The sequence below is a fragment of the Miscanthus floridulus genome, chromosome 1 (genome assembly GCF_019320115.1).
Source record: "Miscanthus floridulus cultivar M001 chromosome 1, ASM1932011v1, whole genome shotgun sequence".
NCBI lineage: Eukaryota > Viridiplantae > Streptophyta > Magnoliopsida > Poales > Poaceae > Miscanthus > Miscanthus floridulus.
Genome location: NC_089580.1, coordinates 14,806,603 through 14,867,550, shown reverse-complemented (window position 1 = coordinate 14,867,550; position 60,948 = coordinate 14,806,603). Strand labels below are relative to the sequence as shown.

The window sequence follows — 60,948 nt, the reverse complement described above, 5'->3', positions numbered from 1 at the left end:
TGGATCTACCAACCAAGAGATATACATTTTTGAATATGTACTCAAATCTGTGAAAAAGAATAAAACAAAATAAAATGGAAACCCTAACCAGCTACTGGGCCGGCCCAGAAAAACACGGCGGCCCACGATGCGCGCGCGTCAGCACTCTCAGCGCGGCCCAGAACACGGCGCGGCCCACGGCCGGCTCCCGCCTGCGCGCGGCTGCTGACGAGCAGGCCCCGCAAGTCAGAGAGACAAACAGGGGAGGGGAGAAGAGCGACGGCGTAGCTCGTCGCCGGTGGCAGCTCCGGCGAGGCCATCGGTACCAGTGTGTTCACCTCACCCGTGCGCACCTAGGGGTACCATCAATTACAGCAATTTCAGCGGCTAGGGGAAATGGCGACGGCCATGGCGGCGCACGGCCGCGGTTTGGCCAGCTCCGGCGAGCCGACGGCGTCACGGCCCTAGTGGTCTACCCTACGAGCATCAGCATCACTCATTGGACCAAGAGCAAGGGAAAGAGGGGGCAGCAAGAGGCTCGAGCGGCACAGCCACGTGCGAGCTCGGTCGGCGGCAGTCATGGGCGACCCGGTGGAGCCGCCATCACGGTGAGTTCTACCTGAGGCGAGGACGAGGTTACGGTGAGGTCGAGGACGTGGAGGGGCTCATGGTGGTGCTATGGTTCAGGGGAATCGGACGATGGTGCTCGGTTTCGGGTGATTTGGCTCGCGGCGGCCACGGCTTCCCGGTCACCGCGCTCGTGGAAGAGGATGGCAGGGGGTGAAATGGCGAGATGAAGAGGGAGTGAGCGAGGCGCTGGCTTTCATCTAGGAGCACGGCGCGCGACGTGGAGGCGCTAGCTGAGCATGCACGCCATGCGGTGGCCAGACTCTGAATCGGTCGGCCACAGCGTTCACTGACGGTTTTCTGAAACTTCGATTCAGTGCTCCATGGCGACGACTGACCGGCGAAGTTGACAGCGTTGGATCTCTTAGACCGCGATGAATTAGTGGAAGTAATGTATATAAAAGTTGTAGAGCTATGGTAGGGCTACAACTTTGATTTAGAAATCAATAGCTAATCCTCCCTGGATCATGAGTTGTATCAAGCCAAAGTTGGCTCAATCAAACTGAAACTGTATTAGGACTTAGAAAATTTTTTTCAGTGTTGAATCAACCTTCAATAATGACTTGTGGGCCCTTTTTGAACATGTTCTAGCCATTTTCATGAGATGGTCATATTGAGACTTTTGTCCCTTGATAAATTGGCTACAACTTTGGTAAAGGGTGGACATCCATGCAAGGTCTCTAGGTTGGACTTTTGAATTAGTCAAATAGTGCCACTCTATGGGTCATCCTAAGTCAAACCTCCACCTAGAGGGCAATTTAGTCATTTTGGTCCACATGAACAATGTCCCATAAATTACCCTAAGTGTAGTTAAGGTGTATTAGACCATAATTAACCCCTCTACACAAGTGCTACACCAACTTCTAAGTATCACATGTGATGAAACAACAAAACACTCAATTTACCCTAATGTTGCAATTCCATGTTTCACATGTTTCATGACTTTGTTGCAATTTTACACTTGTCAAATTACACTACCAAGTTGCCATGTTTCAAGGTATGAGAAACTCATGTTGCATTCACATGTTGCACTAACTACCATTCACAAGCAATCAAGTATGAAACAAACATAAATGAGAATGTTGCATATACATGTTTCAGTAACAATGACATGATGAGGTAGATGATGCACATGTTTATGAAATGAAATGTAATTTTGTGGGAGCCAAACACCTAGGGTGTTACATGCCACGTCAGCAGGACCGGACACAACCCTCCAGCGTCCGATCACTAAGTGACCCAGCGTCCGGTCAGAGACCGACGCCAGTGTCTTCGTTGCTTCTACTGACCGGACGCACCGGTCTAACCGAGGCCAGCGTCCGGTCACTTCTAGTGATCTCCGTCTTTTCTGTATAGGGCACCGGTGGCACCATCGGACTGTCCACACTCTACGGGCAGACACTCCGCTGGTGAAGTTCCTAACCCTTGCTCAAATGTGCCAATCACCAAGTGCATCATCTTGTGCACATGTGTTAGTATATTTTTACAAATATTTTCAAGGGTGTTAGCACTCCACTAGATCCTAAATGCATATGCAATGAGTTAGAGCATCTAGTGGCACTTTGATAACCGTATTTCGATACGAGTTTCACCTCTCTTAATAGTACGGCTATCGATCCTAAATGTGATCATACTCACTAAGTGTCTCGATCACCAAAACAAAATGACTCCTACCATTTATACCTTTGCCTTGAGCCTTTTGTTTCTCTTTCTTCTTTTCAAGTCCAAGCACTTGATCATCACCATGGCATCACCATCATCATGTCATGATCTTCATTTGCTTCAACACTTGAAATGTGCTACCTATCTCATGATCACTTGATAAGCTAGGTTAGCACTTAGGATTTCATCAGTTCACAAAAACCAAACTAGAGCTTGCACATGTCGTACAACAGCTGTGGGTGCGGCTGACTGTGTTTCCCCCGCCTTCGCCTAGCATCCTGCCGACCCGCCGCCGCACCGCCATGGCCTGACGTCAGAGGTTGAGTGCGCGACAGGGACATCACAGGCCGCGTCGACGTCCTCGGCGGCTGTGGCTCCTGACGAACCACGTCCAGGTAGGGGGTCATGGAGGTGGTCTGCACCTCTTCCGGATCGAAGTCATCGAGGAGGTCGTCGTCCGCCCAACGACGGGCCTTGGAGCGTCCCGCCGCGCTACTCCCAGGATGGAAGGGGGAAGCTTGGGGGATAGGGTGGACAATGGGCTCAGGGCGGAGGCGGACGGGTGAACGAGGAAGGCGTCGAGGTCGGAGGCAGCAGAGGATGACAACGCTGCCGCGGAGCCACGCCCGGAGGCCGCCTCTAGGCAGAGCGCCGCTGCCCCGGCCCCCGTGGCACGGGGCCCTACGCCCACAGGCTCGGCAAGCACAACAGTAGGCCCGGTCGCCGCCTGGCTGTGCGGGGCTACCTCTGCTGCAGCTTGGCCGTGAGATGGTGACGTGGGTGGCGGTGGCTACGCATCTGGCGCGCCAACGCCGATGACCGCGGTGCCCGGCTCAAGCGACGACGGCGGCGACAAGCTTGGACCGGGGCCGCCCATGGCAGCCAGCTGCTCGGGACCGACTTCCGCCGGCACCTTCTCCTCCGGCGACGTCATGGGTCGTGGCGGCGGCAGTGGCTGCTGCCGCGCAGCGGCCTCTCCATCGTTGCCGGCCATGGATCCGGCTGCCCGGGGCCCATCTGCACGGGAATCGGCCGCCTCCTCGATCTGCGGCGGCGGTAGCGCCCCATCACCGGCTTCTGCGAGCTGGTAGGCCGCGGTGGTGGCGACGGCGACGCTAGGCCCCAGCTGCGAAGGAGGGGGAGCGGGCGGGGGGAGGAGGGGAGGGAGGGGTGGAGACGGCCTTCGTGGCCGAGACGGCCCGCGCCGGTGCTGTCGAGGATGGGGAGCATGGCGTGGAAATGGTGGCTCCCGGCGGTGGGGGAGGAGGGGGTGGGGGATGAGAGGGGGAGGGGGAGGCAGGCGCCGGCGGCAGCGCCCGGAAGGCCGCCGGAGCCGGGTGTGGCAGTGAGGGTGGCGGCGGCGCCAGCTAGGGTTGGGGTGGTGGTCGGGCCATCGCCAGAGGCCAAGCCAATTGACTTTTCCATCCAAGTTGATCCACAAAGGAATGTTTGCAATGCAACCTGGGCCGTGTGGCAGACACCATCTTCGCAGTCTGCCGTTGTTTGGCCTTGGCCGCCCTTTTTTTTATCAAAGTTGTTGAACCTCACGTGCCCCATGCATCTTCGTCTTCAAGTTGCAGCCTCTGTGAAAATTCTCGTTCAAGTTGCAGCCTGTCTTAAGAGATTCTTGTTCTTCGTCCACCCGCAGTGTCACTTCGCGTGGAAACTGGAAACAGGACAGCAGCCTCCTCCCAGATGCAGACAATTGATTAGTTAATATGAAAAATCCAGTTTAACTACACGTTTTGTTACAGAGCCCAGTAATGAGTGCTACAAGTGGCTAAACGACTAGAGGTATATTAATAATATTCAGTTAAGTATGTATGAGTATTAATTAGTTACAGAAAAACTGGTTAGCTTGTCCATATTTAAAAATGAGGTATCTTAGGTATTACCAGTACTAATAAATCATACATAATTATTGTTAAGTGTATTTACTAATAATAATCAGTTGTGTACCATCCCCAGATGGTAGAGGCTGCAACCTTGTTCTATTATCTAAAAAATTACCAATGATAATTTACACATTTATCTAAAGAGGCAACTTACATAGTTATTGCCACAAGCTATTAAAATTATTCAAAATAAATTGTTAGTTTCCCTAGTATGTGATTCGTTAAGGAACCATTTTAATTGCAAAAACATGTGCATGTGGCACACAATATATATGTTTACTTTGAGTTAGTTTCATATATGAACCAGAAGCACATATATATTGGAATATGGGTATATATAGATGAAGATTTAATAGGGATTATTTTAGTTCATTTTTTAATAAAATGGAGGTGGATATTTAGAGAGAGAAAAAAGGTCATCACATAACTATTATTGTATTGGCTTCTATCAAATTGCTCGCCGGATGTTTTTTTATTTAAAAAAAAAGGATCTATTTTGTTTCAAGCGGTGGTCAAGATTAACGTGTTGCTCAAAAGGAGTTCATTTTCCCATCTCATTCAACTTCATCCAATCAACAAAACCACACTCCAATCTGTCCGCGTCATTGACCGGCGGCTAGAACAATCGCAAAAGCTCCGAACACTTGGTACGTCAAGAACCGGGGGTGCATCATCTGAGCCGAGCACTACTAACCGTGCATCTTTACAAGTTACTTACTACTATACGTAGTCTTACTTTGTTAGCTTGTTCCATTGCATCCGCGGTCCACGGACGAACAGTTGCTAACAGTAATAGCTAGCTAGAGCCAGAGGCGTGTAGAAACGGCGGCAGTTCATCATGTTTGGTCTTGATCGAAAGCCGCCGTCAGCGTGGTCGTGCATGCGTGCAAAGCTTTTGCACGAGTCCACAAAGACCTGCTCTCCAATCCAATGCAACTTTTCTTTTCTTTGCGCAGAGCAGCATCGATCTAAAAGCCTTGACAATCCCGTCAGGCCGTCACCTTTTTCCTTCTCTTCTTCTTCTCTATATAAACGCTGCTGTGCCGTGTCCATCACCCAACTAAACGGTGCCAGTACGTGCCATCATATATTGCTGCTGCCTGCTTCGACGAGGTAACTGCACGGTGCGTTCTATCACAAGACGCGCCCGCGCACGCACCATATATACATACGGCGAAGATGCTGTGGAGAAAGCAGCAGGCGGCACCGAGCAAGCAGGGCTCGGCGTCCTCGCCGGTCCGCGCTGGCGGCGACGGGGCGGCGATGCCGAGAGGGTATGTGCCCATGCGGCTCGTTGGCGACGGCGGCGAGGACGACGAGCACGAGACTGTCCTGGTGCCGGTGGCGCTGCTCAAGCAGCCCCGCATGGTGGAGCTGCTGGAGATGGCCGAGCGACAGTACGGGTACGGCCAGCCCGGCGTGCTGCGGATCCCCTGCGACGCCCGGCGCTTCGAGCAGCTCATGGGTCTGGCGTGCATGGCCAGGTAGCTAAACGGGTAGCCCACAGGGGTGTGGTAGTAGTTCTAAAATTTGTCATGTACAAATGCGTGTAGCTCAGACGACTAAGAAGAATTACTGTTCATCGACTGTGATTACCCTTTTTTTTGTATTCTTGTAATAGGCCTTGCAGATGATGCCTGCAACCATTGGCTTTGCAAATTGAAGCCGTTTGTGTGCTGCTGCTTCAACTTCGGTGTTGTTTGGTTTGGGGCTTTTGGCCCGTAATCGGTTCACAACGCCAATTGATCCTCTAGCTACGTGTTTGGTTGGACTAGCCTGCAATCGATCGGATACCAGCCCATGCTCATACTATCTCGTAACCACTCACCACCCGGCGTTATCTGATTACATTCCTCTCACAACCACTACACCCTCGTGCAGTCTCAACTCCGTCCCTCGAAACCCAACGTGCTCCGCCGTCGCCAGTTGGTCACTTTATTTGTTGCTTCTTTTAGTGATGATTGTCGTCTACTCACGAACTGTTTTTTAATGGCGGTGGAGCTCCGGCTTCCGCTAAAATAGCTCTAGTTGTGGCTTCACCTGTGGAGTAAATTCAATTCAATTGGATAGCCGAAGCTGTTTTTTAGACCGTTTGACAAAACAACTTTTTCTTCCGGTGAAAAAGGATGAAAAGTCCGAAATACCTTTTTTTTCTTCTTTTCCCCCTTTTTCTCCTCTTTTATTTCTTTTTATTTATTCTTTCTCTCTCTACCTTATCAGCTTCGTTCACTCATCAACTCCCTACGCCATCTCCACCTCTTGTTGGCATCTCGTATTCTCATCGCACGGCCACCACTCTGCCACCCCCACCACTCCGCCGCCGCCGCATCTCGTCCGCATGGGCTCGCACGCATCGCCTTGCGCTGCCCTCGCCATTCCGTCCTGTGCGCGCCCGCCCCGGCACCTCCAGCATTGCCCTAGCACCCGACGCCTTGGCTCCGGCGCGGCGGCGCGTCCGCGCTCTAGCGCCTCGACTGCGCCCGGAGGAGGAAGGTGAGGAGGGCAACACTGGATCTTGCCTTGCTGGCAGTCCAAGGTATCACACGGAGCTGGGCGAAGCTCGTTTTTTTTTTGCTCCAGCTCTCTCTCTCTCTCTCTCTCCTCTTCTCTCAGCGGGTTTTCTGGGACTCCAGGCATGGAGCAGAGCCGTTTGCCCCCGTTTGGATGGCGCAGAGGTAGAGTAGCTCCTAGAGCTAGTTCAGGAGCCCTACCAAATGGCCCCTTAATTTGAATTTACTTGTGCTCTACGTGAAATTAGTCTTACAAGTATCGTGTTGATCTTGGTAACCGTGCTGTAACTTTGTCTTGAACTTAATAGAAAACATGCTTAGACATAATTGCTAAAAAAAAGGTTTATGGATGGGATAAATTATTATAAAAATATAAAAATAGTGAATAAAATTTATTTATAACCCTAATGAGCAAATGGGTAGAAAAAGGGCGAGAGAAAAGGAAGGAAAGGAGGAAACATGTGGCCATGCAGACAGCTTCGCTAATGAGCCCAGAATCGATGGATCAAATCACTCCGAGCGCCCATGCGCCCTATTCTAAAGGTAGGAGAACAATGGAACAAGTTTTTTATATCACCTACCACTGAAAAAGCCATTAAATTCTGAAATATTCGTTCGTGCCTCTCAGGACCTCGGGTGCTACTAGCGTAACGCTGGATTAGGAGCATGATCGGTTGCTTACCAAAATTTGCCTAGCCTAAGATTTGGCAAGCCATGATTTTAGCTATTGTTTAGTTTCCTACCAAAACTTGCCAATCCCTTGTATTTGGCTTGCCAAATCTATGGCAAGATTTTTACCTAATTAAATCTTTGCCATGGCAAATTTTGGTCGCAAACCAATCAAACCCTAGTACAAAAACGTTTAAAATATCTGGATTCTGGGCTGGGCCAAACTTCCCGAGTGTACCAACGCGGGCTTTTTGTTCTCGACGACTCGCTGGGCCAAGTTGGAGACGGGACGCCCAACTTGCGCCTCATATACGCGGGCCGGCCGGCCTTCTGCTATGCGCCGCAGCACGCCAAGGGGAATGCCCGCCTCGGCTCGACCAACCTGGGCTATGGGCAAGCGTTTCTTCCGCCTGGGCTCCCAGATCGTCGACCAGCAATTCGCCGCCCAGCGAAGAAGCTGGGGGCCTGCCTGTCGCTCAAAACGCCCGTGGCCGGCCAGTTCGTCCAGGAATACTGAAGTGCTACAAGGAGTACGTACGACCGTGTTTAAGGCCCGCTGAACCGGCACACGAACAGCACGAACGATTGCGCAATCAAGGCCGCAGCGCAGACACATAAGTAAAACATTGATGGCGAGCACGGGGGGTACGGTCCCGCTCGGATCGTATCTGCCGGAATGCTCGTACGACGTGAACAAACGGTAATGCCTGCCTCTGCCTGCTGGACCTCCAATAACACCACGACTGGTTCACGCGCGGCGGCCTGCGCATGCTGCCCGCAATAACGCACCCCCGCTGCGGCTGAAAACGGCAGCCGGCACCCGGCAGGGCTCGCCCGCCTCTCTTTCCGCGACCACGGACACCCATCGCCATCGCGCCAACTCGTATTCACGCCGGTGGCCATTAGCTTGAGGAATTCTAGAGGGATCTGGAGGAATTTGCGAAAGAAAAACACTAAAATTCCTCCAGATTCCTCCAGAATTCCTCAAGCTAACGGCCACCGGCGTGAATGCAAGTTAGCGCGATGGCGATGGGTGTCCGTGGTCACGGAAAGAGAGGCGGGCGAGCCCTGCCGGGTGCCGGCTGCCGTTTTCAGCCGCAGCGGGGGTGCGTTATTGCGGGCAGCATGCGCAGGCCGCCTCCCGTGAACCATTCGGAGTGTTTTTCTTTCGCAAATTTCTCCAGATTCCTCAAGCTAACGGCCACTGGCGTGAATGCGAGTTGGCGCGATGGCGATGGGTGTCCGTGGTCGTGGAAAGAGAGGCGGGCGAGCCCTGCCGGGTGCCGGCTGCCGTTTTCAGCCGCAGCGGGGGTGCGTTATTGCGGGCAGCATGCGCAGGCCGCCTCCCGGGGCCTACGTGGCGCAGGCGCGGGGCTCATCAAGGCCGCCGCAGGAGACGCGAATGCGGAACGCCGAGCACTTGGCCCCGCCCACATCATCACCCGCTGCTGCGACCGACGGCGACTACGCGATGCACGTGCAATCAATGCGAGGCGCCCATGGACGGCGGCGACCGGCGAAGGCGAAGGCACATCCAAACTTGCAATCTGCAAACGTCACCACCACCAACGGGCTCGAGCTCGAAACTGAACATGCTTGATCGAGAAATAGGAGCTTGGAGCTTTGATCAATTGTGGTACTAGTAGAATTGATTGGTTCTACAGGAGCAGGAACAGAAGCAGTATCATCATCATTCATGTTCTATGGGGTGTCTGATCGGCCATAAATTTCCTGACAGAACCGAGAGGGAGGGGAGGGCATGCATTTCTGTTTCAGTTACACGGTCCCAAAGATGGCGCCTCCCCTATGTACCCTATCCAACTCGGTCCGTGGATCTGGATCATCACATTACACGAGCCTAATTTACGACGTACGTACGGTAGGAGACGGCAGCCGATCCATCTAGCAAGGCTACGCCATGGCTAAACAACAAGCTAGGTGCCGAGGTAGCCGACGTTGAGGTCGATCCGCGGCTTCTTGCTGACGGCCGGCGCCGGCGCCGGCGGGGACGGGACGTGGGACTCGCACCGCGGGCACCGCGGGTCGCTCCGGGAGATGAGCACGTACAGGAAGCACCTGGGGCACGCCGCGGCCACCATCCCGCCCCCGCCCCCGCCGGAGGGCGAGTCGCAGCCGTCGCCCTGCTCCACGCCGCCGCCGCCGCTGTCGCCGCCCCGGCGCTTCACGGAGGACGTGGTCACGGACGACGACGACGGGGACGCGCCCGCGCCGCTGTGCTGCTGCTGGTGCGGATGGGGGGACTGCTGCTGCTTGCCGCGCTCGAACCGCTCCAGCGCCGTCTTCACCTTCTCGATCGTGCACACGCTGTGGTACGTCGTCGTGGCACCGCCCGCGGAGGCGGAGGCGGAGGCGGCGGCCGCCGCTGTGCTCGGCGCGGGCACCGGCACCGGCGCCGGCGCCGTCGTCACGGCGCAGGGCTTCGCCGCGGCGGCGACCGGGAACAGGTTGAGGTCCCTCGGCGTTGCCGGGCACGCGTGCTTCTGCTGGGACACCCACGCGGGCTGCACGTGGCCACACAAAAACATTAGCTTCGTTTCTCAGATATACGAATAAGCTAATGCAGCTACTGATGCTGGTAATTCTTCTAAACAAGTCTACTAATAATAAATAAAGCAGAAAAGGACAGCATGTGCAAGTACAGAAATTTTTTTCTTATAGTAAATTTTAATTCGGGGAACTCTAGTCGTCGCGTATACTAGTTTAGTGGGAATGTTCAAATGATTCTGGTTGAGCAACTGTTTCATATATGAAAATTCAGAGTTCCAGAAAGGCTCTAATTCTAATCACAAGGGAATGAAATTTGGACTTGAAGAACAAACGACTTTTAAAATAATAAATAAAAAAAATCGCACTAGCAAACACTTGGAAAGTCTCTTGGAGGCCTCGGACTAGACTTCTCCAATCTCCACGTTGGGGAAAGCCAGGATTTTCCCCCCCTCAAGGCGCGCTCTTTCAATTCAATCAAACATCTGTTGCTACTAATTTGACAATTCAACCGCGCAAGCAGGGCTGATTAAAGCCCAAAGGCAAGTAAATAGCATGCACGCACAGCACACGCCCGAGACGGGGGGAGAACTGAAGAGAACAGAGGCGGAAGCAGAGGAAGAGAGGGAGAGGCTTTCAAAATTCAAGCACACACAGCACGGGGGCCGAGGGGCTCACCACGGCGTCGTTCCTGGTGGACGCGTCCCTGGCGTCGTCGGAGCCGGCGCACCCGCCGAGGAAGTCCCTGGTGACGAGCTCCGCCGCTCTCCCGCCGTTGGCTCCCCGCGCCATGAACCCTAGCGCCTCGGCCGCCATCTCTCTTCGCGTTTCTACCGCGGCATGCAGCGACGGCCGGTTGCGCCTTGGCGGTAGCAGCGCTGTCCACGAACGAACGCCGCTGAGGCTCAAGCGCGCGCAGGCAGAGACCAGGGGAAGGAGGAAGCACTTGCTGCTAGCGCTCGCGCAGGAGGAGGGGGGGTGTGGGCGGGGCGGCCGGCGAGCAGAGGCAGAGCAGGAGAGACGAGGAGGGAGGAAGGAATGCGAGAGTGATAAAAAGGGTCGGGGTTTGGAGGCATCAGGCACGTATGGGCGCGGCATTAATTAAGGTGTTGGAAAGGCGAGGCATGAGGACAAGATGTGCAATGAATGCGAGCGGGGTAGGCCGTGGAGGGCCGCATTGATGGCAGATGGCGCCCGCTGTGTCTGTGTGATGGGGATGGACCAGCCTACGCCACTCACTGCTGCTGCTACTCTCTGCCTACTCCCCAGTCGTGGTGTACGCGTACACGACGAGCCGACGAGAATGGAGACTATACCTCGGCTCGTCGTGTACGCGTAGCCGAGCGGCGCCGGGAGCAGGGGAGGAGGTGCCGTATGGAACTGGTCGTACCGTACAGCGCCACAGTAGCACGACTTGCGGGTGGCGTGGGGGTCACGCGGGACCCACGCCCCGACATCTTCTTTGGGATCGGTAAACAATTGACAGACTAAAATGAATGAGACATTGGACGAATAGTCATTTTATTAATTTTGATTGCTTATTACTCCGAGGAAATTGGACATGAGGAAATTGGGCCGTGGCCTAAACCCTGGCCTAACTAAGGATGTTTGGTTCCTTAGTCCAGATTTTAGTCCCTGTCCCATCGAATGTTTGGACACATGCATGGAGTATTAAATATAGATTAAAAAAATAACTAATTACACAGATTGCGACTAATTTGTGAGACGAATTTTTTAAGCCTATTTAGTCCATGTTTTGATAATGTTGTGCTACCGTAAATATGTGCTAATGATGGCTTAATTAGGCTTAATAGATTCATCTCGTAAATTAGTCTACTCCTGTGTAATTAGTTTTTTAATTAGCTCATATTTAGTCCTCCTAATTAGCATCCGAACGTTCGATGTGACACGGACTAAACTTTAGTCCCTGGAACCAAACACCCCCTAAACCTTCGGCCATAGCAGGGCCCTTGCAAATACACAATGTTGGAAACCTCCCGCCACAAGGCCTCTCAAGCGAAGGGTGGGGGGGAAAGTGGACACCGTCGTCGTCCCGCCAAGCCTCGCAGGCGTCCCCCATCATTGACTCCACCCCGGCGAGGGCGACCAGATCCACGATCCATCGCCGGTGATGTCTCGTAGAAGTGTTCTTAGCTCCACTTAAGTCACCCGTTTGAAACTTCATAAGATTAAGGATCGCCAGCAGGGGCAGGACGCCAAAGCGCCTCTACCAACACCTTCGCCGCCCCGGAGCATCGACCTAATGTGTGCACCGTCGAAGACTAACCAAAAGTGGTCCCCGAAGATGGAGTCCATCACGAGTTCAAGGGGGCAATTGACAGTAAGAAGCCAATGGTCTAGATTACTCTGGTTGTCCTAAGAACATTCTCTTATAATGTCCTAAAACTTGTAAATTTATCATGCCCGTCGGAATGAGCTATAAATATGGGCTGGCGCGGTTAATAGAGACGACGATTTAATCGTCATTTATTCTCGAATTTATTGCGCTTCCTCGGAGACCTTACCTTTGCTCGTTTCTCACTCATTTCCCTATGGGACACACTAGGCCTCCACCCTAATGGATCTCCGTCCAGGGTTTGGAGGCTGAGTGAAATCCCCACACATACTTTCGTGCTCCCATTTTAAAATACACGCACCGAAACGCGTCTAAAAATTCCAACAAAAACATAAATAATTAGATGGTGTAAACTTCTATGTTTATGTGAAATTTGAGATGCAACAAAAATCTGTGGAAAGCGATAAAAATGTGACATGAAGAAGAACGAGGTGACCTCCCCCACCCTCTTCTTCTTCCCCGTCGACCAGTGACCTCCCCCTACCTCCTACTTCTTCACCGGCGGCTAGCGACCTCATGTCCCACCCCACGCCCGGTGTCACGGCGACAACGCGCCAATGGGGGTGCATCGGCTGTGCGAAAAAGCCCATCCAAGAAGAAGCTATTTAAATTTTTAATAAAAAGTGAAAATAATTGATCACCGACATTGACACGTGGGGTCCACCCCCAAGGAAAAACATGTCATTCCAACAAAACCTTTAGTTTCGTGGATCTATAGCTGCTGTGTAGCCAAACAGTTTTCTGGACTCCTGGTAGATCCACGGTGGAGCTCCTCAGGGGGTGCACCACAAAAGGCTGTTTCATACCTCCTCATGGAGTTGGGTGAAAATTACCCACCAATACCACTGATTACACACTCCCCCCTTGTATCGATTTGTTTCTATTCGATTCCTCTTCTCCTTCTCGCGTGCCTCGTCGCCCACCTCCTTCCCGTCGTGGCCAGTAAGGATTCCACGCCGCCCCCTCCCCCCTCCGTGCCTCTTCTTCGGCGAGCCCATGATGGCCAGGCCTAGTAGATCTGGTCCCCCTCGACCTTTTCCACCCCTTCTTCTTGCATAGCAATGGGTTCCAGCAACCGGCGCTCCTGCTCCCGGTGGCGTGGCTGGCGTCGAGCATCCTCCAGTCGGTGTCCCCCCCCCCCTCGGGCTAGCATCGGGGTTCCCCTAGCTGACCTCGCGGCAGGGGATACGGTCAACTAGCAGGGGCTCGCGGCAAAGGGCGCGACCGCCCTGGCCGGCTGCTCACCCAGGGGGGGGGCGTAGCCACCATGGCGGGAGGCACACTGTTGTCCGTTCTTCCCAAGCCCCGACGTCGCCATGGCCATGAAGAATTTTTTTAATACTTTTAATGGAACAAAAACATTGACACGTGGGGCCTTCCCAAGGGCAAAACAGTCCATTCCCACCAAAACCTCAGTTTCATGTCTAGAGTTGTTGTTTTGCCAAACAGTTCTGTGGTAGATCCTAGGAGAAGCTGATTCGTGGTAAATTTCATATCTAAACTCACTTTTTCCGGCTGTGAATCTCTACCAAACAACCCCTAAATCACATATCCGGACTCACCTAGCTTTGCAGTGATAGAGCTCTGCCAAATAGACTAACCCTAAAGTTGATGTGAACCACGTGTCGACGTGTCCACCACATTCCTAGGAGTACGCTGCCTACTAGCGTGGAACTGCCATGCTCCTTTAGGGCTTGTTCAGCATAATCTAGGCCTAGAAAATATTCCAGGTCTACTTTCTTGATGAATTTTTTCCCAGGGCGGCGCGCGCGGGCCTGCTGCCGGCGACGAGTTTAATGAGGCGAGCGAGCCCGCGGGCGCCGGGCGGGTCAGTTGCCATCATCGGATCGCTTCGGCGGTCGCACACGCACGCACTGCTGGGCGCCGCGGCAACTCATAAAGGCGAGGGCCGGTGCGTTGGCGGCGGCGGTGGCGCAGACGAGATGGGTGGTCACGGACTCACGGGCACCAGGACGGGCCGGCCTCGTATACATCATGCAGCAGGAGGCCAGGCCAGTGAAGCGCAGCCGGCAGCGGCGTTAATGCGGCTATGGGGCCCCCTCCGGGCGGGCCAGACTTGTCATCAATTGGGCCAGGACGCCGGAGGCACTTGCGTCTCCGCAAAGCAATCATGCGATCTGTGTACGTAAAAAAAAAATTGCATTCGCCTGGCGGCTATCTATACGCGTGGCTGCTGATCATTGCTAGGTGGGCCTGGGAGTGGCAGCAGGGCCTGGTTTAGACTGCTTCAAGTTTTTTCACTCTCTCTCCGTCACATCAATTTTTGGACGCATGCATAGAGCATTAAATGTAGATAAAAAAATAACTAATTGCACGGTTTAGTTGTAAATTACGAGACAAATCTTTTGAGCCTAGTTACTCTATGATCGGACAAAGTTTGTCAAATACAAACAAAACGTGCTATAATATCCAGATTGTAAAAATTTACGATCTAAACAAGGCTCAGCTCTCATTTCGGTTCGGGGAGGGTGGAAAATCGAGCGTGCGGCGCGCATCGAGCCGCTATCCTTTGCAGGTCAGTATCGGTAGCTGTGGGGTGGGACGGTCCATCAATCAGGTAGGCTAGCAATACCATGCATTCCTGTATGGGATTGTCAACGCGAGCCAGCCGAGAGGTGCAAGCTACCCAATCAGCGCGTGTTTAGTTTCAGCAAATTGAAATTTGGGACTACTGTAGTACTTTTATTTTTATTTGGCAATTAGTGTTCAATTATGGACTAATTAGGCTCAAAATGTTCGTCTCGTAATTTCCCACCAAACTGTGCAATTAGTTTTTTTTCGTCTACATTTAATGCTCCATGCACGGGCCGCAAACATTCAATGTGATAGATACTGTAACACTTTTTGGGAATTTGGGATAGAACTAAATAAGGGCAGTCCCAATAAAAGAAACTAGTAGCTTCTACAACATAGGATACCGCACCAAAAAAGTACTGCTTTCCAACCCATGGTTTCTATGAGTAATAATTATTTTCTCTTTCTCTCTCACAGCTCTATCTTCTTCCTTCAATGGGAGTGCGACACGAGCTCCCTAGAAACTGGTGGTTTCTCCCCAATGGCGATTTCATGGTTTCTTGGTGCATTGGGTCAAGAGTAGACCTGATTTCTTCATGAAAAAACCATTTCTATGATTTTTGCTCTCTTTCTTCATTAATTACGTGACCATGTCAGCGTTTTACCTATGTGGCAAGTCATTTAATGAGGATAGAAACCATCATTAATGCACCATTGAGACTGCCCTAAGGCCTCAATGCTAATGTGTCAATACCAGTGTGGCTAGTTGGATCGTGGATGGAAATGGAACACTGGGCAGTCAGAAGTGGGCACTAGGCCGTTACCGTCTTCTACGCCGCGAAGAGTGACATCTTTTTAATAAAGATATATTAGCACACATGGCTAAAGAGTTTAGGATACTCCTTGCATAAAACTACCGATAGCTCTCATAATATTGATAGGCTGCCATGCAAGTAGTTTATAACAACAAGAGAGAGGAATACGAGGAAATCATTTTCACCCTAAGAAACGAATTCGGATTACGCAAGACACACTGATTTGGTGTAGGGGACAGTGTCTGTTTCGTTTCTTCCACACCGTGGCATGCATCCGCAGTCGGTTAGCCCTTCACCACTAGCCCCGCTTTGTGCTTGTATGTGGTCGCCGCTCCCGCGCTTGCACTCGCCGCGACGCACTCACAAGCCCCTTGGACGTTCGTGCTATCCGCCATTGCGCAATCGCCACCACGCACACTCGCCAGGCATGTTTTGGGAGAAGGGCAAGGAAGACGAAAGGAGAGTGTTGTTGATTGAGAGACAAAATGGGAAGAGAAAAGGAGATTGTTGTTGATTTGTTAGATTTGGTTTAGGTCCCACCAAACAAATGTATGGGTTGGGTGTAGTTTCTATGTGTATTTTTATAGGATATGAAGACTACAAGTTGGTTTTAGCTAAATTAGTATTACTATACTGCCTCTCTTCAAGCTAGTATTTGTATCCACACATAAGTTTATTATAAAATATATTTCATAATTAATTTAGTAATATATTGAGTATGTATATTAAATCAAATGATTTTATATAGATCGTTTAATTTTGGAAAGTGAAGTTTACATTTTCTTTTTGAAGTTGAGGAGGAGTATAGTTTTAGAGTTGTGTCGAGTATCGATATTAGGGATACCCAAAGCAAGGAAGTTAGCGCCCACGCGGATTTCTCCGGATGGCTCGAGACGTACTAAAAGGTTTTGCCCGACCTCGAGGCCACGGGCTCTGTCTCGCCCGACCTTAAGGCTGCGGGCTCCGTCTCGCCCGACCTTAAGGCCGCGGGCTCCGTCTCGCCCGACCTCGAGGCCGCGAGCTCCGTCTCGCCCGACCTCGAGGCCGCGAGCTCCGTCTCGCCCGACCCCTTGGGTGCGAGCTTCGTCTCGCCCGACCCCAAGGATGTGGGTTCCGTCTCGCCCAAGGCCGCGGGCTTCGCCTCGCCCGACCAAGGCCTGGGCGATCGGTTAACCGAAACCGATCGGTTTGGTTCTTCAGTTTATGACACAAATTCGGTTCTCTATAAATAGGAACCGATCGGTTCTTCGTAAATCTTGGAACCAAGCAAAATCGGTTTCGGTTAGTTCGGTTCGGTTCCGGTTCCGACCAAACTAACCAAGGATTTACACAAGCAGCAAAAAAAAGAATAGAAAAAATAGGAAAAAAGATTTTTTAAAAAGAACAATGCCGAGATTTTAAAAAATGTGAGGGTGTGAGGCTGTGAGAGGGTGTCATCCACCTTTTGTATCTAGGGTTAAGTTGGTATTAGGCCTAGGTTGTAAGGTTTATTGGGCTTGTTTGTGAATTTCGGTTCTTTCGGTTATTTCGGTTAACCGAGCCCAGGAACCGAAATTTGATCGGTTATTTCGGTTCCTAAGAACTGAGAACCGAATAGCTAACCGAAAATTTCGGTTTCGGTTCTTTCGGTTTCGGTTTCGGTTCTTTTGGTTCAGTTTTCGGTTCTCGGTTATTTTTGCCCAGCCTTAGCCCGACCTCGAGGTCTCGGGCTCCGTCTTGCCTGACCCCAAGGACGCGGTTTCTGTCTCGCCTAAGGTCGCGGGCTCCACCCCACCCGACCTCAAGGACGCGGGTTCCATCTCGTCCAACGGGGACCCATACCGCTGTCAACCACTCCAGGTCCAAGCATATGGGCCTAGGTGAAAATTCTGATGTCAGGGAAGAGGCTGGCATGCCTCGATGTAACCCGTGGCCATGACGGGCCATACGTGGGGATTCACATCAAGAATAATGTTGAACGTGCTGGTGCTGTTCTGCCTAATCCTCGTACGGACGCTGATAGGCGTGTTAGTTCACCGCGACGTCCGCTGGGACGGAGTGGAACGCCATGATCGACAGATGACGCCTGCACATGGTGCCAGTGACGAACGGGGCCGCGATATGGAGCTCGTCCCTGTTGATATCTACAAGATCAGCGGGACCCACATGAAGGAGAAGGAGGACTCGGCAACCCTGAAAGCCTTCTTCTCTCTCGTTTTTCTACTTTTTCTCCTATGTAATCCGTGCTTTCCTTTCGTCTATAGCAGGGGAAGTAGGGCGCCCCATGAAGGGAGGATCGGAACACGAGAGCACGACACGAGCACACGGCTGAGCAGCAAGCGAGCTCTCAGTACCCATTTACTTCTTCCACCAGATACTTGGAATCATCTACCTCTCTCGCCTGTCTATAACCCCTAGTGCAAACCAAGTGCCGGTAACACGAACAACAGCGAACTGGACGTAGAGACGTTCTGTCCGAACCAGTATAAACCTCTATGTCCTCCAAACACAAGACAGACACGCAAATACAAATTTACTTGTCGGTGGTCCGAAAACACCGACAAATCGAGACTGCGCTCGTGTAACCGAACCATTTCCACGACACTGCGCTCGTGTAACCGAACCATTTCCACGACCCTGAAGCACTTGCGCCCTCGAGCCATGAGGGTTCGTGACGCATGTATTGTACGTGTAGTCCTGGAGCCATGAGGGTTCGTAACGTGGATGCGTGTGTAGTAACGACCCCTTAACCGTGGTACTTTGACTGCTGTCCGCCACGGCGTACCAAAGGGGTCTGGCCGGCCGGGTGAGCGCCACGCACTAACCGGTGGCCGGCCGGCCGGACGTCGTTGTCCAGGTACTACAGTGTGGCCCACCCAGCACAGCAGCGGTGCCGTGGGCGACCGACATGTCTGTTACCTAGTCGGTCGGCCTGTGTGCCTTTTTTTTTTTGAAAGCCACGGCCATCTAACTCGCCATCACTACTTTAGGCATCGCAAAAGGAAACCAGCCTCCAGCGCAAGATCGCCATCCCTGTTTAGGCTGGTGTGGCTCAATTATCTTTCCGTATGTGAGGCTGACACCCAGGACCGTACTTGTTCAGATTTGTGTTGCTTGTGAACTCCATTCCTTTATCTTCCTTTCATAAATTCAAAAAGTTCACTACGTCAAGCTCTTAAAGTGTACCTTTTATTTTTGCTAATAGAATAAATGACAGAGAAGCCATTTTAATTCAATTTAACTCAAAATCTCTTACATGTTGTAAATTAAAAAAAATCCACAAAGTTGACTTCCATAAGTGATTTGAACTTAAGAGTATCGATTTACGCAAAAACCGAGGAAAAATATATCAATTTATGTTAACTTGAATACCAACAAAATATACTATATCCATAGAGTATGGAGAACGAGATGGCCGGAGAGGAAATCTCATGGAATGGATAGCTAAATTGAGATATACATAGTGTTGAATTTAGAGTGTCGGCACCGCTAGACATGCTCTGATAGCGCAGTTTGCAGTAGGCGGAGCCCGGATGTGTATTCATGTACATACACTACGCCAGATTATCACAGTAGGAACGAGGGCATTTTTACTGTAGGAGCGGCTGGGGTTGGGGGCGCCCCTATAGTGGGCGTCCTCGGGCTCCATCAGCCTAGCCGCCCCTACAGATGGCACTGTAGGGGCGGCTGGTAACCTGAGCCGCCCCTACAGTTGGGGCTGATCTGTTGGGGCGGCTCAATCACCGGCCGCCCCTCAGTGCCCATTTGTCTATTTTCAAATTTCAAAATTTGAAAGGTTCAAATTTAGTCAAATGACAAGATAACCAAAATAAAAGTTGTAGATCTTGATGAGTTGAACAACTTTTGTATTCATCACTTTTACATCTGAAATCATTTAGGGTTTGAAAATTTAGTTTGAACTTATCAAATTTTAAATTCAAATTTTAAAATGTGTAAAACATTGTCACATCCAAGTTTGATCAAACTTAAATGCTGAAGCATGATTTTAGAAATTTTTAGAAAAAAAATCACATTTGGAGTTAGTATAAGGGAGAACAACTAGTTACAAAGTTTACCCACAGATTAAAAAGAGAAATCACACTGTTCTAGATGATCATTATATGATCATAGTGAGCAGTGTGATTTCTTTTTTTAATCTGTGGGTCAACTTTATAACTAGATTTTCTTCCTCATACTAACTCCAAATCTGATGATTTTTTTTTCTAAAATTTTCTAAAATCATTCTCTATCAATTTATTTTGTTGGTTTTGTCAATATATACATATGAAAAGTTTGAGCAATTTAAATTTTAAATTTCCAAAAAATGCAACTTCAGACAAGATTTTGGTACCCCAAATGATTTCAGCTGAAAAAGTGATAAATACCAAAGTTGAATAACTCATCAAAATCTACAACTTTTGTATTGGTTATTTCTTCATATGACAAAGTGGTAATGACATTGTTCACAAATGTGACACATCTCTCATAAGATTTTATAAACTATATGAGACATGTGTAAGATTAGTAAACAATGTGTACTAAGAATTTGTCAAATAAAGAAATGACCAAAATAAAAGTTGTAGATATTCAAGAGTTGAACAACTTTGGTATTCATCAATTTTTATGTTGAAATCAATTTGGGTCTCAAATTTTGGTTTGAACTTGTCGTTTTTCAAAATTTCAAATTTGAAAGGTTCAAATTTTGGCAAATGATAAGATGACTAAAATAAAAGTTGTATATATTAATGAGTTGAACAACTTTGGTATTCCTCACTTTTTATGTTGAAATCAATTTGGGTCTCAAATTTTGGTTTGAATTTGTCGTTTTTCAAAATTTCAAATTTGAAAGATTCAAATTTTGTCAAATGATAAGATGACTAAAATAAAAGTTGTAGATATTAATGAGTTGAACAACTTTGGTATTAATCACTTTTTATGTTGAAATCATTTTGGGTCTCAAATTTTGGTTCGAACTTGTTGTTTTTTAAAATTTCAAATTTGAAATGTTCAAATTTTGTCAAATGACAAGATGACCAAAATAAAAGTTGAAGATCTTCATGACCTCTACAACTTTGATGTTTATCAAATTTTCATTTGAGATCATTTGGTGTCTCAAAATTATTTTAGTAGTTTTGATTTTAATTTTTTAAAATTTAATTTTTTTTCCTATTTTTAAAGGTTCAATTTTGCAATTTTAAACTGTTGTAGTTGTTTTAGTTATTGTATATGTAAATATATCTATAAAAAATAATTATAAAATGTTGTACTGTATTATTTATTATTTACATGTGAATAATTCATTTTGATTTAGAATTTTGAAAAAAAATTCAATTGTAGGGGCGGCTTATCTGAGGTATATTATAGTGACCGTTGTTGTAAAAAAAAGAAAGAAAAAACGCGGCTTCCTCGCCACGGCACCGCCTCCTCCGCACGCCCCGCACTCTCACTAGCGCGCCACCACCTCCTCCTCCACTGCCCCACCCTGTCCTCCTAGCTGCGACATCCCATCACGCGACCCCCGCTCCACGCCGGTCACGTCGGCACAGCCCAACCTCTACCCGTGCTGCTCGCCTCCCGCGTTGCGTGTGGTAGAACTGCCTGAAACAGCGTACTTACGGAGGCGCTCGTCTTCCACCAGACACTAAGCACCCCTGAAGCAAGCTACAGCGAGCGGTGTCCGTCGGGCACACCCCGAGGAAGAACCCGAAAGATCCACATTTTTCCCAAGGATCCAATAATAAAAACGAGTTACAATACTTGTCCATTTCATACATCAGAGTTTCTTAAAAAGTACATTGTTACAATACCAAATACCAGAGTGCGGAATAATAAACAGCGGAATTTAAATAAACATCTAGCGATAAGAGCGAGGAGTCCGTCTGAGCCCACCAGAAGGATCCTCCACACAAGATACTCCTCAAGCACCACCTGCAACAGGGGTAAATAAATCCAGAGTACACAATGTACTCGCAAGACTTATCCGACTAGTGGGAATAATTTCCAGACTCCAAGAAATATGATAAGCTTTATGGCTTCCTAGTTTCCTTTGGCAGAAAGCATTGCTAATAGTGAGTCCTTATTTATGAATTATTATTATTAGCCGTGTTAAGTTATCATCTAGCCAGTCTACATAAGCACCTGTTCTACTTTCAAGCAAAAGTTGAGCAATCAGTTCCATTTCTTTTCCTTTCAACTTTTAGTTCTTACTACGGTGCTAAACACAAGACAAGCCGTATCGAATCTCCCGGCGATTCGCGAATCAATGTGCCCAGCTGGGTGTCCCGAAAACACACGCCCTGCTTGCACCCCAGGCACAAAGCAGGACTAACCCATCACCCTCCTGTCCCGGGTGTCTAGGTCCCCATCCAAACTTGGACTCCAAGCCCCCACATCCTGAGTCCCGGACTCAGTGTGGTGCAAGGACCTCCACCACTTCCTGAGTCCTGGACTCGGGGCGGAGACACATGCACCGAGATGTCGCAGCGGGCTTGGACCTTGACGGCAGACACCCTACAAGTACGGCGATGTCATTCCGGTGAACATCAGCACGGCCGGGGTAAAGCAAGTAGCGGACGAGCACTAGCGACTCACCACGGAACCAAAAGGCGCGATGAATCGATCGGAGATGGCTCAGGCCGAGCCGGCCACATGCGCGTGATGAGTGCGGCGGAGCACAGCAATGGCACGGCCGTGCCATGGGCTGCACTACGGCGGTAGGGTCTAGGTTGTGGTGAGCACGGTGACAACCTACTGGAGGAGAGCCTAGTAGCACTAGGAATTGGACCAAGCTGCTTTGGTGGCGATGATAGCTGACGGCATAGGCACTCCTGGTCTTAAGGACCCAAAAACTTGTCTTTTCAAAATTAGGGCCTATGGCGGAGCTACAGTTGGCTATGCGGGGTCGGTAGGGCAGCAGGCTACCTAGTGGAGTCAGAAACGTGCTAAATTTGAAACGAGGCGCTGCCGCCACGGCGAATTTGACGGAGTCGTCACGGCGGGCATGAAGACAGCGGAGGCAGGGGAGGTCATGGCACGGCATGGCTCGTCTACGGATGTCAACGCAAGGTACCGACGTGCCTAGCCATGGGGAGCATCAGGACGTGCTCCAGGCAGCCATCCGCACGGCCGCTGCATCAACACGACGAGACGCGGTATGGCGCCGCAGCGGGTAGCGCCAGCCAGCGGACACCGCGGACGCGATGCAGAGGTGACGGTGAAGCAGGCAGTCGTCCAGCGCGCAAGCAGCCAAGGAAGTCAATGGTGCAGTACCGAGCGTAACCGCTGGCGACGCTAACGCGGGACCCGGTGCGACAACGGCCACAGCGGGGCAGGGCAAGGCACTGGCAGAGCACGACCGACGACCAGGGCGCAACGCGCCAGCTGGCGAGGTGAGCAGCAGCGGGATCGTGGCCTTGGCGCGCAGGGTGTGCGTGTGCACAAACGCGGCAGTGGGCGTGGTCAGGTGGCAGTGGGTGCGGCCCGCGCGGCAGAGCGCACTGGCAAGCTAGCATGGGTGGTGACCGCGCTCAGGACCCAGCTAGGGGCCATGCACGATTTTTAAAGCGGTTAGAAAACGCGTACGCCGTGTTCCAAACGCTAAGCTAATTGCTCGATGCGCAAAGGGGTACATCGAGCCATCAACCACAGTCGCGACATTGTGCTACTCCTTAATCAATCGTTCTACAAATAATGCCAAAGGTGGCTTCGTCGACCTCTTCTAAAACTTACGCGAAGGACGTCAATTCGAATGGTTTCGTGTCGAATCCCAAACCCGACCCCCAGGACGTACTCGCTAGCCATCCATGTCTTCGACCGCACATTTTTTTATCGCTGTTCGCAAAAACGTTTTATAACATTTTGTTTTAACAAGAATTCGCTTAAGATAATAAACACGTTTTGTGACACGAAACATAACATTCGCTTTCCCATTTCGTAAAAATGTTTCAATGCCAAACATTGATTATAAAGCCTGTCATACACATATGCACATAACCACGATGCTCATGCGATGTTTAAGCAAAACATTACAATGTAACACCAGGGTGTTACAAATCTAACCCCCTAAAACAAAATCTCGACCCGAGATTTCACGTGCCTGGTGTGAGAAAGAGGTAGAGAAATACATTTTTGACGCATCAACTAACTATCGGAGCCGGCGAGAAGATGGGGGTAATGCTCTAATATGTAGCTTTCTTGCTCCCACGTGGCCTCATCTTCTGAATGATTTTGCTATTGAACTTTGTTGAATTTTATCACTCTGTTCCTAGTTACTCTCTCCTTTTCATCGAAAATCTTGATGGGGTGCTCCACATAAGACAGATCAGGTTGGAGCAGAAGTCCTTCAATTTCCACCGCTTCTTCAGGAACCCGCAAACACTTCTTCAATTGTGATACATGAAACACATTGTGCACTACAGATAGAATATCTAGAAGTTGTAGACGGTAAGCCACTGGACCACATTTCCCCAACACCTGATATGGACCCACATACTGAGGGGCTAGCTTGCCGTGAATGCCAAACCGGTGCACCCCTCTCATAGGAGACACCTTGAGATATACAAAATCTCCAGCTGCAAACTCCAAGGGCCTTCTCCTCTTTTCAGCATAAGTTTTCTGTCGGCTCTGAGCTGCCTTCAAGTGACTCTGAATGATGCTCACTTGATCCTGAGCTGTTTGGATGAACTCAGGCCCAAAGTAACCGTGGTCTCCCACCTCAACCCAATTGAGTGGCATCCTACACTTCCTTCCGTATAAAGCTTCAAAAGGTGCCATGTGGATGCTCTCCTGATAGCTATTATTGTAAGAGAATTCAACTAACTTCAGGCAGTCATCCCACTTCTCAGGAAAGGAGATGGTACAAGCTCGCAACATGTCTTCGAGCACCTGGTTCACCCTCTCTGTTTGACCATCAGTCTGGGGGTGATAAGCTGAACTGCGGAGGAGACTTGTCCCAAGGCACTCATGGAGTCGCTCCTAGAAACGAGACATAAAAACTGACCCCCTATCAGAGATGATAGTCAGGGGAACTCCATGTAGGGTCACAATTCGCTCAAAGTATATCTCCGCATACTTCCCGGTAGTATATGCAGTCTTTACCAAAACAAAGTGAGCCGATTTGGTGAGGCGGTCCATAATGACCCAGATAGAGTTATAACCTACAGACATGCGGGGTAAACCCACAATGAAATCCATGGAGATATCCTCCCATTTCCACACCGAAATGGGCAAGGGCTGCAAATATCCTGGGGTACCACTACACCACAGCCCCAGACTAGGGACATACCGTCGGTCGGTATAGGTCGATATAGCGACGCTCTGTCGGTCGATATAGATCTATGCCGACACTTACTTGCAGCCGCTGAAAGTGGCGTCGGTATAGCCTACGCCGACCGACCCATTTTTAGCGACCGATAGTCTGACGCCTTAGAAGCTACATATACCGACACATAGTTTGAAGCTATAAATACTTTTAGCAACCAACAATCCAACACGAATCATTCACATAGAGACAATATATATATTGCTAATCAGCAATACATAATAACCCAAAAATAATCTATTATCAATACACACGCATTCATTACAAGATATATTAACCATAACTGTTTCATTCATATATGAGTAGCCCAATGTAAGGTCGGTCAGATTCAAGTTCATAAGTACAAAATAGATTAGAAGCTCGCAAACATGAAGTTTGTGCATGAGCAAGCCATCAACATCCCTACATCTACCTCATGTGACCAAAAGTCATACATACACCACTTGTAACCAAAAGCTTAGCTCACTGCTCAAATTTCACTAACAATGAGCTCAGAGTCTTGTCTCTAATAGGTTCAAAACAAAACACAGCTTCGATGAGCCTTTTAACTTGTCGACACCATCAGGTATGCTGCCTAGGCCTTGCAGGTTGTCCATGTTTCTTTCCCCTTCTCCACACCTAAAAAATGAATAAAAATATCCCTCAAACAGTGTAGAAAAATATCCTTCAAAACCATTTTTTGAGCTATTGCTTTGTCTATCATAAAAGGCAAGATAAAGTTACTAAGAGTAGCCATGAGCAGTTTTCTACCTGTCACTAAGATAGACTTGGCAAATCCACTGTTCGTTATCTAACAGTTGTAACAAGTACAGGCCTAATGTGGTCAAATTGCTATTTTTAATCAATCAAAAACATGTCGAGGACACTTAAAAAGAAGCATAATGTAAAATTGGGATCTCTATATTGTACTGGACCAGTCTTCCCTAGCGATCAAATAGTCAGAGTGGTGGTGTCACTGAAGCTTGAGACAAATAGGCCATTGCCTTGACCACGCGCCACAGAGACTTCTATATGGTCCATCCCCAATGCAATTTGCAGGTCATGCACTGTATTAACAAGGCAGGGGGCAATGCTTCCCTACTTCGACCAAATAGTCAAAGTGACTAACAGTCGAGTAGTCTATACATTGTCATCTTACTGCATATGCCCATAATGTCTATATTGTGCTATGTCCTTATGGTTTAGCAGCTACATCTGGTGTGTTAGTGAGGTTCATGTTTCTTCTTGACATGCAGATTGTGTAATTATTGCTTTTGGTGTTTATCCTAACTGTATGACAAAGCGAGACAGGGAATAATATTGACCGATCCCTTGATTTCTTATTGACTATTTTGCTGTTTCATTTCCTAAATATAGATCAAATTACTGTCAAGCACCTATAATAGTTTTCACTTCTAACTATGAAGTTTCTAACTGTGAGATGGCCTTAGTGTGTGCACAATGCAATGTGTTCTCCATTTCATCCATCTTGTTTGGGACTTTCTCTAAACAAAGCTCTAAACACCAGAGATTTTGTGCTGCAAAAGCTTAATTGACTGGATAACCAAGCAGATAACCTAAAGACTAGCAGATGCCTAACAGCCTGATCATGCGCCTAACTGACTTGATAACTGCCAGGGACTAGGAATCTCGGACTATGAACGACTGATCCTGAATGACTCCTACTGATCAGGACTCAGAAGTGAAACAAGACACAAGCAACCCATTATTCTAACATTCTGTCATGTTATTACTTAGCATGTTTCCTTTCTTTCTTGCTGAAAATATAGAGATCCCAATTACTTTTGATGCAATTAACTTAGTTCAGTGGGTGAAAGAGGAGAACAGCAAGGGGGAGTCAGCCTTCGAGATAGGGCTGGGACACAGGTAACGTTTATGGTTACTAAAGCATCACAAATAGCAGTTTGATGAATGTAAAATTCATAAAAAAAACTGCCCAACAAATACATTTAGATGGCAATGAATAAGAACAAGCAGTACCAAATTCTTTTGATAGTGTGTTGTATGCATAGCAGGGTGTGTTCAGCATCACAAATTGCAGCTTGGTATAAGTAAAATTTAGGAAAAATACATACCTGCAGTAGACTTGGATGAATGCGATGCCTTGCTGACGTTCAACTATTACAAATATCATTAATTAGAAACTTTGTTCACTTATCACATATATGAATAAAAGAAACAAAGGAAAGTTTAGTTTATTACTCTGTTGTATGGCCACTGAATTGGCATTGACTTAGCATTAGCCAAAGTCTCAATGTCACCATAAGGGTGAGGTAGCACTGTATCCCTTTTAATCACAACCTTCACAACAACTTCACAATAGTGCTTTCCAAGAGGCTGGCCTCCTAGTACATTGGTTGGATTTGTTGAAATGACTGTTGCCTTAGCCACAGCTTCTGGCCGAAACAAGGCATATAATGTGACCTCCTTTCCAACCTGAAATGGTTTATGCACTTGTCAGCAAAAATTGAACAAATGTATAGAACTGTAAGAACTGAAAGCAAGATTATATTAAGAAAATTACAAGGTCAACAGGTGAAACACGAGGAGGTTTATTCTTCTTTCGTGGGGCTACATTTTTTATGGGACTAGTAGCGCTGCACTCCCGACGAATATCAATTGATTTTCCTACAGCATTGTGCACGAGGAGGCAGGAGCACGCTGCGTAGATGGGGTAGGAGTAGGCTGGATAGATGGAGAGGGAGCAGGCTTCATGGATGGGGCATGAGCACATTGTGCAGATGGGGTAGGAGTAGGCTACACAGATGAAGAGGGAGCAGGCTGCACAGATAGGGCACCAGCACGCTACACATATAGGGCACCAGCACGCTGCGCAGTTAGGAAGTTAGCATGCTGCTTAGATAGGGTAGGAGCACGTTGCGCAGACAGGGCAGCAACACGCGCAGATAGGGCAGCAGCACGCTGCATAGATAGGAAATTAGCATGCTGCTCGGATGGGGTAATATCTGCAAAAACATCATCTTCATCATAGTGGTCGCAGTTTTCATTAATATCTGCAAAAACATCATCATCTTCAAATGGTTGAGCATGATGTGCCTCATCAACATGTTCTTCAGACCTTGGGCTCTACATAAACAATACAAGAGGGGTAATATGTATTATTCACATGTCACCATATTATCCGGCATAGGAAAGATAGATTATTCAATCATGACTTAAGTAATTCAAAGTCTTGAAGTTCTTTACCACATGGTTTCATGAATTAGAACCGTTGTGTGAGGCGATTTCCATATTTCTTCTTTCTTTCACTATCCTTGCCTTGTGCAGTTCCTCTTCCAATTCTTGTATGCGTCGTTCTAGAGAAGCTTTGTCACTTTCAACCTTTTTACGAGCTAGAACTTCCATTTGTAGCCTTGTTGGCTTGTAACACTTCAAACCAGGGGTACCAATATCTTGGGGAGTTGGTCCTAGACCCAAAGCACGAACACGCCCTCTTGGCTCCTTTTCTCCACAAGCAGCAGCAAAGACATCACCTTGCTGAATTGATCTTTCTGTCAACTCTGGGTGGGCTTCAACAACTGATTTAAGTTTGTTCTAGCAAAATGGAATATGGATGTTTATACACTAGAGACTAGAAAGAGATATTAGATACTAAAATTCTATTATGGAAAAGTTATGGAAAAGAACTTACAATTATTGGCTCTGCTTGTTGGGATGGAACTCCATTTTTTCTTGTATGTGTTCTGATATAGATTTCATCTCTTCGAGGCACGCGCCCCAGCTCTACACCCTAAAATTATTTTAATTCAATACTAAAACTGCAGCAAAATAATGCACTAAAATTGAATGCTAGAGATATTTTCTATACCATTTCATGCCTAGAACAAGCAAAGCTCTTGCTTCCTGATGTATGATGTATCCTCAACTTTGCACGATTAGCTTTGGATATTTCCATTCGAGCCTAGGATAGAAATTGTTAAATTCAGCAAATATATTGTAGTCCAAATATGAATATATAAAAATTTTACTCCTTACTCCAAATTCAGGAGAGGTCCAGTGCTCAATGAGGAAGCTCCAGTCAGTAGGTTTAACTCTGTCACCATGTTTTCGCTGCAATACCTCAATTGTTACCTTTTCATCAAAAAAATCCTTCTTTAAGGTTGCCTTAAAATCCTTCCATTTCCTTGCAGCAGTGACCAGAAACCAGTTTTTGGCAGCCTCATCAACGTCATAGAATTCCTAATTTTCCATCAATTGTAAATCAGTCCTTAGGGTAATAATCCAATACTCAGCATAAGAATGGAACAACCCACACTTCGTAGCAAATTAGTACAGAAAACAATACATGATGTGTGGCAGATTTCAGCAATCAAGGTCCAAAGAATTGAAGAGGAAAAATACCTTTAAAGTATCCCACACTTGGTCTTTCTTTTCAACGTCAACAAGCCTCCAGTCCGAACACCCAACCGATAATGTCTGTCTCACTAGAACGCCAATGGCACTAGAAAACTATCTATAATTCTCTCCAATAGGCTGACCAAATTCATTGAGTATTATCTTGATCTTAGGCATGTTTGGTGTTCTTGCAAATATGTTGTCCATCCTAGTGATGCTTCTTTTCCTCTTCTTTGGCGGACTATTATGAAGATCTGTAGTAAATAATTTTAAATAAGAAGCATTAGTATAAAACATGTAATATGACAAGATATTTGTGATGCAGCAATTACACTCTACAAGACCTTCATCGTCGCATAAAACATCTCTAGATGGCTGGTACTCAGGATCTTCTTCAATCTGCTCATTTGCATTTTCAGCACGATTTCTTTGTGACCTACGCAGATTGTGACCTACAGTTGTTGCGTCACTTGATTGTTGTGTCCTCTACAGAAAAGGCACATAATAGTAAAAATATTTGTTAAGAAATATGCAATGATTGTCATAGTAAATAAAAGTCTATACAAAACCTTTGTTCTTTTACTAGGTTGAACATTCTGCCCTGAACTGTTCATACGAGGCAGACTTAGAGCTTCAAGCTTCTGGTTATTGATTTCAATCTGGTCATCTCGAAGTTGCTCATACGGATTGACAGGGACATCCTTATTATTTCTTTTTGGTCTTGACATGTTTTCTCCTATGAATGGACAAATAAATTAGCAATACTCATAGGAAAACAGTAGACACATTGTTTGACAAGACTTACTTTTTAGAACATTTTTTAGACTTGTTTTGATCAACAATAATACCATCTATGTCTGTTCTAATAGAAGGGACAACCCCATTAACAATATCCACAGTCACATCATGATTTAGATTAGGCAGGTACACAACTGGTCCATTATCATTAATTATGTCCTCATCCTCCAAATTATCAAAGTCAAACACATCTCTTTGGACTGACTGAACAGCAGCAACCCAGTCAGTATCAATTGCTTCAGGGACATAGTATACTTGAACTACCTGTGATGCTAGAATGAAAGGCTCATCAGATATCTTTTCACCTATATTGAATAAATGCCTAAAATTCACAGTTGTGGTCCCAAATTGATCCGTTTTTACCCATTTGTTTTGCACACGGTTGTCAACCCAATCACACTTGAAAAGCACCACATTTCCTTTGTGGTGATAGTTCAGTTCAAGAATTTCAGTTATAATACCATAATATGTCTTGCTTCCTATTATAATGTTATCATTATTGTCACTTTCAAAGCTTGATGACTCAGCAACTAGAGCAACCCCGCTATTTTGAATAGGTCTACCCTCATCATAGGATACTGTGTGAAAGTTGAATCCATTTATGTTATAGCTACTATACTTATGTGCAAACATCATAGGCCCCTTTGCTAAAATTTTTATCTCATCTGGTGCTTCCTCTCCCATTTCTTCCACCTGTGATTTTCAAACTATAATTAATATAAATGCCAAATCCACATTAACTAACTTGTGTTAAGTTTTATTATTACTTACATGCAACCTAAACCACTCATGAAAGGATTCATGATGCATGCGGCTGATGTCCCGTCCATTTTGAATACCAATTGATGATAGATAGTGAGCATGCTTGCGGCAAGGTCCATCATTTTATCACTTTAGTATGCAGAGAAAACCCATCATGTGATGTAAAGTGTGACAATGGGTCTAGATAACTTACTCCAAGTAAGGCTGTATATTATCATAGTTGAACAAAACATATCTATGGGCTTGCAGCCATGTCTTGTGATCTATACTCACTATGCACTTTCCGGCCAATCCTCGACCAATGCTACGAAAGAAAGGAGTTGTACTACAATCTTCATTTCTAAATTGATGGCTAGTCCCATCATGTAAGTAGCGAGAACAAAGTGTAAGGCATTCTATAAAATTAGACCACTCCAAATAACAAGTCTTGGTACCATTACCTAGTCTAAGTGAACATGTATAGCTGTGGCAATCAGGACATCCGGCTTCACCGGATGTCACAGACCCGGACACATAGCCTAAACCTAGGAAGTCAGTAATAGGCCATAATACCACTGCCTTCAACTAAAAGAACTCACCCTTCGAAGCATCATATGTTCTAACTCCCTTGGTAAATAGATCTAACAGATCTTGAACTAGTGGCTGATAATAGACATCCATATCACTACCAGAAGCATTTTTACTAGGAATCAACAAAGAAAGGATGAAATTTGATTTCTTCATGCACATTGAAGGTGGAAAGTTGAAGGGAATACAAATACCAGGCCAAACGCTATAGCTAACATTCATGGTTCTAAACGGATTAAAACCATCGGTGGCAAATGCTAGACGGATATTTCGACTATCTGCAGCAAAATCTGGATGTTTCTTATCAAAGTCTTTCCATAGTGGTGAATCTACAGGATGCCTAAGCAGACCATCCTTTTTACGGTCTTCATCATGCCATCTCACTAGACTTGCTATTTTAGAGGATAGAAATATCCGTTTTAGACATTTCTTTATTGGAAAGTAGCGGAGAACCTTTTTAGGAACCTTATATACATGTTTTCCATCTAGGCTCTTCCTTACTGATTTCCACCGAGAAGCCTTACATTTTGGACATGAATCCAACCCCTCGTTATCTTTCCAAAATAGAATGCAGTCGTTATCACAAGCATGAATACTAGTGTATCCGATTCCTATAGATTTCACCAATTTCTTAGCTTCATGAAAGTTTCTAGGCAGTGTCAAACCCTCAGGTAGTGCATCATTAAGTAGATCTAGTAGCAGGTTAAAACTCTTATCACTCCACCCTCCGAGGAGTTTGGTGTGGAGTAATCTAATTAGGAAACGCAATTATGTATATTTCTTGCAATTAGGGTATAACTCTTTGCTATTCTCTGCTACTAACTTCTGAATGGCAACTAGCTCCTCACAGGGTTCTAGGTCTGAATTGTTGTCATCAAAATCCCCTTTATCATCTAAACCAGCAGCTAAGTCCCTAAGCAAATCAGAGATGTTATCATCTTCATCAGTCTCCTCCATAAGTTCAACACCATCAAAGTTTCCATGATTCATAGAAGAGCTAACTTCTCCATGTACTGTCCATGTTCTATTCCCTTTTAGAAACCCATCACATATCAAATGCTCACGTACTTCACTTCCCTCCCTCCAAAATGAGTTAACACACTTTCTGCAAGGGCATAGTATCTTGCTTCCTACCGCTGAATTCTCAAATGCAAAAGCTATGAAATTGTTCACCCCTTGTTGATATATCTTGGTGTGCCTACATGCAGTTTTTAAGTTAATTCCCATGTTAACTACAAATAGAACTTTCAGTCTTTGTTAAATAAGTATGTGTACCTAGCATCATTATCGATCCATGATTTATCCATTTCCCTTTGTGAAAGATCAAGCAGCTTTAGAAATGAACTATAAAATAAAAAAGACCATAAGAATCAAAGTAGCTACATTCTGTGAATCATGCTCATATCCATGAAGCCACGGAATGGTTTTAATTTAAACACAATTGCCATGTTCCTGTCCACACACAATATTAAAAAAATGGCATACAGAAAGATGATCATACCGGTACGCACAAGAAGAGCAACCGCCAATGTTGTGGATGTTCAAATAATCTCCAAAAGGTTGTAAGTTGCCCACTTCGGCTCTAGGCTGGGGTAGACAGTCCTGTGCAGATTCTTTCAGCTACAGCTCCAACGCACCGGTACAGCTGTACTGTGAATACACATGACATCAGATAAGTACATGTACAAGTATGTTGAGTCCTGAATTGCAAAACAAAGTAGTGCAACAGATAGATTAGGCCAAAAAATAAATCTGCATTCTTGTTTTCTATTACTTTATACACAAACTCATCGCAGGGCACCTCTCCCTCGCAGCCACTCTAGCCCACGCTGCAGTCCTTGTCGTCGTGGATCCCAACAGCTGCGGCAAAGAAGCGTTAGGGACCAAGAATAGGATTAGATTGCTTGCCTGATGGAATCGATGAGGATGAGGTGGGGGTCACTCACAGTCGCAATTGAGGGCCGCGTGCTGCACGGCGGGGGCTGGGGCACCAACTACGCGGTAGCGGCGACAGCAGTGTTGGGCAGCGTCGGAGGAGTTAGGCAGCGGCGACGGTGGAGTTGGATGGCAGAGGATGAGTTGGGCGGGCGTGGGTAGAGGAGGCGACGGGATTTGCGACGGAGCTGGAGTTGGGCAGCGACGGAGCCGAGTTGGAGGGCGATGACAGAGCAGGAGTTGGGCTAGCGGGCGATGGCGGGTGCTAAGAGGAGGCCGCGAGACCTGCGACGGACCGGCTAGGCAGACGGCCGCAGAGAGGAGGCGTCGGGACCTGAGATGGAGCTAGGCGGGCGGGCGCAGAGAGGAGGCGACGGGGCCTGCGATGGAGCTAGGCAGGCGGGCATAGAGAGGAGGCGGTGGCGGTGACTGGACTAGCTCAAGCTGAAGAGTAGTGAAGAATGAAAAGCTAGGGTTTGCATAGGAAGGTATTTGGGCCTAATTTTATCGTGAATGGGCCCTGTTTCGTTTTCAGTCTCCCGCGAACCTGTTCTTTTATTTCCGCACCGCGCGCCAATGGCACGGCCCTATACCGACCGAAGGTGTGTCCTCTATACTGATCTAAACCGACCAACTGTTTGACTATATAGGTAAATATCTATACCGACCGATGGTTTATCGCAACATGTACATTTACCGACACTTGATCCGTGGGCTAGCTATACCGACCGACGGTGCAACGGTATTAGTATACTTATAACGACACACATGTGACGCTATATTAGTGTTGTGGTGTAGTGTACGCATATGATCTGCTTTAACTCTGCCACAAGTGTCGCACTCCGCGACATGCCAGGTGATGTCCTGCTTCATGTTAGACCACGAGTACAAGTGGCGCAGATCATGATACATCTTATTACTGCCAGGATAAATACATAACTTTGAATTATGAGCTTCATTCAAATTTTTTCTTTTTAGCTCTTCACTGGATGGAATCACCAGTCTATTCTTGTATCTCATGAACCCCTGCTCATCAATGCAAAAATGAGGGCCACGCCCTTCAGCCATCAACTTCCTAATGTGCGGAATCTCTTTAGGGTCTTCCTTCTGCTCCCGAATAATCTGCTCCAGCAACTCTAAGGTCAATGCAATATGAACTAGCACCTCTGTGTGGTGGAGGGACAAGGGTATCTCCTCAACCTGATGTGACTTGCAACTCAAAGCATCAGCTACCACATTAGCTTTCCCTGAATGATAATGAACTTCCAAATTATAATCCTTTATCAACTCCAACCACCTTCTTTGTCTCATGTTCAGCTCAGACTGAGTGAAAATATACTTGAGGCTCTTGTGGTCTGTGAAGATGTGCACTTTATTGCCCAACAAATAATGCCTCCAAATCTTCAGAGTGTGGACAACAGCAGCCAACTCTAAGTCATGAGTGGGGTAGTTCACCTCGTGCTTCTTTAGTTGACGCGAAGCATAAGCTATCACACGCCCATCTTGCATCAGCACACACCCCAACCCTGTCTTCGAAGCATCACAATATACATCAAAGGGCCTCTCAATATCTGGTTGAGCCAACACAGGAGCAGTGGTCAGAAAAGTCTTCAGAGACTGAAAAGCTTCTTCACATGCTGGACTCCAGTCAAACTTGGCTTCTTTTTGGAGCAGCTTGGTCATGGGCTGGGCTATCTTAGAGAAGTCAGGGATAAAACATCGATAGTATCCAGCTAGACCAAGGAACTGACGGATTTGATGAACATACTTAGAGGACTTCCAATCCAATACATCTTGCACCTTGCTGGGATCCACAGAAACGCCTTTAGGTGTCAACACATGCCCCAAAAACTACACTCGATCTAACCAAAACTCGCACTTGCTGAATTTGGCATACAACTTGTGCTCCCTTAGTTGAGTCAGTACTATCCGGATGTGTCGGGCATGCTCTTCATCATTTTTGGAATAGATCAAGATGTCATCAATAAAAACCACCACAAACCTTTCCAGCTCCGGCATGAAGACCGAATTCATCAGATATATGAAGAAGGCAGGAGCATTGGTAAGACCAAAAGACATCACCAGGTACTCATATAGCCCATACCTAGTAGCAAAAGCTGTCTTTGGTATATCCTATGGCTGGATCTTGATCTGATGATAGCCCGATCTGAGATCAATCTTCGAGAACACTTTAGCACCAGCCAATTGGTCAAACAAGGTATCTATATGGGGCAAGGGATACTTGTTCTTCACTATTACCGCATTAAGGGGGTGATAATCCACACACATCCATAGGGTACCATCCTTCTTCTTCATGAAAATAGCCGGGCAACCCCATGGGGAAGAACTTGGGTGGATGAAACCCTTGTCCATTAATTCTTCCAGCTGCTTCTTCATTTCTGCTAGTTCTCTTGGAGCCATGCGGTATGGATGTCTGGAGATGGGGGTAGTACCAGGCTCAAGCTCAATGGAAAATTCTACCTCACGGTCTGGTGGCAACCCAGGAAGATCCTTAGGGAAAACATATGGGAACTCACATACTACCGGAATGGAGGTAAGATCAGTAACGGCTTCAGCATGGGCAGCCATAGGTAAGACTGGTTCAGAGGGTATAATAAGGGACATCCTATCCTCAGAAGAAGGAAGCCATAACTCCACACTTCGCCTCTTCATATCCAATACTACCCCGTACACCCGCAACCAGTTCATTCCAAGAATAGCATCAATGCCTTGCCCAGGCATTATCATGAACTGAAGGCGGTAAGTGTGGGTGGCTAGTACCAAACTTACTATATCCGTGTGGGTATTGATGAACATCTGCAAACCCATAGTATGGATCTTATAGGCATACAATATAGCCAATAGTGATAAGTTGTGCCACTCTACAAACCCCATGCTCATGAAAGAATGTGATGCACCAGAATCGAACAACACCAAAGCTGGATGGGAGTCGATGGTAAACATACTAGCCATAACTGTCTCCTGCTACACAACCTGCTGAGCATTTGTGAAGTTCACCTGGCCAGACCTGCTGGGCACTTTCTTTTTGATGATAGTCCTCTTGATAAGCCTGGAATTCACGGACAGTTGGGCTAACTGAGTAGGCTGGTTCTAGGGACAGGCCCGGGCATAGTGGCCATCTTTGCCACATTTGAATCAAGCCCTTGGCTTGTTCCCGAACCCCTGACAAGGTGGGACCTGCTGTCCCAGAGCCTACTACGGCTGCACCTGCTGCGGAGGTGTACGGTACTGAGTGGAGGAAGTCTGCGACGTCTGCTGAGGCTGTCGGAAAAAAGGCCCGCCGAATGGTTGATAGGGCCCCCGTCAGACAATCTGCACCTTCTAAGTGTGGGGGTGGCTAGAAGACCCTGCGTCCCCCCCGCTTCCTCTTCCAATCCGCTTGAGACGCCCGCTGGAAACCTTCAACGGCAATGGCGGCGTTCATCATAGCCCCAAAGGTCTGATAGTTCCCCAGATACAGCTTCTCCTGAAGGGCGGGAGTGAGACCACGAAAGAAGCGGTCCTTCTTCTTGTCATCCGTATCCACCTAGCTGCCAGCATACTGAGCCAAGTGGTTGAACTGGTTCACATACTCCATTACAGTCTTATTTCTCTAGCGTAGCTCCAGGAACTCGGTCACCTTCTGGTTAATAACACCAGCAGGGATGAAGAACTCTCTAAAGGCGGTGGAGAACTCCTACCATGTTGCCGGATGATCTGGCAGCTCTGTGGCCTGGAAAGTTTCCCACCAGGCACATGTGAACCCCAAAAGCTGCTGGGATGCAAAGTACACCTTCTGCTCATCGGTCACTCCGAGCAGTCAAAACTTCTGCTCTATAGTGTGAAGCCAGTGCTCCGCCTCTAGGGGCTCATCAGATGGCGTGAACGTGGGTGGGTGAGTCTTGAGGAAGTCCTGATAAGAGGATTGTCCCTCAGGATGGCGGGCACCACCCCCATTCCCACCGTTGCCCCCAGGACCTCCGCGGGCCAGACCCGCGATAACCTGTGCCATAATCTCCATGGCGCGAGCTGTCTCCTGGCGAGCAGCAGATGACTCCCGGTGAGCAGCCAATAGCTCCACCATAATCTCAGCAGGGGTCATCAGCGGAGGCGGTGGTGGTGGCGGGAAAGGATGAGGAACCAGAGGCGGAACCTCCTGACCTCCCCTGGCGCCACGGTCAAAAGCTCGACCACTGTCACCATGGCCCTCGTTGGCCGCTCCCGGACTGGTGCTCCCACGTCCGAACCTCAGATTCATCTGTAAGAGAGATGAATCATCCATTAGGACACCTTCCCGATCTGAATCCAGGGATTAAAGAGCTGACAGCACATTTATTAAAGCATTCATTTAGTTAGTCCTACCAATTTACTACTTTCATTATGCGTGAAGGGGATTTATAGTTCAAGCAAGATGCTATTATATGATGCATGCTTCGACCTAAACATTCACTCAAGCCAGAATATAGTGGCATTCGTAAAAATTTTCGGCACACCGTACGCTCACTTTCCATGTTCTAAACAATTTCTTACGCAACGTAAGTCAGTGTACCTGCAGAAAACTAATTAGTTAAAACTAGTGCCGCTATCCTAGATATACCATATAGCTAGGGCTTATACTTATATAACTTAACTTAATCGCATCCTACTTTCCGCAAAACTTTTGTTGGTCAAATTTTTAGTTTTGTAAAAGGGTGATGGAACTCGTGACCATTATTGGCTCTGGTACCAACTGTGGCAGAACCACCTAAAATAGCGTACTTACAAAGGCGCTCGTCTTCCACCAGACACTAAGCACCCCGAAAGCGAGCTACAGCGAGCGGTGTCCGTCGGGCACACCCCGAGGGAGAACCCGAAAGATCCACATTTTCCCCAAGGATCCAATAATGAAAACGAGTTACAATACTTGTCCATTTCATACATCAGAGTTTCTTAAAAAGTACATTATTACAATACCAAATACCAGAGTGCGGAATAATAAACAACGGAATTTAAATAAACATCTAGCGATAAGAGCGAGGAATCCGTCTGAGCCCACCAGAAGGATCCTCCACACAAGATACTCCTCAAGCATCACCTGCAACATGGGTAAATAAACCCTGAGTACACAATGTACTCGCAAGACTTATCCGACTAGTGGGAATAATTTCCTGACTCCAAGGAATATGATAAGCTTTATGGCTTGCTGGTTTCCTTTGGCAGAAAGCATTGCTAATAGTGAGTCCTTATTTATGAATTATTATTATTAGCCGTGTTAAGTTATCATCTAGCCAGTCTACATAAGCACCTGTTCTACTTTCAAGCAAAAGTTGAGCAATCAGTTCCATTTCTTTTCCTTTCAACTTTCAGTTCTTACTACGGTGCTAAACATGAGACAAGCCGTACCGGATCTCCCGGCAATTCATGAATCAATGTGCCCAGCTGGGTGTCTCGAAAACACACGCCCTGCTTACACCCCAGGCACAAGTAGGACTAACCCATCACCCTCCTGTCCCGGATGTCTAGGTCCCCGTCCAAACTTGGACTCCAAGCCCCCACATCATGAGTCCTAGACTCAGTGTGGTGCAAGGACCTCCACCACCTCCTCTTCCCATCAGTCGGTCCGGAAAGAGCCGGATCCACGACAAGAGAGCAACAAGTCTTCCCTACGCCCATACCCAAGTATGCGCTCAGGACAATAAATCTGTGACTTGCCCACGATGCCTTATGCAACGACCGGTCCTTAATCGACACAGATAGGGAAAAAGTGTAACTGAGCCATGCCCTGTTGGCCGCAGGACACACCCCTTTACACCCACCAATACCCAAACCATATCCCTGCCCGGTCACCAATTACCTTTCCATCATTTTATCATGAGTGTTCATATTTATCACCTATTTGCGAGTAACGATAGGTTACTCATGCTACCGATATCCTGAGCATAACAGCTACTCGACCTGTACTAGTAGGACTCATGGGTAGATATATTTATGCATGTGGTTTCCATACAATCCCTGTAACTTAAATGCACATTACATATATATATATATATTCAGAGATCATAAAAATATGGGTTATGCACCGGGGCTTGCCTTGGGCAGGTGCCAGGTCAGCAAGGTCAGTACCAACAGGCTCCTAGGCTTCCTCCTATGCGAAGATCTCCTCCTCGTACTCGTCGATCACCTCGTCGTACTCCGGCTCGCAGACGGGTACAAAGTCTACCTGTTCGTGATCTACATAAAATGATGATGCAATGATTAACACTATGGCAACAGCAACCCTAAATGCAAAAGTACATCTATTAAACTACTAAGTGAGACCTACCCACCAAAGGCTAAGCTACGTACCAGCACCACTAACAAGTATGACTTGACATACATTCTTACGGCGACTACGAATATTCCTACTCCTAATGCCAATTTACGATATATACAATAAAGCAAGGATAATAACTACGCTATTAAGCAACTCGCTCTATGGCTACCAATTTTTACAGCAAGCATATAATATCCTAGTGAACATACTGTAAAATTTCTAAAGCTGAAACTATTACCGATTTGCCACAAGAATTCCCACAAACATTAATCTACATACTGCTAGTCTTCTAATTAGAATTTATGAGACTATAATCATAACAGTTAATTGTGAACTAACTATACTAACAGGTAGATGGCATTTTTGCGAACCTAACAAACTTAGTTTCACTATTTTTGGACAACCACAAATTACTACGATTTATCAAAGTTGGATTCAAAACAGAATATAACTAAACATTTCTAATCTCAGGAAAATAAGAAAACCGAATCCTCATACGTCGGCCCACGAGCGCGCGGCTCAGCCCAGCGCGCCACCCCGCCCGCGCGCGACAGCAGGCCGCCGCGCGGCCCATGCGGAGGCGCGGCCCAGCCGGCCAATAGCCCACAACGGGGAAGGCCTACGCGTAGAGGCGATTTTGCACGGGCACCCCCGAACTACAACGAATTCACAGCAAGCTCTAAGTCACTATTTCATCGGTCTACGCTTTTATAGCAGCACCCTCCGAACTACTCGTCTTCTCACCGGAGACGCCCCTGCGGCCACCCATGCACACCGGCGCGATGGGACTGGCACCGACGATCCCCGCCGGCCACCCCTGCCCTCCCCTTACCAAAATAACGAGCCGACACTCACCTATGTGCGAACACAAAGCGCAGGGCGGAGACACACGCACCGAGACATCGCAGCGGGCTCGGACCACGACGGCGGGCACCCTGCAAGTACGGCGATGCCGTTCCGGTGAACATCAGCACGGCCGGGGTAAAGCAAGTAGCGGACGAGCACTAGCGACTCACCACGGAACCGAAAGGCGCGATGAATCGATCGGAGATGGCTCAGGCCGAGCCGGCCACGTGCGCGCGATGAGTGCGGCGGAGCACGGCAATGGCACGGTCGTGCCACGGGTTGCACTGCGGCGGTAGGGTCTAGGCTGTGGTGAGCACGGTGACAACCTACTAGAGGAGAGCCTAGTAGCGCTAGGAATTGGACCGAGCAGCTTTGGTGGCGATGATAGCCGACGGCGCAGGCACTCCTGGTCTTAAGGACCCGAAAACTCGTCTTTTCAAAATTAGGGCCTATGGCGGAGCTACAGTCGGCTATGCGGGGTCGGTAGGGCAGCAGGCTACCTAGTGGAGTCGGAAACGTGCTCAATTTGAAACGAGGCGCTGCCACCACGGCGAATTTGACGGAGTCGTCACGACGGGCATGAAGACAGCGGAGGTAGGGGAGGTCATGGCATAGCATGGCTCGTCTGCATTTGACAATACCAATAATTATAAGTGTTGCAATGCTCCCTCTCTACGTATACAACATACTTTTGTACATCTCCCAGTACCAATAAATCTAAGTATTGCAATGCTGCCTCTTTACGTATAACATACTTTTATTGCACGATGTGCACATCCAAGGTTCATCGTCCATTTGGTTTCCACTAACTTTACGTTCAAGCATAAAATGCATTTGGTTGTATATAAAGCTTCATCAAACACATTCCTTTTCTCTTAGAGTGATATATAAATGGTGTTCCCACTTCCTCCTTTTCAAAAATAAAAGATATGTCTTAAAAATTTATTAGTCTTGCAATTAACAATGCTTCTTTTACATTTTGCGCCACTAGATAAGTAAATAGATACATTAATATGAATACAGTCCTTTCTACTCCACGTTGACATCAAGGGGTAGCCTAACACTAGCAGCTGCGCGGCAACGCCGCGCTTAGTTTCTAGTTGCGGTTTGAAAGATGGATTTAACTTGAGATACTCAAATACATTATGATGCTTCTGTTATTATGATGTGGCATGTCATCACTTCTATTTTCTGAAACAGTGGGATGCTTCTGTTATTATGGCATGTCATCACTTCTAAATACCTGACAATTTGAATTATATATATATATGGTCAGATTTGAATTTAAAATATTTATTTTTTTGCTGGAAAATCCACTGTAGGGGCGGTTCTTAATTGAACCGCCCTTACAAATACACACAGCAGGGGCGGCTGGTGATACAGCCGCCCTTACAGAAGTCCACTACAGGGACGGTTGATATTACCAGTCACCCCTACAGAGGGCACTGTAGGGACGACTGAAAACACCAGCCGCCCCTACAGAGGGTACTGCAGGGGCGGTCAGGAAACCGCTCCTACAGAGGCACCCTCTGTAGGAACACCCTGGGAAGGGCGGCTGGCGCAGCCGCTCCTACAGAGGCTATAGAGCCGCCCCTACAGTTAACTTCTGTAGTAGTGATACATTCTGTAGTGTACGGGGTACACAGCCTTAGCTTATATATTTCGTGAAATCATTTACACTCCGTACTCCGGTTGGCCTACGACCCTACGTGACGTACCTCCGAGTACTTCGCACGCTACTCCAGCATCATGGCGTTGTACTGGTACTAAGACCCGTTCGTTTCGCTGAAAAAATAAATCGAAACATTGTTCCGACTGATTTGTTGTGAGAGAAAAACACTGTTCCGACTGAAGAAACAAGCTGAAAAGTACGGATTATAAGACAAGCGAACAGGGCCAACGTAGGAGAGTATCCACAGCTTTAAGAATGCGATCACAAGTACATATATCAAGCACAGAGGTACTAAATGGTAAACACTAGACAGTACTCGTAGCACCGCAGAGCAATAGGCCCCGTTCGGTTTGCTGAATTTTGGTTGAAATTGGCTGAAAAATAATATTTTTGCTGAATTGTTGCGAGAGAAAAATACTGTTCCGACTAAAAAAAGAAATCGAACAAGCTAGATATAGGGTAAGCCGAACGGCGCCGTAATCCCCACCCTGCTCCCGTCCCAGTCACCACGGCATAGCCCCCGGCGGGAAGAGCAGTATTACTCCATCCACTGGAGAGGAAATACGTAGTGATTCTAGCATGAAAATATTCCATGCTTTGCTTTAAACATAATACTCACATTTACTTTGAATATCGGTAGCAATTTATAGAAATTCAGTCAAGTTTAAGAGAATCTGACTGGTGTGAGTCACAAAAGCAAGCTTGATCGGCGACGTCAATGATGGATGACGTCACGACGGACCACGAGACAGCCACACAGACACAGGAGGACACGAGAGGCATCAGCCTGGCGTGTGGTTTGGGAGGTCATCGTTCAGGGACTACTCCATCACTCCATCAAGCAGTGACCCATCACTCCATCGGGTCTGGTTTAGATTGCAAGTTTTTTCACTTTTTTCATCACATCAAATTTTTAGACACATGCATGGAGTATTAAATGTAGATAAAAAAATAACTAATTACACAGTTTGATTGTAAATTACGAGACGAATCTTTTGAGCCTAGTTAGGCCATGATTGGACAATAATTATCAAATACAAACGAAAGTGTTACAATACCAAATACGAATTTCTAACCCCAATCTAAACAAGGCCAGATCGACCCCTGCCCGGCTGCCCTAGCTTGAATGCATGCGCTCCCATCAGGAACAGGAAGGCATATTCAAGGCTGGGGCATGGAACTCATGACTCGTGCCAGAGAAAGAGAAGAGAGATCTCACGGAATCCATGGCCGATCCTGTCCTGGCGACTGGCGTCCTCCGGCGTGAAGGCATGCAACTGACGCTTTTCGGCTTTTGGCCGCAGTGTAATCCAGCGATCTTTTTTCCATCTCATCAGCGACAGCTAAATTACTGTAGCTTTCTTTGACAGGATCGTACTCCGTACGTACGTGACTACTCCTGCTCCGTAATTCTCCTTCACAGAGTGAGGCCGCGTTTAGATGCGAAAATTTTTGGCTTTTGACTAATGTAGCATTTTTGTTTGTATTTGGCAAAAAAATGTTCAATTATGGATTATTTAGGCTTAAAAGATTCGTCTCGCCAATTACAGGCAAACTGTGCAATTAGTTATTCTTTTTACCTATATTTAATGCTCCATGCATGTGCCGTAAGATTTGATGCGATGGAAAATCTTGAAAAATTTTGGATTTTGGGAGGATCTAAACAGGGCCTGAGAGTAGCGGAAAGATACCTGTCGCTCTAGCAAGCTCATTTATTCCTGAGACCATGGCAGGATCGGACTTGAACACACGCCCATTAATTGCACTTGCACATCCGTTAAAGAAACGGTTTGGATTGAACATGAACTACTACTGCACGGGCTGGCTTCGGTCTCGTTTCCAAAAGAATCGAGACGTGAAACCAGCACCCCCACCTTTCCGTTACAAAATCATCCAGCTTGAGCCTGCATATGTACGTACAAACTCTGGTCCGATCCCAGAAACGCGAGATGCAGTTCTCGTCTCTCGATCACGCTGCTGCTAAATACGAGGGCGTACGGTATGTGCGGAAGCGAACGCAGGCAAACGTCGTGAAGCCGACGCCGTGGTACTTGCTGCCCGTATCCGCCGGCCGGATACCGTTGTCCAGGCCGATGGCACCGCCGGCCGTGGCCCACAGCGCGGTGCCGTACGTACGCCAAACAAACATGCATGTCGTCCTTTGCAGGCACGCACGTACAGTACGTGAATTCCATTCCACTACTAGAGAACAGACTTTAGAACGATGTCCCAATTTAGCATTAGCCTCGGTATTTTTTGCCCCCGGGACTGAAGGATCTTTAGTCCCGGTTGGTAATACCAACCGGGACTAAATGTTTCTTTACTCCCGGTTGGAGCCACCAACCGGGACTAAAAAGTCATCCAACCTTTAGTCCCGGTTGGTAATACCAACCCAGACTAAAGGTAGACCCTTTAGTCCCGGTTGGTAACACCAACCCCGACTAAAGGACCCTTTAGTCCCGGTTGGTAACACCAACCGGGACTAAAGGTCCCCCGATGGGTTAGTTTAAAAGGAAAGCATCACATCCATTGTCAGATGTGTTGTGTAGGTGGGGTGGTAAGCTTCGCGCGAGGCAGTGCATGAGGTCTTGGGTTCGAATCTCACGGGGCGCAGCGGTGGAAGACATTATTTTTTTTTAAGCTGGGAGGATCTTTAGTCCCGGTTGTGGCAAACCGGGACTAAAGATCCCCACCTTTAATCCCGGAATGCTGGTCTCGGTTGGGAAACCGGGACAAAAGGCCTTTCCCAACCGGGACTAAAGCCACTTTGTGTAGTAGTGTTCACAACCACATTCACCGCATGCACCAGCTTGTCCGGGCGGCCGGCCAGCCGGCCGGCGGCCGATAGGCGCCGTTGTTGCACGGGTCGACGGTCGCTCAGGCGTGACGCTAACGCCCCTCCGATCCTACCCTGAAACCGGCCGGTAAGCAGCTCCATCTCTCCGCTGTCGCCTCGAACTACTGCTCCCTCTGGCTCAAGCAGTAGGAGTACTCATAGGGGGTGTTTGATTCTAACTTCTAAACTTTAGTTACGGTTCCATGGGATATTTGACACATGCATAAAATATTAAATATAGACTATTTATAAAACTAAATGCATAGTTTGCGACTAATTTACGAGACGAATCTTTTAAGCCTAATTAGTCCATAATTTGACAATGTGGTGGTACAGGAACATGTGCTAATGACAGGTTAACTAGGATTAATAAATTCGTCCCGCGGATTACTGACGGATTCTATAATTTGTTTTTTTATTAGTATCAGAGCACCCCTGTATAACACCTCCTAAACTTTAGTCACCGGATCAAACACCCCCTATGGAAAATACAGGATTTCCGGTCCTTGCGGGAAAAGGAGGGAAACCGATACTCAATTTAAAGTGAGTAAACAGAATTCCATACTCGATCTCATAGATCCCTATAGAATTATGTGGAAAGCCGTATTCGATGAAAGTCGTATGTACGGCTTGGAGGGAGATCTTTCCTATCTTTCGAGATCCACTCTACAATATGGGACCAAAAAGCCAAAAAAAATACTCGATCTCAACAAGATTATAAACGAATACCATAAGGGGCGAAAGATATTTTTTATATTATTCAAATTATTATTTATTGATTGATTATATATATTTTTAGATCCATATTCATTTTCATTTGCAAATACAAACTCTCTTGCATTTCTTAACTGTGTATGTATGTCCCCGTCGGAGCCGGACAGGGCGTGCGTGTTCTAGATAGTGTTGGACGATATACGTACTAGTATATGAGTTAATGAATACGGAGTATAGTCATGTACAGTACACACGTATGCACATCCCATCCCTACGACAGAGACTGGCAGCCCGGCACAGGCAGCATCTCATCATCAATCAATCATCATATAGCTAGTAGCTACACAAGTGGTAGTGCAGTTCCCTATCTTCTTTTGCTCCTTCTCCGTCGGCCGTCGCTTTCTTTAATTAGTTCCCAAAGTACTGCCAGACTTCTTTAATTAGTTTTATTATTAAGAGCGTGTTTAGTTGCTCAAATTTAGGAATTTGGGCTACTGTAGCACTTTCATTTTTATTTGGCAAATAGTGTTCAATCGTGGACTAATTAGTCTCAAAACGTTCGTCTCGTAATTTTCAACTAAACTGTGCAATTAGTTTTTTTTCTCGTCTACATTTAATGCATGCATGTATCGTAAGATTCGATGTGAGGGGGTACTGTAGCATTTTTTTAAATTTTGGGTGGGAACTAAACACGCCCTAACATACTAATACCAGATATTTTAATATGACACCTCTTAGACTTTTAGTTCCTGCCTGTCACTACCTCTAGTCTAGCTCATTAATATCTATGCGACCACACTACAGAATTAAACAAGCCTCATTGATTTCACACCGTTTAATAAGTCACGGCTTGGCTTCAATGCGCGAACTGACTTGTTTTGATTTCCGAGGGACTTAATGACCCAACAGTGTACGTCTCCAGGTCCTAGTAGTAGTACTACCAAGCAATGAATTGAAAATAGTACTACAGCTAGCTGGAGCATACGGAGTAGCACTGTACGGAGTACTCCGTATATAGTAGTACTGTGTACAGGAGAGTAGTACGTACGTACGTACTTCGCTTACAATTACAGAAGTATTTTGAGTACAACTCATCAAATACGCTGGAGTACATTTGTTATGAGCTTCTCATCTAGGTGACTCTAATCATGGGTACCTGACTGTACATGTTTGTGCATGCAGGCAGTACTTTATATCTATTTTTGGGCTTACAAATCTTCTTTAGAAATTTCAGCTTTGTGCTATAAAAAAATGCAAGAATACATGTTTTCCAGGTAAAGAGCTACATTATGAAAACGTAGTTTATAGTGTATTCGATGATACTAATTTAGTACTATAAATCTTGGCAAGTACTCTTTTCAATAAATTCCGTTAAATTTAAAAACTTTAACTTAAGACAACTCTAGAAATAGGGTAATTCAGGAATGGAGGTTAATTCAGTTTACTATGTTTGTCTGTACCACACTTCATACACAGGCACAATGAAATCCGAGTCCCAAGAAAAAAAACAATATATTTATATATAGGAGACGAAAAAAGAAAAAAATAGAAGAGATGAGAAATAAATAGCCCATAGTCTCAACTTTTTGGAACATAAAGAGAACGATTCAAGGAGTCAAGATTTCATTCATACCCATACACTTGCAACCATGACGGCCGCGACACCCTAGACGCTCGCAAGCGTACCCACGACAACCCGGGAGAGGGAGTTAGCCGTGGCTATCACCCTCTCCGTGGCGGACGCTACGACAGCGGCGAGGACCAAAGCCCGAGCCCCGGCCTGCCGGGGCCTCAGGCCTTCGGTCGACACATCCTCAATGTTGCCTTCCCGCCAAGGTATCAACCACCAACCAACATCCCAAAGCACTCTGGGGAGACGAACCGCGGACTATGGCTCGAGGATTATTGGCTTGCCTGCTAAGCCGGTGGTGCGTATAATGACAATTTCATTATTCGCAACATTCCATTGTTCTTGGCCGATTCGACACGAACATGGTTGGAACATCTGCCATCCAACAGAATCCAGAGTTGGATGAACCTGAAGGAGATCTTCGTGGGGAACTTCCAGGGCACAACAAGCACTCTGGGAACCCATGGGACATCAAGAACTACCAACAGAAGGCCAGTGAGACCCTCCGTGGGTACATCTGACATTTCTCCTAGTAGTACAACAAGCTACCTAACGTTGCCGACGCCGACGTCATATGAGTTTTCCTGTCTGGGACCACCTACGAGTCTCTGGTTCACAAGCTGGGACGCAAGGACCCACGAACCACTAAGGACCTCCTAGACATCACCACCAGCCACGCCTCGGGCGAAGAAGCGGTCTGAGTGATCTTCGACCGCCTCAAAGGCAAGGTGAAACGGGACGGGGACGCCGGCGAAGGCACCTCTAATCGTCCCGCCAAGAAGAAGAACAAGTAGCGGCGTGAGGGCTCTCTCGTGGTCACCGCAGACCGTAGGGGTGGTCGGAATCCCACGGAGGGCACTCAAAACCATTTCAAGAAACTGCTCAAGGGACCATTCCCAAACCATGTCTTTCCCGTTAAGCACCTGTACAAAGACAGCAGCCTCATGAAGCGGTTCTTGTCCAGAGGCTCGAACAAAGGGAAGCATGGGAAGGACCCTGACCCAACCACGGATGACGCCTAGGGGAAAAATGGTGGCTTTCCGGCGCCAGATGGCTGCCTCATGATCTTTGGAGGGTCAGCGGCCTATGACTCCAAGCGCTTCCATAAGGTCACACACCACGAGGTCTATACGATCGAACTGGCCATGCCTGCCTTCCTCTGGTGGTCAGAGTCCACCATAACCTTTGACCGGACCAACCACCCGGAGTGTGTCCCATAACCCGGGAGATATCCACTCGTGGTTGACCCGATCATCGGTACGAAGAGGCCCACCAAGGTACTAATAGATGGGGGCAGCGGCCTCAACATCATGTATGCCAAGACGCTTGAGACCATGGGCATCGACCGAGCGTGCGTCGGGCCAACCGGAGCACCTTTCGACGGCGTCGTGACTCGAAAGCAGGCCTTGCCACTTGGGTAGGTCGATCTGCCCATCACCTTTGGGGGTCCGTCCAACTATAGGATGGAGACCTACCACGCCATCCTAGGATGACCCTGCTACGCGAAGTTCATGGTTGTCCCCAACTACACCTACCTCAAGATGAAGATGTCAGGCCCAGGCGGGTTCATCACTGTCGGCACCTCCTTTCAGCGCACCTACGATTGCGAAGTCGAGTGCTGCGATCACATCGCAGCAATCGTCGCCTCTGCAGAGCTTGTGGCTCTCAGGAAGGAGGTCACCGAAGAAGCACCCGACCCCAAGTGTCCGACTGGGTCCTTTGAGCCAGTGGAGGGCTCCAAGGAGGTCCTCGTAGACCTCGGGAGCACTGAGGGCAAAACGGTGCGCATTGGTACCACGCTTTCCTCCGAATAGGAAAGCACGCTCGTCGGCTTCTTCCGCGCCAACAGAGACATCTTTGCATGGAAATCCTCAGACATGCCAGTCATTCCGAGGGAACTCACCGAGCACGCCTTGAAAATTAGCCTAGGCTCCAAGCCGACAAAATAACGCCTACTTCGCTTCGACGAGCGAAAACACAGGACCATCGACGAGGAGATCGCAAAGCTTTTAGCGGCCAGATTCATCAAGGAAGTGTACCATCTAGAGTGGTTGGCCAATCCCGTTCTTGTACAAAAGAAGAGTAGGAAATGGAGGATGTGTGTTGACTACACGGGTCTCAACAAAAGCATGCCCAATGGATTCGTTTCCTTTGCTGCGCATAGACCAAATAGTTGACTCTACCTCAGGGTACAAAACCCTCTGCTTCCTTGATGCACACTCCGGATACCATAAAATCATGATGAAAGAGTCCGACCAGCTCACGACATCTTTCATCACCCCCTTCGAATTGTTTTGCTACATCACCATGCCATTCGGTCTGAAGAACGCTGGGGCTACATACTAGCGATGTATGCTCAAGTGTTTTGGGGACCTCATCGGGCGGACCGTTGAGGCCTATGTTGATGACATCATGGTCAAGTCCAAATGGGCTAACCACCTTGTAGCCAATCTTGAGCAGACCTTTGCAAAACTCTGAGCAAACGGCATCAAACTCAATCCCGAGAAGTGCGTTTTTAGGGTCTCGAGGGGCATGCTGCTTGGTTTCCTTGTCTCCGAGCATGGCATCGAAGCAAACCTAGGGAAGATCTCAGCCATCACAAGGATGGGCCCAATTCAGAACATAAAGGGAGTACAACAAGTTATAGGGTGCCTCGCCGCGCTTAGCCGCTTCATCTCGTGTCTCGGTGAACGAGGTCTCCCCCTTTATCGACTTCTAAAGATGGCCGACCACTTCAAATGGACTTCCGAGGCCCAGGAGGCACTTGACATGGTCAAGCTGCTTCTAACGAAGGCCCCTATCCTGGTTCCTCCTACCGATGAGGAACCCCTTCTGCTCTACATTACGGCCACCACACAAGTGGTCAGCGCCACCCTGGTAGTGGAGCAGGAAGAAGAGGGGCACGCCCTCTGAAAGCATCTAGGCTCCTAGTTGGGTTTCGGTGATTAATGACAATACGAGATTACTATGACTAACGTGTGTTTTGCAGAGGCAATTAAGTTAGGTCATGGTAATGAAGATCGATCGGGCAATCAAAGTTGTCATGCCCCCTCGATGGAAATCGTTTCGGTTTTCAAAGGATGGACGGCAAGGTTAAGGATGACTAGTTCTAAGTGTCGATTAGAGTTGGAGAGACACTTAGAGTAGTTTAGGACTTTGTTTTTCCTTTGGCCGTACTATTAAGGGGGGTATGGATGGGTAGCTTGACCTAGTTGAGTCTAGTGAGTTAGGTGTGGTGCACACTTGTTAAAACTAGCTCTAGGTAGCTCCTACGAAGCCCTTTGATCCAATGGAGCAAACTTCATTCACAAATGATCGAGAGTTGGAAGTGAATGGAGGGTTAAATACTGACCGGACGCTGGCTCCGGTGCGACCGGACGCTGGCCGCAGGGTCTGGTCAGTTCATTTGACCAAGGAGAACAAGTCTGGTGTGACCGGACGTTGGAAGGTCAATGTGACCGGACGCTGAGGGCCAGCGTCCGGTCGACTCCAGTAAGGGTCCAGACTTGAGAAAGTGTGACCGGACGCGTCCGGTCAATACTGACCGGACCCTGAGTATCCAGCGTCCGGTCGAGTACAGTAAGCATCCAAGAGTAACCGGACACGTCTAGTCATTACTGACCGAACCCTGACAGCGTCCGGTCATCACTTGAAAACTGTTGCGCGGGTTGAATTGACCGGAGCGTCCGGTCAGCATGACCGGAGCGTCCGGTCACCCCGCAGAAGCTCATAACGGTTCGTTTTTCAGGCTGTCTTATAAATAGAAGCTCCACTCGTGTGTGGAGTCACTTTTGCTCATTTCAACAGCTGAGAACCATGTTTGTGAGTGCCAAGAAGAGCAAGGTCCTAGTGAGGTGTTTGTGATTTGAGAATCCAAGAGTGAAACCTCATTAGTGAATCAAGAGTAGACAAGTGTGCATCCATCTTCTCATTAGGCTTTGCCTAGTCAAGTGAGAGTTCGTGCTTGTTACTCTTGGTGATCGCCATCACCTAGACGGCTTGGTGGTGATTGGGAGCTTGGTGTTCACCCGGCGGAGCTTGTGGGTGACCCAACTTAAGTTGTGAGCGGCTTTGGGTGATTCGCCGTGACGGGGTGTCAAAGAATCAACCCGTAGAGAGCACTTGATCCTTGCACGGATCAAGGGGGAGCTATACCCTTGCACAGGTGCTCCAACGAGGACTAGTGGGGAGTGGCGACTCTTCGATACCTCGATAAAACATTGCCGCGTTGCTCTCTCCATTTACTTTGAGCATTTACTTTAAGTATTTACTTTGAGCAATTCAATACTTGTCTTTACATTCATAGAATTGCCATGCTAGAGTAAGTTTGGAACATAGGTTGCAAGTCTTTTGTGCGTTAATTTGATAGAAACACTTTTCTAGGCACAAGGGGTTAATTGGGCTATCCGTAGGATTTGATTATTGCAAGAAAATTTAGAATTAGCCCAATTCACCCCCCCTCTTGGGCATCTTGATCCTTTCAATTGGTATCGGAGCCTCGTGCTCACATTTTTAAGCTTAACGGCTTAGAGTAAGATGTCTCACGGGGATGGACCTCCTCCTATCTTTGAGGGGGATGATTTTCCATATTGGAAAATTTGCATGGAGGCATACCTAGAAGCTCTAGACATTGGAGTACTTAGAGCCGCCTCTCAAGGGTTCCCAACACCTAAGAATCCCACACAACTTCAAGGTGATGAAGTGAACTATGAAAAATGGAATGCAAAGGCTCGCAACACCATCTTTAGAGGTCTTTGCAAAGATGTGTTCAACCGCATAAGGAACCACAAAGACGCCCATGCACTATGGTCGGACGTTTGTGCGCTCCATGAGGGAACTAAGAGTGAGCGTGAGGAACGCTATCATCTTGTGATTAAAAAGCTAAATTTATTTGAGATGCTTCCCAAAGAATGTGCTAATGAGATGTATTCACGTTTGAATGTTCTTGTAGAGGAAGTCAATGGGCTTGGACTTACTCAAATGTCGCCATCTGATGTTGTGAGAAAGATCTTGAGTGTCCTCCCCATTGACAAATATGGCCATATTGTGACCGTGCTACACCAAGGTGATCTTTCCACCGCTACACCGACACAAATCTTAGGAAAGATCAATGCTCATGAGATGTACATGCACATCACCCCACAAGATGGCTCATCCTCTACAAAGAAGAAAGAGAAGGACTTAGCATTCAAAGCTAGCCAAGATAAGGGCAAAGCAAGACTTGAGTATGAGAGCTCAAGTGATGAAGATGATGAAGAAAGTCTTGCTCTCATGGTGAAGAAGACCGCCAAGATGCTAAAAAGGCTAAATAAGAGTGGCATCAAGTTTGACGGCAAGAAGAAGTTCTTCACTAGCTCAAGAAGAAAGCCAATCTCCAAGATGGATTGCTACAATTGTGGTGAACTTGGCCATCTAGCTCATCAATGTACAAAGCCCAAGAAAGACAAGTTCAAGAACAAGAACAAGGGCAAGAAAGATGACTCAAGCAATGAAGATGAAGATGAGAAGAAAAAGAACAAGCCATACAAGAAGAGAGATGGCAAAAAGAGGGACTTCTACAAGAAGAAGAAAGGTGGAAAGGCCTACATTGTCGGTGATTGGCTCACAGACATTGATTCATCAAGTGAATTATCTGATGATGATAGTGACGATGAAAAGGTGGCCGCCATTGCTATTGATCTTGCATCTTCACCGCCATCATTGCCATCATCCTCTACACACCTATGCCTTATGGCCAAAGGTGAACGCAAGGTAACTAAGAGTGATGATAGTAGTGATGATGAACATGCTAGTGATGATGATAGCGATAGCGATGATGATGACTCACCTACATATGATGATCTTGTCAAAATATTAAGAAAATACACTAAGATCATTAGAAAGAGTAGAGGTACAAATGAAAAGCTTGATGCTAAAAATGATTCACTCTTAGCTAAGTGTGATACATTGGAAAAGGCTAATGATGAGCTTCGAGAAACTAATGATGCTATATCATCCAAACTCAAGGAGCTTAAATCCTCCAAGAAAGAGCTTAAAGATAAACATGATAAACTTGAGTGGGTGCACAATGAACTCATCACTAGCCACAACAAGCTAAAAGATGAATACACTACTCTTAAGATTAATCATGATACTCTTGTTATTGCTCAAGAATTTTTACCAAATGAGCCACATGATGCTACTAACCATGTTGTCAAGATTGATATAGCTACTTCATGTGATGATTTAATTGATGAAAGCATTGAGCATGGATCTAGTAGCAAAGACAAGCAAGTGGTTGAGTGCAATGACTATGATGAGTATGTCAAGCTCAAGAGTGACAATGAGAAGCTCATGAAAGATCTTGAAGAGATGAAAAGTCACAACACCATTGTGCTAGAAACTCTTGATCATGACAAAGAGTTGATCCTTGAGAATGAGAAGCTCAAAGAAGAAAACAAGAAACTCAAGGAAGAGAAGAACAATGATATTCTCAAGGAGGAGAACAAGAAGCTCAAGATGGAGAAAGAGCATCTCAAGGTGGGATTGAGCAAGTTTGCTAGAGGCAAGCATCTCCAAAGTGAGCTACTCATGAATACCGTCATGAAGATGGATAGAAGTGGCATTGGATATATGGCAAGTGTAGAGAAGATGAAGGCCCAAGCTCAACACCAACAATCAAAGCCAAAGCTAAAGCCAAAGAGATGTTTTGAGTGTGGACAAGAAGGCCACTTTGCTCATGAGTGTCAAACTCCACCACCACAACCCTTGCCCAAGCATGCTAGACCCTTTGCTTTCAATGCTCACTACATGCTTAGAAAAGATTCTAGTGGAAAGATGAAAGTCATATTCTTAGGACCCCCAACAAGAGTAGGCCTAAGAAGATTTGGGTGGCTAAGTCACTTGTTGAGAAGGTGAAGGGCCCTCAACAAGTTTGGATTCCTAAAGTTTGAATCTCATGTGTGTAGGTGAACTACAAGACCGGTGGAAGTCATTGGGTTATTGATAGTGGTTGCACTCAACATATGACTGGTGATCCTCGTATGTTCACCTCACTAGATGAAGAGGTAGATGGACAAGAGAAAATAACATTTGGAGATAATTCAAAGGGCAAGGTTAAAGGATTGGGCAAAGTGGCAATATCAAATGATCATTTCATCTCCAATGTGCTCTATGTTGCTTCATTAAGCTTCAACTTGCTATCCATTGGGCAATTGTGCGATCTTGGCTTTCAATGCTTATTCACCGAGAAGGAGGTTGTTGTATCCAAGGTAGATGACAATCAAGTGATATTCAATGGATTTAGATACAACTTATATCTAGTTGACTTCACCTCCGAAGATGCAAACTTGAAGACTTGCCTGTTCACCAAAACAACACTTGGGTGGCTATGGCATAGAAGACTTGCTCATGTTGGGATGAGCTCACTCAAGAAGCTTATGAAGAATGATTTGGTGAGAGGGTTGAAGGATGTGAAGTTTGAGAAGGACAAGGTTTGTAGTGCATGTCAAGCCAGCAAGCAAGTAGCAAACACTCATCCAACCAAAGCTTTCATGTCAACCACAAGAGTGCTAGAACTCCTACACATGGATTTATTTGGACCAACAACATACAAGAGTTTGGGAGGAAATCTCTATTGTCTTGTGATTGTGGATGACTATTCAAGGTATACATGGGTGTTCTTCCTTCATGACAAATCCGAAGTTGCCTCTTGCTTCAAGAAGTTTGCCAAGAGAGCTCAAAATGAATTTGAGGTGAAGCTCAAGAAGATAAGAAGTGACAATGGCAAAGAGTTTGACAACACAAACATAGAAGCTTATTATGATGAAGTTGGAATCAAACATGAAGTCTCCGCAACTTATACTCCTCAACAAAATGGTGTAGTTGAGAGGAAGAACCGGACTTTGATCACTCTTGCAAGGACAATGCTAGATAAGTACAACACCCCCGAAGCTCTATGGGCGGAAGCAATCAACACCGCATGTTATGCATCCAACCGCCTATTCCTTCAAAAGTTCCTTGGCAAGACACCTTATGAGTTGCTCAATGGGAAGAAGCCGGATGTCTCATTCTTCAGGGTGTTTAGTTGCAAATGCTATATCTACAAGAAGCGGCAACACCTAGGGAAGTTTCAAAGACATTGTGATATAGGTTTTCTTGTTGGTTACTCATTGAAGTCCAAAGCATATAGAGTATTTAATCATGTCACCGGCTTGGTTGAAGAAACATATGATGTGGAATTTGATGAATCTAACGGCTCCCAAGGAGCACATGAGAATCTTGATGATGTAGGTGATGAACCATTGAGAGAGGCTATGAAGAATATTCCGGTGGGAGACATCAAGCCAAAAGATGATAAAGATGATGTACAAGTCATTAACCAACCTTCTTCATCAAGTGTACCACAAGATGGTGAAAAAGATGGGAGAGTAGAAAGTGAAGATACTCATATCTCCCATGAGCAAATGGTGGTACAAGCACAAGATGTTGATGCTCCACAACCTCCTCCTCAAGTGGTCAATAGAAGAAATACACCTCTCCTACAAGATCATCCACAAGATCTCATCATAGGGAGTCCATCAAAGGATGTAATGACTCGATCTCAAAAACTTACTTCATTTATTGCTCATCACTCTTTTGTCTCTTGCTATGAGCCTACCAAGGTAGAAGAAGCTCTTAAAGATCCGGATTGGATCAATGCCATGCATGAAGAGTTGAACAACTTCACTCGCAATGAAGTTTGGACTCTTGAAGAGCGACCAAAAGGTGCAAGAGTTATTGGAACAAAGTGGGTGTTTCGCAACAAGCAAGATGATCAAGGTGTTGTTGTGAGGAACAAGGCAAGACTAGTTGCAAAGGGGTTCTCTCAAGTTGAAGGCTTGGATTTTTGAGAGACCTTTGCACCGGTTGCAAGATTAGAAGCCATTCGTATCCTACTTACATATGCATCACATCATGAAATAAAACTATGTCAAATGGATGTGAAAAGTGCATTTTTAAATGGCTTTATTAATGAACTAGTCTATGTTGATCAACCTCCCGGGTTTGAAGACCCTAGATATCCTAATCATGTTTATAGGTTGTCCAAGGCACTATATGGGCTTAAGCAAGCCCCAAGAGCTTGGTATGAGCGCCTTCGGGACTTCCTTTTTGAGAAGGGCTTCACCATTGGGAATGTCGACACTACACTATTCACCAAGAAGCTTGATGGGCATATCTTCATTTGTCAAGTATATGTTGATGATATCATCTTTGGATCATCAAATGAAGATTCATGCAAAGAATTTGGTGAATTGATGTCGAAGGAGTTCGAGATGTCAATGATTGGTGAGCTTACATTCTTTCTTGGTTTTCAAGTCAAGCAAATGAAAGAAGGCATCTTCATCTCTCAAGAGAAATACACTAAAGATCTTCTCAAGAGATTCAAGATGGATGAATGTAAGCCAATCAAGACACCAATGCCTACAAATGGACATCTCGACCTAGATGAGGGAGGTAACCCGGTTGATCAAACTATCTACCGTTCTATGATTGGTAGCTTGTTATATTTAACTGCATCTAGGCCTGACATCATGTTTAGTGTGTGTGTGTGTGCTAGATTTCAAGCTAGTCCTAAGGAAACACATTTAATTGCCATAAAAAGAATTCTTAGGTATCTTAAGCACACACCAAGCATTGGCCTTTGGTATCCCAAAGGAGCTTTATTTGAATTAATTGGCTATTCTGATTCGGATTACGCCAGATGCAAAGTTGATAGAAAGAGCACATCTGAAGGGTGCCATTTGCTTGGTAGATCACTTGTGTCTTGGTCCTCCAAGAAACAAAATAGTGTGGCTTTGTCCACCGCCAAAGCGGAATACATTGCCGCGGGTGCTTGTTGTGCACAAATATTATACATGAAACAAACTTTGCTAGACTATGGAGTAGTTCTAGAGAAGGTACCTCTTTTGTGCGACAATGAAAGTGCGGTAAAACTTGCAAATAATCTAGTTCAACACTCTCGCACCAAGCACATAGATATCCGCCATCACTTTCTAAGAGATCATGTTGCTAAAAATGATATATCACTAGAAGGTATAAGATCCGAAGATCAATTAGCGGATATCTTTACTAAACCGCTAGATGAGGCTACATTTTGTAGATTGCGGAATGAGCTCAATGTGCTTGACTTTAGCAACTTTACAAAAAAATGATCCTATGTTGTCTCGTGCATTCATTGTAATATACAACATGCTTAATTTTTGGCAATGCATATAGGGCTTGTCTAACATGGTTAAGATAACCACCGAAAAGCATGTGAAGAAGCTTAACCTTGGATCAAACTTGACAAGCAACTAGATTTACTTACAAGTATTGCATATGCATGAATGTTGTTCTGTTGTTTTGTTCCATTTGCCCTCTTGTTGCCTAATTTATTAAAAAGAATTATAGCCTAAGGCAAAATATTTTGAAAAATATGAGGGTTTGAGAGAGGTCACTCACATCAGTCACAATTGGTGCTTATTTGGATCTTATTCAAGTTGGGACTTGATTGGGAATAGGCAGCGCAAAGGAACCTTGAAGATTTACTGGAAAAGGTGCACCGGACGCTGCTGCCTAAGGAGTGAACTGCTGCCTAAGGAGTGACCAGACGCTGCGTCTATGCGTCCGGTCAGGAGGGGATCCAGCGTCTGGTCGATCGAAGGAAGAATAGGCTGTACTGACCGGACCCTGCCTGCGTCCGGTCATGGACCACCAGACGCATCCGGTCCCGATTCCAGAGGATTTGAACCTCTTTGGAATCGACCGGACACTGGGTGGTAGCGTCCGGTCGCTACCATCGGAGCGTCCGGTCAGTGGATCTCGCGCGGCTTCAGGACTCTTTTCTCCGGTTCCTTCTCTGTCGCGTTTGGGACCCTCATATAACTACTGCTTTTGAGTTCTTTCTCCTTGACCTAATCCACGCCGCCGAATCCCGCCCTAGCCCGTGCCGCCGCCAGGTCGCTGCCGCTGCTCACCCATGCCAACACCGCTGTCCAGCACGCCGCGCCACCGCAGTCGAGCCCATGGCCGAGCTCCATGCCCCAGCCTCGCACGTTCACCGCGCCTTCCCTTGCCTCGCTCGCCTCCATGCCACCACAGCCCGCTGCTGAACCTCGCCGCGCGCCTCTCGCAGATCGACCAAGCCGACATCTTGCCCGTGAATCCAGCGCCTCCGGTCTTCTTGCTGCTCATGCAATCTAGCCCTAACCCTTGAGCTTCGAAAACCCTAGCCCCTGCCGGTTCCGAGGGTTCCTCCGCGTGTCGCCTTTCCTTTTCTCGGGTCACTAGTTCATCAGGTAGCTTGCCCGTCGTCTCAACTTCGTACCTACATTGCTTGCTTCCTAGGTTTTCGCATCTATTAGATATATTGTATTTATTCGTATATCCATCTATTCTATCATGCAGCGAGTCGGTTCCGTTGTGGTTCTTGTGATAGTTGGCAGTCAACTCGGAGCTAAGCTCGTGAGTAAGGATCGATGCAAAGCCTCGGGAGTGTTAGCTTGTCTGTTGATCTTCATCAGCGGCAGTTCACCCTCTTGTCAGATCAAATGGCTCACACCAAGAACGTCGGTGGTGGCCTAGGTGATGATGATCGGAGGCCCCCACCTCGCCAGCCTGTAGGATCGAAGGGCAAGTCAACCAAGCAGGTGACATCCAAGAAGCGCAAGTACCCAGATAGAGAGACATCTAGAGCAGCAGCAGTTGCAGAGGCAGCAGACCATGCCGAGAGAGGTGGTGCCCGTAGCGGAGTTGTCATTGCAGATCAGCCAGTTTCACCGGCAGTGAGAGCTGCGCTTGAGGAGGTTGAGCGTCGTCATGGTAGTCCAGCTGGGACTGCCACGTTTGTAGGATGGCGGGTTGCCATTGAGGAGGGTCAGTCAGCAGAGCAGGAGCCAGTTCAGCAGACTCAGGAGGGCAAGCAGGCACAGTAGACCCAGGAGGCTGAGGGGACAGAGTCGGCACCCCAGCTTCACCGCTCTAGATGGACCCGTGTACTAGTCTCACCGAGACCGCTGACACAGCGGAGGGGATCACGTCCACCACCTAGACCACAGGGTCCACCTCCAGTGGTGCATCTCGACTTGAGGGCCGCCACGGCCAGACAGGTTCAACAGCTACGATTTGTAGAGTTTGAGGTTTGGTCTCCTCCGAGGAGGGATGAGAGAGCAGCTGAGGGTTTCTACACGCCACTGCAGGAAGATTTCTACAATGCTTATCTCAACAGTGGGGCAGTGTTCAGATCTCAGAGAGTCTGCCGCATAGAGTCTATTGTGGCAGCAGCAGGAGAGCACATTCGGCCTTACTTATCATATTTGCCGGGGTTGACAGATTTGATTGGACGGATTGGAATATATGTACCATCTTGGGTTCATCAGTTTTATGCTTCACTCTTCATCGATCCACATCACAGATTTATTCACTTTGCTTTCAGAGGCAAAGACTATAGAGTGACGAGTGCGAGGGCCAAAGAGATACTGAGGCTACAGGATCAGCCTGTCAGGATGCATGAGGTTTGTTATGGACAGCAGGAGCCTCCCAGGCGTCCTCATGGAGGGTTGGTGCCCCCTACAGATTTAGTGTGACATTGCTTCAAGGAGTCCTTTGCTGAGGGGTCGAGCAGGAACCCCAGTGACTTGACTCCTACAGCGAGAGTGCTAGAGGCCATTATTAGGAGGACACTGCTTCCTAGGTTGGGATACAGGGAGGGCCTGACTCGCTTATAGCTTTGGCTTCTCAATGCCCTGATGCAGTAGACAGTATTTGACATCTGGGACCTCCTTCTTTCAGAGATGGAGGATACAATAGCTGAGGGATTCAAGGGTCACAGGCAGCTTCCCTATGCTCACTAGATCACGTTTCTCATCCGTAGAGTAGTGCTTGATAAGCCCCCAGGTATGATGGATGAGTATACAGGTGCCACCATAGAGTTTCCAACTTACAACTTGTCACAGAGGATCAGACACAGCACTCCTCAGGCACCTAGATAGCCTAGCCATTGTCCCGACGTGCCAGAGTCCGTAGCTCAGTAGGATGAGATTATTAGAGGGATTGCAGCCATTGAGGAGGAGGAGCTAGAGGCACAGCAGGAGGTGAGCGAGTATAGTGATAGCTCTGACGATGACTACCAGCCTATTCCTTAGATGCCTCCACGCAGACACAATGCAGAGGCCGGTAGCTCCAGTTCTGCTCCACCTGCTCCGCAGACAGACCCCGCTCTCATTGCTATTCTTGAGCGGATGCAGCAGACACAGGATCGACAGGCATAGGAGACAGCTGCTACTTTTGCCCAGTTTCAGGCTCGACAGGACAAGTTCCAAAGGCAGCAGCAGGTCATGCAGCAGCAGCAGCAGATGCATCAGCAGCAGATACTCTTGCAGCAGCAGCTTATGGGTTTCATGCAGCATGTAGTGATAGCTCTTGGGGCCCCACAGCCACAGCCTTCGCCCCAGCTTGCTCAGCCTGCTACCACTTCGACAACTCCAGCAGTACAGCCCAGTGGGCTCCAGAGTCAGGGACAGCCTCCAGCTTAGTTTGCTTCACCTCTTGTACAGGTGTCCTAGTGGTTAGCCTCACCCGTGGTAGCCCCACAGTTCACTCCACTTCAGACAGGCTTCACACCAGAGCAATCACCCTCGCTATTTGTGCCTGATACGTCAGTCTCCAGGAGTCTTGGAGCATCTTTCAGTG

The 60,948-nt window shown here is 47.2% G+C and overlaps 1 protein-coding gene and 1 pseudogene across 1 annotated transcript; both read right to left on the bottom strand.

The window, feature by feature from the left end:
• Positions 1-9,013: 9,013 nt before the first annotated feature.
• Positions 9,014-10,923, bottom strand: LOC136473748 (uncharacterized). Its single transcript, XM_066471392.1, has 2 exons — positions 10,526-10,923; positions 9,014-9,864 (listed from the first exon to the last, which is right to left on the bottom strand). The coding sequence occupies exons 1-2, from the start codon at positions 10,661-10,663 to the stop codon at positions 9,277-9,279; spliced, it is 726 nt and encodes a 241-aa protein (XP_066327489.1). The 5' UTR covers positions 10,664-10,923; the 3' UTR covers positions 9,014-9,276.
• Positions 10,924-23,761: 12,838 nt separating this feature from the next.
• LOC136452390 (uncharacterized) lies at positions 23,762-29,414 on the bottom strand (annotated as a pseudogene).
• Positions 29,415-60,948: the final 31,534 nt, after the last annotated feature.

Bases quoted from the DNA above. Each gene is read 5' to 3' on its own strand.
- LOC136473748 (XM_066471392.1), bottom strand. From the start codon at position 10,663: ATGGCGGCCGAGGCGCTAGGGTTCATGGCGCGGGGAGCCAACGGCGGG. The intron at 9,865-10,525 runs GTGAGCCCCTCG...GGCCACGTGCAG, and splicing joins CCACCAGGAACGACGCCGTG to CCCGCGTGGGTGTCCCAGCA.